Raw genomic sequence first — 68,477 nt, forward strand, 5'->3', positions numbered from 1 at the left:
AACCATTAGGCTACCCCATCGCCCCTTGTTTGTTTGTTCTTAAAAAATTGCATCATGGTTGTCAATTAAGTTGGGACAAGACATGTTTCATGGACCTATTCTGTCAACCTTTAATTAACATATTTTAAGCTGGACAGCCAATGCTTCTTCTAGACCAAGTCAACAAATGACAATAATTTTAAGTGGAGGCCTTTTAAACAAAGCAATCCCAGCAGAAACACGACCATAACACCCAGTATTAAGATATACTTACAACAGTTATAGCAAGAAGATCGCTTTGTGAAATATTTGAGAAAAAGAAATTTAACCTTGATTGGGTAACAAAACACAATTGTTAACAGGTCTTTTGAATTATTGTACACAAATTTATTATTAGTTATCTGTTTGTGGTCAGTCATAGCCTACCTTAATTAGACACAGATAAATTATTGTCAGACTGAAATAGGGGATTACCCATCTAAAAGTACCAGGAAGCCCTGCTACTAGAATGTAACACTTTCACCCAAACACAATGTTGTAACATTCTAAAACTAACACATGTCGACACAATGAGTTGTGTCGGTTTCTAAGCACATTTTCATTTGTTCTCAGATGAAACCATCCCATGTGTCCACTTCACAGCCCTGTGCCTGAAACTGAGGCAGGCAATATTTGTCCACCCCAACTGGGCCTCTCACAGTCCACGGGCAACAACACATTACACAGGAAGCTGTTATCACACTGCCGACGCTTTGCTTCGCCTGAAACAGGGAAAGATTTATTAGGAATACCTTAGATGTATCATGTCGTGTTTGGGATTACAATATCTCAGTGAAGTAACCCACTCAGATTTACATTACTGTGTAAGCAGCAGTGGCTGAGTGGTTTAGAGTGAGTGAGTGAGTGAGCTTAGTTTTCGGTAATCCAGTAATCAACTGCATTAGCATCGAACTGCGTAATTGGGAACCATCGACATGTGTCAACCAAGTCAGCGAGCAGAGGACCAGATAAGCTGCGTATCCGGGTAAAATACGCATAGAAAATTTCCAATTACACATTAAAAAATAATTGTTGCGTACCAATTACGCATTTAAAATGTCAGATACGCAAAATGATTAAAACAAATGCGTACGGAATATATTTATAAAAATTGCTTGCGAAATGAAAAAGACATCGATTGCTATCAAGTTGTACTGTCAGTATAGCATGAGTGATTTTTTATGAAATCATTTCCATTATATTTAAGTCGGTTTTGCTTCAGTATGACTTAAGGCAGAACATACCTGCTTAGTAAACTTACAGAATGACATAATACTTAAGTGAGTAAAATGACTGAAATACGTGAAATATGTGAAATACGCACATATTTGAAAGCAGTGGGTAACGGAAAATGAAATACCCACTCAAAATTCATAATACCCACTCCAAAACAATACAGTGGGTACAGTACCCACATGAGCTAAATCTTATCTGGAGCTCTGAGCGAGCCTGACCACCCGATCCCGTTAGTCTCCTCGTTCAACAAGCATGGGTTACTGAAGATCAATATTCTAACCCAGACCTTCACGAGTGGAGTGGGTTAGAAGCTACGAGGTTATGAGTCCAAAACAAGCATCTTTTGAAAAGAACAAAGTCTACTTTTTATCCCTTGGAACACATCGGACAACTGAAATTTTAAAGTTTCGCATATTTTGTAACAATGTCCAAAAGAAGGGCCTTCAATGCACATTGCCCTGGAATACCAGACTCTCAATTTCAAGGCCTCTTCGATCCTGTGAGATATTTGTATAAGTAGAAGGACCACACCAAACGGTTCATGACTTACTTTCCATGTCCTTCAAGGGCAATATTGCACCGTGTTTCTGTGTCCGTCCAATCCCCATCAAAGTCCTGTGGTTGTGGACACGAACTCCTCCTCTTCCTTGTCCCCGGGGCGCTGTGACGCAAGGTCTCAACATCATTAAACACAACAGCCGTACCTCCTCCGGCAGTTGGCATCACCGTACCCTGAAAACAGACAGTATGTTAGCATTCCATAAAGAAATTGGGAAAGACTCTATTCAGAGGTTTCACATCACAATAGAGACCTCTAATTGTAACAACCGATGTGATGACCTCTGATTGTAACAACCGATGTGATGACCTCTGATTGTAACAACCGATGTGATGACCTCTGATTGTAACAACCGATGTGAGGACCTCTGATTGTAACAACCGATGTGAGGACCTCTGGAATGTTGCTTGTCTTTTTATTGCATAATAGAGAATCTCACCCACGTGTCTTTTGATATGAAATATATCACGAGTTGATAAAGCTGCAAATGTCCGAGGCTTGCCAAGGATATTGTTACTTTTATCAACGAGTGTTGATATATTTGATATCAAAAGACACAAGAGATTATATTCATCATAAAAAATTACTCTTCTTTAGTTTTCAGTGAAAATTGTAAACCAAAAGTCACCGTGTTCTTTAATGTGATTGGTTGAAAAACATGATCAAATGGTATTCTATTCCCGGAGATTGCAAGACTATTCACTGCATATTGATACGTACAAATATTGCACACAATTGTATTGTTGCGTTGTCAGCAGTGGTGACGTCATTCAAATCATATTATGACGTAAAGTCGGAATGATGTCACAAATGGGCAGTTCCAGATGCTACCATGGGAACCAACTGTAACGGTCAGCTGATGACACTTCCCTGCTGTACCCGTACTCAGTGTCAATGAGAGCAGAGAGCAAAACCCATTTGGGCCTGTTGGTTTACTTTTGTGTTTACAATGTCGATAAACATCATGTGCTGGCCAATTTCCGGGTGTTATTGAGCATTTGAAGCACAGGAATTCATTTGGAACTGACGGCGTTAGCCAACACATGATGTAAATCTCCTAAATGTACATCTCTGAACATGGTACTGCCATTAGACTTGCAGGGCAGCGATGTCATAGCATTGTGATGTCATCAAGTTCATGACGTCATAGCATTGTCAGGGCATTGTACAAAATCTGTTGTCAACACGATATCTCCTAGGAGATATTGTTTGATCTCACACAAGCAATATCTCCCGTGGAACACAGTTTTGGATGATAAACACCACACACAGCAATATTCCAGCTATATGACATCAGTCTGTAAAAAGTCAAGTCTGGACAAGACAATCCAGTGATCAACAGTATGAGCATCGATCCCAGCAACTGGGATGCGATGACATGTGTCAACCAAGCCAGCGAGCCTGACCACCCGATCCTGTTAGTCGTCTCTAACAACATGCATGGGTTGCTGAAGACCAATTCTAACCCAGATCTTCATGGGTCAACCATGAATGTAGCTGGAAAACAACAGTAAATACACACTTCTCTGAGAATAAAGTTAAAATTTCATGGAAGCTAACCAATAATCATCCTAAATGTAGCAAGGATATTTTTCCATTTATCCTGTCAAAAGTTGATAAACTCAAGAAAATGTCCTCTTGCCATTTGTGTGTTACAATATCACCAAGTTCTGTTTTTTTATGTCTATGTAGACTGAATGTTTGAGATGCCCCACCTTGACCAGCTTCGTGGCCATCTCTCCCTCCGAGTCCATCTCGTGAGTGGTCAGCACATATTTGGAGGCCTCCTTTGTGTCCTTCAACTCCAGCTTGGACACCGACCTCTTCTTCCCCATCTTTGGTTGAAGCACCGAATCTGGAAGACAGAAGCAGTGATTGCAGGCATGGTTTATATTCCTGCCTTGACCAGTGTCCTAGGTGAGGTGAGGTGAGGTGAGGTGAGGTGAAATTGGGTTTAACGTCGTGCTTGAGAATATTTCGCTCATATGAAGACGTGCATGCATGTGTATGTGTGGCTGCTTGCACTAGCCCAGACTTAAGCTGGTTTTATAGTGCTAGCCCACTGAGATACCATGCCGCAGTGAACCATGAATACCCCACTCAGACACATTATACTGACTCTTAGCCGACAAGTCCTTGTTGTACCCATTAATGTCGAGAGCCAGGCAGGGACTAACAAGTACCATATTTTAACGTCTTTTGGTAGGACGCGGTCGGGGATCGAACCCGCGACCTTCCGCTCTCCGGGCGGACGCTCTTACCACTACACCACGGAGGTGGTTAGTGTCCCAGGTACAGATACCAGTAGGTGAAATGGGGTTTAATGATTATTGCACTCTTATAGTAGTGTACATGCATGTGGCTGCTTCTACTAATCCAACTGGATTTTACTGGACATTTTACTGACTTTGTACTGAATATTCTTTGTTTAGCTCCTAATACTAAGCTCACAGTAGGATAACCATATTTTAATGTCTTTCAATAAGACATGTCTAGGGCTGCAACTACCAATCTTTCGCTCTCGTAGCAGACATTCTTCCCAGATGGGATTGGAAAGTTACATCACGACTTGCTGTCTGTGTAATGAATCTCTAGCTGATACAGGTAACACCCACCCTCATGAATATGGTGGTTTCAGACCAAGAATCCAACCCAGAAGTCAAAGGCTAAGGGACATTGGTCCACAATTTCGCAGGCGGACTTACCCATCTCAACATCTCCATTAGGTCTGTGATCCAACCACACTTCTGCATTAGAAGACGACTTAGATCTACGATGATTCCGTGTGTTGTATGCCGGTGGCCGCTGTAGAAACAAAGAGACAATTGTGTTTACTTCTGGGGAAACATCAAAATACATAGAACACCAAAAACAAACTCGTATGCCTAAGGGAAGCAACTCTGCAAAGCAAATTATGGCATAAAATGACTGGACTACCTTTGCCTGAGAGTTTAGTTTTACGCCGCACTCCGCAATATCCCAGCTATATGGCGGTGGTCTGTAAATAATCGAGTCTGGACCAGACAATCCAGTGATCAACAGCATGAGCATCGATCTGTGCAATTGGGAACCGATGACATGTGTCAACCAAGTCAGTGAAACTGACCACCCGATCCCGTTAGTCGCCTCTTACGACAAGGATAGTCGCCTTTTATGACAAGCACATGGGTTGCTGAAGACCTATTCTATCCCGGATCTTCACGGGTCACCTTTGCCTGAGAATATGGTGGCACACGCTTATGGATACTGCACATTGGGTGAAAAATCAGGTGAAGTTAAGCAACAGTAGTGACAAGCATTGGGGACAACATTAAGTGCCTTGATTCAATTACATTCTTGACTAACACTGAGTGAGTGAGTGAGTTTAGTTTTACCCCGCACTCAGCAATATTCCAGCTATATTGCAGAGGTCTGTAAATAATAGGGCTGAGACGATTCACTGATGCTGTATCGTCGACTGGTGTATGGATACAAAACAGTATTATCTTAAACATGTTACAGTACTAATTTAGAGAAAAATACGCAAGTATGATGGAGTTACTTATTTGTTTATTACAATAGTGTTTTTGTTATACACAAATACCTTGAAATATATCATTTTAAATCTTGATACCATGTCATTCTTTCAAGGTGTATGTATTGTGATACATATCGTATCGCAGGTAAAATATCGCGATATGTATACAATTTGTATCGTGACATAGTGCATCGTCCCAGCCCTAGTAGATAATCGTGTCTGGACCAGACAATCCAGTGATCAACAGCATGAGCATTGATCTGCGTAATTGGGATCCGATGACATGTGTCTGCAAGTCTGACCACCCAATCCCGTTAGTCGCCTCTTACGACAAGCATGGGTTACTAAAGATCAAGTTTCTAACCCGGATCTTCACGGGTAGACAAATACAGAAGCGCATGTACCACAACTGGTGTCTCTTTAGCCAAATGTCTTTGTTAAATATTTGCATCTATGCACCCAGCAGTGAATGGGTACCCAGTAAGAGATGCTTATGTGACTGTACCTCACAAGCTGCTGGGTTTGTATACTCCCCAAGGAGCTGAGAATGAAAATCAAGTGAACACTGATCCATTGCTATGGGTAATAATGAAGTGCTTTAGCATGCCTTGGATTTGGTGTATTATAAATATTAACAACATAATTTATGTATTTTGAATGGAAGCACTACTCACTGGTTTGGTTGTAGAAGACACATGGTTGAGATTATACATGGACTTGGCTGACCCAACGCCACCCGCTGTGGCTCTGGTCATCCGTCCAGTGCCTCCCACACCAACCCGTGATACGTCCGTGTCTGACCGGGCTGGTGTGATGTAACCGGGTGTGGTGTAAGTGCGGGGTTTGGGCGCCGGGCGACGAGGCGTTACCATGGGTTTACTGTTCTGGTTGACTATGTTCTCCAACATCTTCAGTTTGCGATCTCTCTCCTGGATCTCTGCTCCAGCCTGCACTGCAACCTTCCTTCTCTCTTTCTCCTGGAATGAGAGAGTGAGTTTGTGCATGAAATTTTTCAGACAGTAGCTTCATCAAAAAAGATAAAAAAGCTGTTATTTCGCTTATCACATACTAACCCATATGATGACATATCATCACATCTGCTAAAAAATGATGCCATTTTCAAGATGACCACTTTGACGACCATGGTCAAATTCGATCAGAATTCAATAATGTTTTAGAGATCCACTGTTGCCAAGATGTAGAATGTGTCTGACGATAAAAATGTAGTACATGAAATTGAACACTTTCCTGCATATGAAATTTCACGATGAATTCAGTAAAGGCAGGAGAATGTCCAACAGCAGACCCCACACAAAGCTGCAATATTTTAAAAAATGCCTGAAAGAACAAACAAAAACTACAGGGACTCCCAAGAGGAAGCACGCTCCAGTCCATTCCCACTCACCATGTTCTTCTCCCACTGCTGGCTGTGCATGTCGAGACGGGTGCGGAAGTCGTTCTTCATCTTCTCCTTCTCTGTCTTCTCCACCTGTATCTTCCAGTTCTTGTCTTGCAGCTGAAACAACATCACAGACACACATCAACCCACTGAGGGACGGATCTAGGTGAGGTGAAGTAGGGTTCGAGGCTATTACACTTAACAGCGACATGCATGCAGGTGTTTGGCTGCCTGTAGTAGTGTGGACTAATGCTGGTTTATGTACTAACAAACTGATATGCTTTGCCACAGTGTAAAAATAATAGCCAAACAATCCTGTTATACCTGACTGGGAACAGAAGTCATATTATCCTTTTACAGAGAGCCAGAGCTTGTTTTATACCTGACAGAGAGCCAGGGCTTGTTTTATACCCAGGGATGTGAATGAAGTTTTGAGAAAACTCTGAAAACTAGCCGAAACTCCTGATATTTAGGCATTTTAGACCTTTAAAACTGGTACAGAAATGATATCATGAACACAGCAACCATTAAAAAACGTTAAATCTGCTGAATTCCATTCATACAAATGTCAACGAATTTAGACTATTCACAAAAATGACCCGCCTTATGAAATTTCCGGAATTCTGCAGAAAATTCTCATCTCTGTATACCTGACAGAGAGCCAGAGCTTGTTTTATACCTGACAGAGAGCCAGAGCTTGTTTTATACCTGACAGAGAGCACAAGCTTGTTTTATACCTGACAGAGAGCACAAGCTTGTTTTATCCCTGACAGAGAGTGCAAGTTTGCTTACGCCTGAGAAAGCACAAGCTTTTCCTGACAGACATTCCAGTTTGTTTGGCCAGTGCAAGACAGGGTATCAAAAAGTAACATCTTCAACATCTTTGGGTATGACAAGCCTGGGCTCATACCGCCAAGCTTCAGTTTTTCAAGCAGATGCTCTGTCCACTAGTCCAGTAAATACTACTAATAGTTATGTAATCAGGTGAGTTCTGACCTTGAGTCCAAGAGTCTGGGACTCCCGTTCCAGGTCCTGGTTCCGACGGGTCAGGTCGGTGTTCTTCTTCTCCAGCTGTCGGTTCTTGGTCTCCAGCTTCTGAAGTTCGCGGTCCTTCTTCGTCATCATCGCCTCCAGCTCCTCAAGCTTGGTCTGCATCTCCGTGTGCTCACGCTCCATCTCCACCAAGTCCGCACGGAAGTCGTCCTCTACACACACACATCAGAGGACATTTAGTTTCCTATACACAGTATGTTACCTCCATTTGGGATACCAGTGTTGTTTGGATGTTTGTTGTTTATCACTAGCTGCATTATTCACCAATGACGCATGATTCCTGCGTATTTGACGAAACAATTTTCGAAACAACTCTCAAAATATTATCATACGAGTCAAGCTTGACGCAAGTTTTATGGGTGGCCCTCACAATTCAGTTCAATAAAATCGATTTGATAAGCAAAATATGATATTGTGCGATGATAGTTTGACTATAACAGAGCTGTCAGATTGTTCCATTGAATTGAACAATGCTGTTGTGTCATTTGGTGGTGTGACATACAGTTACATACTGAGAATGATTAACACGAAGAAATATTAAAAGTTTCATGATTCCCAAATATTGAAAATGACTCCCAATAATAAATATTGTGAGTCACCATGACTCCCCATTTTTATAAGTCTGTAAAACCCTGTAAACAGTTGATAAACGCCAGTCAAGAACACAACACTCAGCGTTATTCTATCTGCAGGACAGTAGTCAGTAATTAACTGATTCTGGGCCAAATAATCCAGTGATTGACATCAAAAGCAACAATCTACATGAACTAGCTAGGATGAATGTAAAATCAACAAAGCCAGTGAGCATCACAGGTGACAATATAGCGGTCGATAGCATGAGCATTGCACTTGACAAAGGACATGAAAACTGGATAGAGATCACAATTTACAGAAGCCAGAGAACATAGTCAACAAGTACATCAAATTTTGTTTTTTCGTACAAAAGAAAACCAAAGGGTGTGAAGAGAGAAATGAGGCATGAAACCACTTAAAAGTCTGGGAACAAACTGACTTCGTCCAAAGTGAGCTGAGTTAAGTTTTACGCCGCACTCAGCAATATTCCTGCTATATGGGGACAGTCTGTAAATAATCGAGTCTGGACTAGACAATCCAGTGATCAACAGCATGAGCATTGATCTGCGCAATTGGTGAGGTGAGGTGAAATTGGGTTTAACGTCGTGCTTGAGAATATTTCGCTCATATGACGACGTGCATGCATGTGCATGTGTATGTGTGGCTGCTTGTACTAGCCCAGACTTAAGCTGGTTTTATAGTGCTAGCCCACTGAGATACCATGCCGCTGTGAAGCATGAATACCTCACTCAGACACATTATACTGACTCCGAGCCGACCAGTTCTTGTTGTACCCATTAATGACGAGCGCCAGGCAGGGACCAACAAGTACCATATTTTAACGTCTTTTGGTATGACGCGGTCGGGGATCAAACCCGCGACCTTCCGCTCTCCAGGCTGACGCTCTAACCACTACACCTGCGCAACTGGGTACCGATGACATGTGTCAACCAAGTCAGCGAGCCTGACCACCCAATCCCGTTAGTCGCCTCTTACGACAAGCATGGGTTACTGAAGGTTCATTTTAACTCTGACCTTCACGATGTGACTTCGTCGTAAACGTGAGTCTGTGACTTACCCCTGCGCGTGAGGTCCAGGATGAGAGTGTGTCGACGTTTGTACCGCTCCTCCAGGAAACAGTCCATGGTGAACAGGGTCTTGTCATCTCCCGCATGTAGCAGCTGAAATACACAGGTGTCATAGTAAAGAAACAAATACTGACTGTCGGGTGATGGCGAATGCAATCTGTTTCAGCAACTTTAAAATAATGAAAAACTCTGAAAAGTAGGTTATTAGCCAAGCAGGTTTTTCATTAAATACCATAAATTAAATACCATGTTAGCAAAAACGCTTAATCAAATGTTATCTAAGATAAGTGAAGTGTTAGACATCGCTATTTGCCACAGTGACTATATGAACCACGTATGTGTATGAAGCCTGAGTGAATCCCTCCTTGGATCATGATCTAGCGCCAAAGATTTGTTATCTTGTGTTTACATATGCAATCACACGGCAGGTAATTGTCCAATGATTTAGGGATAGTTATGCAATAGGTTTTGAGAAAGTAAACCACACCTATATGCACAGAGCTTATTAAAATTAGTTGATGAATAGCTGAACAAAAGGCATGTAACCATGGTAGCATCAGTGACACCTACCTCTGAAGGTGGGAACGAGGGTCCAAGACAGTAATCGAGGGTAGGCATGGGGGCAGCCTCTACCTCTGTAAGGAAAAAATTACACGTTCTGTGTAGAATAGGTTGGATGAAGATCCATCATTATAATCTTTTCTTCTGGAGGGGAAACTGCAACAAACACAGCTTTACCACTTTCAAAAAACAAACAAGCGCGAATTGAAAAGTCTGAGTGAGTGAGTGACTGAGTATGGTTTTACGCCGCTTTCAGCAATATTCCAGCAATATTCCAGCAGGGGACACCAGAAATGGACTTCACATATTGTACCCATGTGGTACCCATGACGCCATTTTAAACATTATCTCAGTTTCAGTGTACAATGGCATCCATTAATGAAAGAACACCCAAACTGATGCAGGTCATAGCTATGTTGAAACAACCAAACAAATTCCAGCACTGAAAAAAGCATGGATGAGAACCTGGACAAACATGGGGAGGAATGTACAGACTAAAAGGATACGTGACTTTCACTCCAGTTGATATTTGGCTTTTTTCTTACTTTTACTTTTAGTTGCTTCTGCTTCTGCCATGGCTTCCTTGAGCTGCTGGTTCCGGACGCTGAACTGAACCTGCTGTTGCCTAGTAACCATCACTTCCTGAGTCATCTCCGCAAACTTCATAACATGCTGTTAGAACAAACCAAAGTTAAATGTGCTAACATTGATCACAGGACGTTTCAAGCAGACATACTATAGTCCGTTTGGCTCAAAAGCGGACAGATGAATTGCAATCTAACTCGAAAACTAATAAACATAAAATACTCAATGAAACGCTGATCATAATCAAAACATCATACCCACTCTGTGAGGTTTTTGCAGAATTTTTGTCCTAAAAATAAAAAAAGTTGTTTAACAATCTATCATTAAAATATTGACACAGTTCACTATTTGTTACGAGGGAGGAGTGCAGAGAAAGGGACAGCCAGGTGTTCGAGAACGGATGGAGACGGCACAGCACAGGTTAATGAATAAATAACTTTGTCAGTGAACGTGCTTCTCTAACACTATCGCTATAGTTGTTTCACCCTCAGTCGTCACCCCTATTGAATACACACAAGGTTGGTCAAATGTGGGACCGACCATCAAAGGGAAATAACTCATAATGAATTAACACCCACTGTCATTGCAAGGTAATATTATAATGAATAAGTTTCCTGTTAAATCATAACTTCACAGGTTTGGCTAAATATAGGGAATTTTAGGACTAGGGCCTTATCAAGGGTAAAACGAATTTAGGTGTGTTTTAGGGTAAAATGTCCAAATTTCATGGCTTTTCAAGCCTGTGTGAACCCTGAATAAAGTAAGTTAGAGATTTTAACTATTATCAGCAACATTGCCTCAATAATATTCTCAATCACAGGTGACACATGCAGGGAATCGACCCTGGTTCTTTAGAGCAACAAGTTGAAAGTTTTATGTAAGATTACTACAGGCTTACTATTGTTTCGTCGTATTCCTCAGCCTTGGGGTTGACACAGACCACCATCCGCACCTTGCCTTCCCCATCAAAGTAGTTCTTGAACAGGTGGGTCACTTTCGAGTCCCTGTAGGGCACCATCTAAAATACACAACATGCTGTACAGCGCTTGTTTTTCTGTTGTTTAATGCTGCACATAATAGTTTATTTCTTTAATAGGCCAACGGCCAACATGACAAATACATCATACATACTTTCAAAAGCGCATTGCCAACATTTGCCTCCCCCCACCCAACCCAACCCACCTTTCGTGACAGTCGATAGCACTAAACAGGAAATAAACTTTCATGGATAATTCAGATTATAGTTTTGCTTTACCTGAAATATATGATAAACAAATTTGGCTAAGTTGAATGCACCAGAGGACTCTAAAATAAGCCTGGCAATTTATAATCACTATGAACAGAAAAGGGTCAAACATTTGAACTGCTAGACGATTGATCACTCGCAATTCTTCTTGCTGGCACAATTGCACCTGGGTACTTTCAAAATCAGGAAAACAAATATATTTTTATCTGAATACATACCTTACTCGTCCCGTTTGTCTGATTCTCCCTGAGGGCTTCAATACAGTTCCTGAGAACCATTAAACTTTGGTTGATGTTCCCTGGAAACAAGGAAAGTAGACACTGGAAACATATTACACTAGCATAGGAAGCCATACAAACCTTAGCTACACATGTGTGCAAATGAAAAGAAACCATTCATTGAAGATGTATTTAATACTTGTACACAATTTTGGGCAGATACTGACACAAAACAATGGTGAGTCGATGAATTTTGTATTACACTGCTCCATTACTCCCCACATCAATACCCTCCCAGCCTGAATAAGTGGTTGATCAGGAACACTGAAGGAATTTCAAAGGCATGTCTTTTCTCAAAGCCTTTTCAAGATATAAGGCCGTATTGAAAGTGTTTTCAGAACATGTGGCTATTTTAAAAGAATGTTTGTATTTGAGGTGCTATCAAGTCAGACCTCAAACCAAGATGTTCTTCAAGATGTACCTGCTTCCTTGAGTCTCTCCCCGGAGTTCTTCGTCCTGTTTGTTCTCTCACTCCCCGCCAGGTCGACCAGCGACAGCTGACTCACTACAATGTATTCTGGGTCCTGCAAAGGTGATGGGGAGACAGGGACTTACATGGTTGTTTGTTTGTGTGTTTGTTAATGCCGCACTCAACAATTTTCCAGCCACATGGCAGTGGTCTTTAAATAATTGGGTCTGGACCAGACAATTCAGTGATTGGCTTCATGAGCATCGATCAACATTAGCTGCCTCTTACAACAAGCATGGGTTGCTGAAGACCAATTCTAACCCAGATCTTCACAGGTGGTGACTTATCACATGTAACCTAGCCTGTCCCACACAACTAGGTATACATCAACAGAATGCATGCTTACATAAACATACTGAGAGTAACAAGGGTGCACCAAAAGCAAATACATCTTGGATTAAAGCTAGTTTCCAACATCTATGTTTACAAAAATGTTTTTCACAGGGAAAGAAACCTTTCAAAATTTCCCACCAGACCACAGGACCATTGAGTGAACAATAATTAGTGTTCACTCATCCAAAATAACATTCATAGATTTACTTAACTATCAATACAAAATTCACTATGATATACACACTGCCATTTCAGAAAGTGGTCAAATGTAACATATGTTATATTTGGGATTATACTTTCTCGGTAAAATACAGATTCTAGTACTTTTTTTGGCTTGAGTCCCATCCGGGATTTGAACCCTCACCCTCAGAGTCAGGCACCTAATCACCAGCACACAAAGTCAGACGCCTGGCCCGCTCAGCCACCGCAGCTTCCACAAAAATGGAAGTCGGACAACTGGTAGTCTAGACTGTGGACTTTGTGTACCCCTCTGATAAGCTTTAACTGGCATGGCTCCCACGGCCGAAAGCTATGAATTACACAAAATTCACTGGCCACCAGGACCACTGCAAACTTATCATTTAGCAGTCCTGAGGACTTTTTACTAGTCAGGAACCACAGGAACAGCGTAAATGTTGCACAGTTTTCACTTCCTACCAGTCACTACCAGCCCTATGCTGAAATGGGACAACACTGGTCACGTCTGCTACTGATTTTCTTTCCTAAAACGACTGGTTAATCTACAGTGAAGCACAAGGCTGTATGGGGACAACACCAAGATGGTCATAGAGACTATGGTGCACATTGAGGAAAAGTACACAATAATTGGGGCAGCAGCTACTGACTAGGGCAATCAATGAAATGAAAAGCACACTTGTTTTGCGGGTTTGGACTTTACCTGAAGAATATCCCCTCCTCTTGGGTCGACCTGGCGCCTGCACAAGTCGGATGTTGAACACACTGTGGCTACGACTAGACTCGGCATTCAGGGCAGTGTGTGCCACCTTCCTTCGCTTCTGACCTGAAACATCACATACAGATCCACACTGATCTTCTTGTTCCATACTTTGTGTATCACAGTCAACATACAATAGTTAATTGTCCCTTGTCTCCCTGTTTGGTGCATGACATCAGAGTAAACATGAACTGAATACACCCCCCATCCCGCCACCTCCAAAACTGTAAAACCCCTAATGAGCGTAATTATAATTACTCAAACATTCTAAAAACACTGAGTCCTGCAAACGGCATCACAAAAAACTTTGGTTTCTTTGCTGTTGGTACAGATGTATCCCAGGATGTCTCATTATAAAACTTGTGACCCAAACAATATTTTACTGAGACTCCCACAGACGCCCAAATTTGTGAAAATGAACTATTTGTTTCATCCTTGATTGTCATGTCTCAGAGGTGGAAATAACCCATTGCCCGACATCCGAGTCCAGTGTTTTTTTCTGTCGGGCAAGCAAATTTGTAAATCACACTGTACCGGTGTCCAGTTGACTTTCCCATGTTAATTATGTTGTTTGCTTAAAAAATCAACAAGAAAACGGACGGCAAAGTGGAAAAATTATCAGGGCAAGTGATTTTACATGTGACACTGTACCGGAGTACACTAGCAATTTTAAAGTTAATTCCACCCCTGTGTCTCATGTATATATATATTTCTTACGGGTGATGGACACATACAACCCCTATAGCATATTAAGGATATTACATGGCTATGGGTGGTTTGTGATCCCCATGCAAAACCAAAAAAAAATGAAATCTTCAGTGACGTCAGCCATAGTACATCTTGCACCCACAAGTTTAACATTAAACTCGCACAACTCGCATATTATACAAGATAGTGTTTTACCAGAACCTACCTTTGTACAGGATTTCAAACGCATCTTCTGGGCTCTTCACCTCGACCTCCACACAGTTGTGGACGTACATATTCTCGGTCACGTCTGTACGCAGAATCTTTGACTGTGGTGGTCTGAAAACCATTTTGAGTTCAATATACTAGCAACATGAGAGGTGGAATCTGACTGACATTGGGAGGGACATGGAAGGGAGAGTTTTTTATCTAGTTTTAGTTTTACGCCCCACTCAGCAATATTCCAGCTATATGGCGGTGGAAGGGAGAGAACCCTTAAAGGCACAATGTCACACATTTTCGACAATACTCTGGCGGATATTATATATATTGGGGCATATGCACTCACTCTAGCTTCCTACTGATGCAATAAAGGACTTATTATTCCTTACAACTTGCCTGATATTGGTAATTGAAACTCTGAGGCGAACAGCATCCAAACAGAGAACACTTGCTATATATGGAATGTAAACAACTGCTCCATACATCAAAAACTGTTGTATGCGGTGCTGTCGGTGCTTGTCGAACAGGTTGCAATCACAAGTTGTGCGTAGGATATTCGTAAAGAGAGCTCCAAGGGACATAACTCTATGGGGTTCAATTGAAATAATGTTCGGCCGGTAGAGGGTTGGAGAGTCAGTCTAATGCAACATTGCACTAATTAATTCAAACTTTTTAATTTTATATTGTAATCTATATATACGTAATTGTTTTGGAATAAATTATATGGTAGCTTCCCTGAGGCAGGGCTCCAGATAACTTTTGGGGGTGTGAGTGTACTTGCACATCATATTGCAAGTGGAGGTGTACTGAGAATTTTGAAGGAGTACCGAAATGTTTTTGTGTGAGCGAGTTGATGTGGTTTGTCTGGACGATTCATCGTCCACTTTTTCCAACCATGTATTTGTATTTGAAGACGCGTGAGAAATAACTGAGCGACCGTGTGATGCGCAAAATGTCAGGTCCGACTGGATATAAATAGGAACAGTGTAGTTTTTAGCCAATCAAAAAATAGTGACGCATATCGTTGCATGGCAACGCAAGGGATTCCTACTGTCGGGGTTTCCTTATGTGTCAAATCGTGTTTCGCAAAAGAAACTGAACACGAAATAGCTTTCCATTTGCACGATACGCACAGAAATTAAATGTTAGACGTACGAAGGTATTTATGTGCGTACACGATACGCTTGAAATCTTATATTATGTCGTATTTAATTGATTTTGAGGCGTACATTACGCCTGTACGCCCCCTATCTGTAGCCCTACTGAGGGCTGATAGTATTATTAAGAGAGATAAATTATATGTTTTGAGAGAAGTGTGGTGTGATATAGTGCCTTTAACAGCCCCTACAATTGAGCCAAGAAACAATAGCCAAGTTCAGCACAACTGGAAACTGAGCTCTTACAGCCAGTTATCTCCCTTGCATTGGGGAGAGGAGGATAAAATGAGTATATCACCACCATCAGTGTTCATAAAACACAATCAGACCATCCAGCTTGAATTTTTGTAAATACTCAATAAATGTCATCTTACATGCGTACACACAAAAATGTCAAATCTTAGCTTGCGTACCAGTGGATAGATAAAATAACTGAAGTATACTGAAATGTTCTATTTCGGGACATGAACTTGACAACTTGCAGTCTTTCTTATCATTTCTCATATTACAGATTAAACATAAATAACAAACATTAACATTTAAACTTTACTATATTTTCAAATGTAATTGAAAATGGCAAAATACCCAATTGAGTTTGAATGAGGTGAGTACAATTTATTTGGTTACTCAAAGAAAAATTAGGATACCCGATTGAGATGAACACAAGTGAGTACATAACTCAATGACCCAAACAGTTATCTGTAGCTCTGCATCTTGCACTGTCCAATCAAAATAGTGTGTATATTTCTTGATGCTTTCATTTTTGATGAGTTTACACAACTAATTGACAGACAGAATGGTTTACTTTCACTGAGTGAGTGAGTGTATTTTTTACACCACTTTTAGCAATATTCCAGCAATATCACGGCGGGGGACACCAGAAATGGGCTTCACACATTGTACCCATGTGGGGAATCGAACCCGGGTCTTCGGTGCGGACGACTGCCCCTATTTTGAAAACATCCTAACGCTTTGACCACTAGGCTACCCCACCGCCCCTACTTTCACTGAGAAAACATCCTAAAACGTGGAACACTATTTCAATTTGTGTAGTGACCCTTAGGTTACATAGGTTGTGCGGTTGCTGTCATCGAAGCTCTGACTAGATTTGCAATATGAATGTTTGTTTACAAACAAAAGAAAAGTTTGGCAGTGATTTTATGCTAAGTCATCACTGCATTGCACTGTATCACATTCCCTTTTACACTGTCAACAAGGTGTCCAAGGAATCTGAATCCACTGTAGGTTCACTTAGAGATGCAATAAAAACATTCAGATGGAAATTCATCTGCATTCAGTCCAGTATTTACACCGATTTAAAACATGTATTCATATCATTTAACAAACTTAAAACTTGCACACTTACTTATAGCCTGTGATTGGGTCGTATGGCAGTTCCTCAAGTAGGTCGTAGACAAAGTTGTTGTAGATCTCGATGTAGGAGACAAACACACCGTAGTTATTGTCTTGTTCTATGTTGCCAACTTTGGACGGGTCTCGGTTCCGACCACTGTCGCCGCCAAATGCAACCTTCTCACTGGAAAGAAAACCGTTGCTTCACACACCACTGAGTAACAACATCTGAACCTCGTTAAGATGAGAAAGCCACAATAACCGGTGCGCCTAGTGCCAGCAAGCGTTGTATACTCCTCAGGGAGTTGAGATTGATAATACGATGTGCCGTTGAGATTGACAATCAACGATCGAGGAAAAAGAAATAGAAATAAAAATACCAGCACCTTGAGCATGCACTAGTTGCGTGGATATGTGCGCTATATATAAATGTCCTATAATAATAATAACATCTGTGTGTTGACTTCTTTGAGAGGCATTTAGAAGTTGAGGCGATAAGGAAGGATAACAATATATGGATGAACAACTTCTTTGTAGCTGTGAGAGCGACGTTACGGTGTAGGTTCCAACACCACCGTCATCGCTTGCTTGATAAGCGTGTTAGAACCTACACCGAAACGTCGCTCTCACAGCTATAACGAAGTTGTTCATCCATATATTGTTATCCTTCCTATCTGTGTGTTGGTTTGTTTGTTGTTTAACGGTGCACTCAGCAATATTCCAGCTATATACCAATAAATAATCAAGTCTGGACCAGATAATCATCATGATATGCATCGATCTACACTATTGGGATACAATGACATACATGTGTTAACCAGTCAGCTTGTCTGTCCGCCCGATCCCATTAGTTGCCACTTACAACAAGCTAAAATTCCAATTATATGACAATGGCCTGTATTGAATCTGGGCCAGTCAATACAGTGATCAGTATTACAAAGAGTGAGTGAGTGAGTTTTGATTTTACGTTTTCGGCGATGGACACCAGAAATGTGCTTCACACACTGAACCCATGTGGGGAATTGAACCCATGGCTCCGGAGTGACAAGCGAACACTTGAACCACTAGGCTACCCCATTTTATCCATTTCAGTCCTCTATGTCTAGAATATGTCATTAGGGGTCTCTTTGAACCTTAAGTACCCACGCATCACACCCATATATAGGCACAGATTCATTAGCATCTTACGTGTGTCTGGGGGTAGATGGCGTCTTGGGTGTAGTCAGACCAGGCAGAATCTCTCTCCTCTGGCGTTCCATCATGGCATCGGCCTCTGTGCACACCTCGAATCCGTTCATCTTGTCTGGCCGGAACATCTGCCACAAAAAAACTATATGTATAGTAGTGCTGGGAATTGGTCAAAATCTCATAATTGATGATTGGTTCATTACAACCGATCAATCATCGAAAATAATTGGTTAGCGTCATTTATGAAATTTTCCTGATTATTGTTGTTAATGGACAAAAAAATAAAGAAAAAACCCTGTAGTTCTTTGGTGTTTTTGCAAATTGCACAAAAGGCATTGGCAAATTTCACATTTTTTATAGGATGACTAGTAGGTTAGGAACATTAATTTCTTTGCGTCTTGAAGATAAATTCAACCATGACTTGGAACGGGCTTGTAGTGGTCATGAAATGTAACAGACAAAACCATCTTAATGGAAACAAGTGTTCCAGAATTGTTTGTGTTCGATTATGAGAAAAATGATCGATTGCTTGGTCGTTTAGTCACTGCGACCAATCTTCGATTATTTCAATTAATCCAGACCACCACTAATGTATAGACTTTTCTGACTCCTGTAGCTATTCTTTACATGTGGAAACAAAAATATGTGATCGCTAGAATAAAATGACATTTTGAATCATTTGTTCAAACTTCATGTGAGAATAGCACATTTGGGAAACTGATGAGTGGAATTTCTGGAATATATATTCATTTCAAGAAGGAACTTTGAAGATAGCCTAAAATATGCAAAACATAGACAAATACTGTATTTAATATACTAGTCCACCAGCTTCTGACAACTGGTCAGGTCAGTATGTTGTAAGTGAATATCAGTTACACACTATTCCAACCCTGAAAACTGACAGATAAATGTGTGACCTTTGTCTGCAGGCAGTCTTTGAATTTGTTAAAGTCTGGGATGCATAGCCAATAAGCCACATGGTCAGAATAAAACTTAATGACAATTATGCGGGATGAGCATGTATACTACTCAAAACAAGTTAAGGAAATCCCAGTTCTTTTATACGACTGCAGTTCATCTGTCACTATAACTTTATAGTAATATATGTTTAACGCTGCACTCAGCAATATTCCAGCTATATTTCACAGTGGTCTGGACCAGACAATCCAATGATCAAGATCATGAGCATCGATCTACGCAATTGTGGTACGATGACTTGTGTCAACCAAGTCAGTGAGCATGACCATCTGGCCCCGATTTCTCGAAACAAACTTATGTCTGAGTTTTGACTTAAGTTACAGTTTTTACTCAAACTTGAAAAAAACACAAGAAAAGGCATTTCCCAGAATAGATTGAAATCGATGTTAAACTCAAACTTAGTAGACAATCTGAGTTTGGTAGATAGGTTACATGAGTTGTTTTGTCTTTTTAGTTTTAGAAATGAAACTGAGTTTGAAACTCAACTGTTTCAAATTGTCCAAATTTGAGTAAAAACTTAAGTTTGTTTCAATAAATCGGGGCCTGATCCCCTTAGTCACCTCTTATATCAAGCTCAGGTTGCTGAAGATCAATTCTAACTGAGATCTTCACAGGTCTATGATAATCTGACTGAAACAGCAGCTCTCAAACTCCTTTTGAGTGTCATATGTTGAAAGTGTTCTAGGCAAGTGTTGTGTTTTTTGTAGACAACATACATATTTCTTGGCCTGGTAGCCTTCAATGCTGTTGAAGAGAACGTCCAGACATCTTGGCAGAATACCCTGGTCCTGGGGGCTGCCTGTCATGGTGTATGTTTTCCCTGACGATGTGATGCCGTATGTGAACAGAAGGCCTGGAAAAAATAGTTGTGGAGTTGACACAAAAAATAACTTGAGTGAGTGAGTGAATGAGTTTTATGTAAATGTAATTTTATTATTAAATTGCACTCAGCAATATTCCAGTTATATGGCATCTGGGTCTGTAAAATGTCATTTTTTTTATTAAAATTGATATTTTATACTTATCCTGACTCATGCTTAATTGCTTCTTACCTCATGAGTCAGGATAAGGAAAAATTAATCGTATCTGGACCAGACAATCCAGTGATCAACAGCATGAACATCAATCTACACATGTTTTGACCATGCTGACATTGTTAATATACCACAATAATGACCAGTGACCATAATGACCTGATTCAATATATAAGAGTGTTGACTCATACATGACATATTTTTTATGTTTTATTTTCCTGTAAAATCACAACTTGACAAGTTTTTATTAAACTTAGAGCCTTTTCAGTGCAAATCACGCTTTTTTCAAAACTAACAAATTTAGGGGATGTTTAGGGTAAAACGTGACATTTATGGCATTTTCAAGCCTGTTCAAACCCTGTTTTTATTCCCCAATGGGAATTTTATTAACACTTGTTGCGGAGTTAGGGCCACTATCAGCCATCGAGCTGGTAAGGGTAAAAAATATGACCAGTAAAATGAGAGGGCTCCAACTAAACAATACCTAAGCTCTGGGAGGGGAGACTAGCCAATCAGAATATACCCACCATTCTTGCCGTGTATCAGGTCCTCTACGAGAGGTAGGGCCGCGTAGTCATAGATGGCTTTCTGGGAGGTGTACTCGTCAAATATGTGCTGGAACGTGTACTGTATCTGGGACAGAAAGTAGGTCAAGTTGTACTCCACATGTTGTTTGTTTGTTCTTTAACACTGCACTCAGCAATATTCCAGCTATATGTCGACTGTCTGTGAATAATCGAGTCTGGACCAGACAATCCAGTGATCAACAGCATGAGCATCAATCTAGTGAGAGTGATTTTAGGTTTACGCCGCACTCAGAAACATTCCAGCTATATGACGTCAATCTGTGAATAATCGAGTCTGCACCAGACAATACAGTGATCAACATCATGTGCATTGATCTAAGCAACTGGCATACAAGATACTGTGCCATGTGTCAACCAAATCAGCTAGTCTGATCGCTCAACCCTGTCCGTCGCCTCTTACGACAAGCGACCGCCTCTGTGGTGTAGTGGTTAAAGCGTCCACTCGGAGAGCGGAAGGTCACGGGTTCGTTCCCCGACCGCGTCATACCAAAAGACGTTAAAATATGGTACTTCTTGGTCACTGCCTGGCGCTCGGCATTAATGGGTACAACAAGGACTGGTCGGCTAGGAGTCAGTATAATGTGTCTGAGTGGGGTATTCATGCTTCACTGCGGCATGGTATCTCAGTGGGCTAGCACTATAAAACCAGCTTCAATCTGGGCTAGTACAAGTAGCCGCACATACACATATACACGCCATCATATGAGCGAAATATTCTCAAGCACGACGTAAAACCCAATTTCACCTCACCACACCTCACCTCTTACGACAAGCATAGATTGCTGAAGGCCAATTCTAACCTGGAACTTTCACTTCTATTTCCCAAGACACTGCAGTACTGAATGTCAAGACAAAAACCCAAACTCTCCACACAATGAATGGCAGCACCATGCTGTTTTAAACAGTATTCCAGCTATCACAGCATGTCAGATTAATGTGGGAAGAGAGCCCAGAATGATGCAGGTCTTAAATCGGTACCATTTTTGTAAAACCCACGAGCATGGATAGAGTGCTGACAAACCTAGAAATATTCCACGACAAACAGGAATTCACACCTACAATCATGAATTTCTGGCATGTCAAGGGCACACAACTCTGTACAGCGAATAGCGGTGAGGTAGAGAACTAAGCCACCAGTGCCCCCAGACAATGGAGACGGCTTACCCCGTTACATTACAACTGTATGTGTTACTTTCAGTTTCAGAAAGGGCTGGGCTTTTACTATAAACAAAAATACTCTTCAGCAAAAGCTGATTTTAGCAGAATGATCCAACATTCCTCATCAGAACACAAGATGGAACACTGAAATGCATTAGCACAAAATTAGTAGAAAAAAAGTTTTAAAAAATACTTACAACTGCCACTACACGCACAAACACACAAATCTCTAAATCTAAGAAAACCACCAAACTAGCGTAGATCTAAAGCACAGTATGAAGAACGTCACCAACATGCACATGTATGTCAAGCTCCACCATGTAATGATTCAACCTCAACATGCAGTCAAAATACAGAAGATACGAGCAAAAATCAATAATGCAAAATATGTAAAGGTCTAAACAATAAGTTAAATAATGTCATATTTTCAAATCCATATAAGTCTTAACAGAATTATTTCAGAACACAGTTAAAACCCTTAACACATTTATATTCTTCAAAAGTTGAAAAAGACCCCTTTTTTGGCAACAGGTCCAATTTCTCTGCTGTATTTAAAAAACTTATCATTAGCTGACAACTCTGTTCCACTTGAGTGAAAAGATATGACAACTGGTCTGCCAAAACTAACTATCATTTCTTGTTAACTAAACCAAAAGTCAAAAGAAGCTATGATACAAATTCTGTCAACCCTGATTAAAATTGCCGTTGAGGATTATTATTATTATCAAATCCAAATTTAACATTTACAGAGAATCAGATAGGTTCATTGTCTACAAGACAGACTGATCGTCATCCAAAATATCCTCCAGAATTCTTATCAAATTGATGACATAGAATATCATATTGAAGTTTGATATCACCAACATATCCTAAGGCCATCTGTATCAAACAGCACCACTGCATTTTGGGCAAATATTTCAAATTTCACTCAGCAGATTGTATCACTGTCTACATCACACTGGGACTTTCCCGGCAACAACACTTCACAACAAGCTCCTACCTCCTTGGCTTGTCCGTTCCTATTAACAGCGGTCTACAACGGCAGAAAACATAAGTTAGAAACACATGCACAAAGCAACTAACATCACCTGGTCTAGGAAGCAGGGAAAACAAGGTGAAGCAATGCACAGGTTTGGACAGTTGGCAATCAAGACAAAGACTATTCCAAGCATCTGCCCAGCGACATCTCCATTCTAGTTATATGATAAATACATGCTGGGTCCATTCATTACCATAGCTTCATACTGATTTAAATAAACGATGAACGAAATAGCTGTCTAATCACTCTTCTGTCATGATTGAAATAACTATCATCATACTTCACAGTTCATCACACTTACAGTGGTGGACATGTTGTAGCATAATGGTATTTAGTACTATTTACATACCTGTAAACACACTTGTTTAAACATTTTGATGTCCATGCATTTTTCATGTATTCTAAAAAGATGTAAACACCAAGGGACTGCTGCCTTCAACCAAACTAATAACGATGTTGAGCACTTCAGCATGAAGACCCATCTCCTTGTGAAGAACTATTTACCTGTGATACAACTGTAAGCCTGTAACGATGCATCGAACTATCGATGCATTGAAATTGTTCACTCTCTGATAGCAATTAACGGATGGTACATTGGTAGAAACGAAAAACTATTGATGCTTCAATAGTATGTGTGACTATCGGCAGTTTAGTAATTGACTTCTGATGATAAATGTGCAGCACAAATTACAGGAAGTACCAGATTCGTTCACTTTGATTTAGAGTGTAGACTTGCAGCTTCACTGAGTTTATGTGTTAACTGTTTACTTGATCTGGGTTTCAAGTTTCTTGTCAACTATTACATTGACAAACTACTTTAAAGGTCACATGCAACCAAAAGATCAAACATAATTCAAACACAATTATCACTTACTCAGGACATATAATATACATTGCTGATTATGAAAAAACATATAAACAAAATTGTAAGCGTACAATCGCAAATCAAAAGTGCAATATTTTTTACTTGGGTTTACTTCCCAAGAAACGAAGCACCCGGGATACCGAACCCAGTCAGAGCGGGTGTTTTTCTTTCATATAAACTATACGTACATTTGGGAAATGACTTCAAATGAGACAATTCAAGGAGAAAAAACTATTGCAATAGTATTGCAATAGTTGGTCACAATAGACTATCTCTATCTCAATAGTTGTTTCCCCCTCAATAGTTACCCCTATACAACTGGTTGTATAACTTACTATTAGCATAATGAAATTGTGTTAAACGTGTATCAGAACATCCTTCAAAACATCTATTCCAGATAAAATTTCAAGACAAACAGTCCTCTTTTATATAAAACTATCCAGCCTGAATGAGGTAGTGGTTTTAGGAACATATTTGCTTAAGGTTTAATTAGGTTTAATTTCAAATTAATAAAAAGATGAAATTCTGTACAAAGTTGATGATAAAAGACTTGGAGACAGTGACATCACCTACAATAGGAAGCTACGTCAGCAGATGTGTTCACAGTATTTCTCACATAGAAATGGAGATATCAAGTAAGCTTGATAACAGTCTGTCTTGTAGTGGATGCCAGAACTTTGGCAAAATTTGAAAATACACAGCCAGTTATTTCCAGGACTCCCACTAATAAACTTAAATACTTCAACAAGACCATTCTGTTATTTGATCAAACCTGTACATTGCCTCACTCACACACCAACACAAAGATTGGGAAGAGATCTTTGGTAATAAGAGAAATTGAATCCTTCTCTGAAGAGATATATCTCCATCACTTGTTAATGGTGGAGGCTTGGATCTCAGACAATGGATAAGAATGGTCCAGACTAACGTTAAATATTTCATCATGCTGTACAAAACATTTCTACAACAGGAAGGTTACACATTGCCACAGGTCTGTTAGTCCCAAGACAAATAAAATATATAACACTTGTTAAATCAAATCGATAGCCTGAACATGCTGAAATAAGCTGTGGCCTATTAAATCTTTAGTCAGTCTAGGAAGAAAGATCTCTTTCCAATTAAATCTGAAACAAAATCCATGAACTTTCTGTAGATTCTCATGTGTTCAGTATTATCATGGGAGACTTATTATTTTCACAACATTTTCAGTTGTATTCAACCACAGACAGATAAAAGCTGTACAAGTCTTTAAATATTCAGAGACAAAAATCAGTTGCTGCAACGTTGATTTCCACTTTTTAATTCAAAGTGCAGGGATTGGGAAAGGCAGGCTCTATGGGCCATTTTGCACAGTAGAATAAAAAATGGCCCATTAAAATTTTTAAGTTTACTATTGATAAAAGGGCAGTGGCCCATTCTAAATTCAGAAAATGGCTAATAATCCTGAAAATGGCCCATTGTCAAAGTTCTCTATCCAAATCCCTTAAAGTGTTTAGCAGATATGCAAGGATTCAACATGTCAAAACTTATCCAAAAAGACGTCATTCCCAATAGTCTCACCACACAGTTAACAACATGGAATTTACAGAAGACTCTAGGATGAGCATGAACATACTGAATAAACCCAACTACAAGCCACACAAAGCATAACTACCGGTAAGCAGACTAAATCTACTCCAAGCCAGGAATTTGGCCACAGACTTACTGCTTCCACATCCCATTGGCGTCTCCCCATGTACAGCTGAAAGTTAACTCACATATAATATCCTCAGAAAATACCTAAACACTGACCTGCGTTGATTTTTTGGTCCAAAATAAAAAAATTAACATTTCATGCTTTAGAAATTATTTAACATTTTGATTTCCATCAGCCTATACTTGTTCTTTTTCATACAGAATCTGAGTAACTTTACTTTGGTTGGGAAGGTTGTTAAATCTGTTTTTTTAAAGTTACACTGAGCAGTATTTCAGCAACAGTGATCTGGAAATATTTGAAACAAATCAATGAGTAACAATATACCAGGGTGACACTATCAACAAACACAGAGCCTGACCACTTCAAATTGCTAACAAATACCACTGAGTTTGCATGTGACCCTTATAGAGGGATATCAGATTCACACACATGGGTATCACATCAGAATAATTATAGTCTATTTGCAGTGAAAAAGTACCGATGAATTTCACTTTAAACAAAAAAGTAAATCGAAAAGGGTGAAATTGAGATTGCACATCCTCATAATTTGACCTTGCCAATCGAACATTTAAAACTCAGAATTTTATTCAACTTAGGATAAAAGTTGTTTAACAAATGATCATAGTTTCAAATCGCTATTATTGGTTTGTATTACAAGGGGGTATGTCAGTGTCGGAAAGATAGCCCGTCCCAACGTCCGAGACGGGTGAATTTTGTGGAGGACGGGTTAAAAAAAATGTCTAGTCCGTCCTCATGTCGGGTCAATTTTAGCAAACCAATGACATATATATAATGATTATAACCTTTTTGAATATTTACTGCCGAAGGTGTTTTATTTATATTTGGAGGACAGGCTAGGTTTTGGCAGGACTGGTAAAAAATTTGACCTGCCAGTCCTGTGGACAGGCTAGATTTTCTACATCTTTCCTACACTGGGTATGTACATTAAATGAAACACCGAGAACAAGTAGGGTTGGTCTAAATTAAAGCTCATAACGTACCGCACGTGCATTTGTTTTAAAGCTCCAACTACTGCGCTTACCCCCCTGTAATACAAACCAATAATAGCGATTTGAATCTATGATGTGATCTTGGAAAGACAAAATATGAGTCACTGGGTGCAAGTTTGTATAAATATGGCATTGCATTTTGCAGTTTTATGTTGCACCAGAGCAGCTCCTAAATACAGAAATCGAGCCCTTTTAAATGATCTTAACAAAATCAGATTGTCTGTGGTCTTGAGAAACACTTCAACTACCAGTGCACAGACAGTAGATCCTGACTGAAGGCATTCACTGACAGACAGTATTCTTAGGTTGGAGAAACACTTCAGACAGCCAAGTAGAAAAGACATGCACTAGCTGTGAAACTAGACTATCAGTGCAGAACTTACCTCTGATGGGGTCAGCTCTACAACACGGTTATTCAAGACTTTGACACACAGCGGTTCCTCTGGGTTTTCCAGGGGGCGAATACGACAATATACCTGTAATTTTCAAAAGTGTAACCATGGTAACAGTCAAACAGGTTGTATTTTTAGTTATTACTATCGAGTAATATTGACAAATCACATCGACAAGTTTACAAAACAAGTTTAACAATAGTAGCATAGCCTAGTAGAAATTTATCAAAAATATCTAAAAATCCAAACGAAGTCCCCTTTGCATACAAATATGGACAAAATCATGATTTTTTTCAAAGTTGGATTAAAATCAATATTCTTATTTTCAAGAATTCAAAGAAATTGGGATTTATTTATTTAAACTGGGAATTATTTTATCATTTGCTGCAGACATGTAATCAAATATTTGCCTCGGAGCAGTTATAGATAACTCCCAAGCAAGATAGTTTTCTTTGTGTATGCACAACTTATTATCTTGACTATCAACACATGCACTGCGCTGAGACAAAGTTAAGATTACAGTCATTGTGCTTCATCCAACAGTGATAACTGTCCGGTAATAAAGATACTGCTCTTAATATGGTACAAGCATTTATTCCATGTTACAATTAACAATTGTCAATATTCAACCCACCTCAACCGGATCAAACTGTTGGGTCCCATTTCTCTTCCGAGGGGTCTTTCCTCTCCTGCAAGAACAAATAGAAATTTAGGGTTGATTACAAAACAAGAAACATTAACGCCTATCCACGGATCCAGAAATGTACTCCTGTGTTTGAATCCTGAAACTTCAACCTTTGGCATAAGAGCATTAATGAGAGACGGCAATCAAAATGATGCATTTTGTCTTTGAAATTTAAACAGGGGTCGATGACGTTTACTGCATTTACCCCAAAAGCACATTGCTTGATAAACACATAATAAAGTCCAGACCAGTCTGTAAGTCATCTTTATAAGGTCACATTAGGAAGACCAAAATATCACAGTCCTATTTCTCTTCAGTCTTGTATGCTGCAGATTATTTTCAAGAGATTGTAGTGTAAAGAAAGAATATACATACTAATTACTATTTGCCTGGCAACTAGTTCCAAAACTAATAAATTTCACTGAGCATTAGTTGTGTAACGATCAAGCAGTACAGAATGTTGTATTGCAATGTGAGGCTGACAATCCACTGATTTACAACTCTTGTATCCGATACATACGATCCATTACAATACAATTGATGGAAAAACATTTAACATTGTTTAAACAGTACCCCAAAAACCAACAATATTCAAGAATTAGTCTAAGCAGAATCCTCAGTATTTCCTGGTATTGTGCACAGTGCCTCACACTTACGTTTCTCACCCATTATCCCCTCTTTGCTGCAGGAAATTTGAAAACAAAGGATTCTAATGTGTGGTTATGAAGTATTGTATCAGGATATGAATCATATCTCAATTATCTTAACGCTACAGATACAACTGACTACAACATTAAACTGTATGGTTCTTGATAGGCTGTCATCATGGTCATACAGACCCTGAAACAAATATATCAAAGAAAGCCCATGCAAGTCTACAATATGTGGCAAGTCTACAATATGTGGCAAGTCTACAATATGTGGCAAGTCTACAATATGTGGCAAGTCTGAGATGAAGAAAGTCTCTGGGATCCTTTTCATCATTTTTAATGAAAAGTTTTTTCTGTAAAATATGTTCATTTCAAAGACAAGATGTTAGTCTAGGTTCTTAAAAGCCTTCATCTTCAGTTGTCTGAGGTGTAATGAAATTAATCCAGCCTTAACTGTGTTCCTACTGAAGTTGAATCTATGGTTGGGCTGTTGTTTAATGCTGCACTTAGCAATATTCCAGCTACATGGCAGCGGTCTGTCAATAATTGAGTCTGGGCCAGACAATCCAGTCATCAACAGCATCTGCATCGATCTACGCAACCAGGATAAAATGACGTGTCAACCAAGTCAGCAAGCATGACCACCTGATCATGTTAGCCGCCTCAAGCATGGGTTACTGAAGACTAATTCTAATCCGGATCTTCACAAGTTGAATCTATGGACTTCAACATTAAACATAAGGTAAATACATCGATGCAAAGACATGACAGGCAGTGCTCGAAATTAGAGGGAGGGAGGGGGGGGGTCCTGAGATGTTAGAGGTCTAATATAATATCTGAATCACTTATCAGACATTGACGATCAGGGTAATGACAAGAATATATTGTTCACAGGATATAAATATGCATAAGTAATGCATTTATCATTTCAAAAGTAGTAACATGACTGCAACCCCTGGTCTTTTATCTTTATGATATATATTTGCCATTGCCTAAATACTTTTCACCTGCAACTGAAATAAAGTCCAGGGTAGAACTGATCAATTCCACAAGTCTTCCCACAAATATTCTTTCTTGAAAGAGGTAAAAGAAAAACATATCTTAATATTATGGTTGAATGTGTATGTGGAGAGAGCGTCACATCATTTGGATTTTCTATTTTTCTTCATTGAAGGTTTTTATAGGTATAATAATCTGGTGATTCATTTAGCTTGGAGTATAATGACATAAAGTTTAATGACATAAATCATACAATATATTTCAATTTCAGAAGGTGCATGTTAATTTAATCCATTTCCATTGGCCTAATGCTTGTCATAGTTAGGTACAGCATTGAAAACATGGCAGATGGGTCCTTCTCAAATTTTCTGGTTCAATTCATGGGTATTGCAGTAGGATACCATGGTCAATCGTAACCACTTCACACAGTGACATTAAATAATGTCATTAATGACTCGGTAAAGTTTCGTAAATTTTAGTGAGTGTATTTATTTCCTCTGGTTATTTTAAGGCGGAGCGGTTTTTCGATTTGTCACAGACTGTCAGCCATCTGACAATCACAACTGCCAGTTGCATAGAAGTGAATATGAGGTTCTAAAACAACAAACCTTTGAAATATCACCAATGTTTATTTACTGATGACAGAGGCAAACAGAGTAGTATATCTGTCATCAAAATCAACAATCATTGGTCTAGACCTTGTCAGACTTGCGAAATCTAATATCACGGAGATTTGTGTGACAAACTTATCCCGTTCTTGCCCCATCCACGTCGAATGCATCGCCAATTATTTGAACTTTTCGATTACAAAAGTAACAATCGCGTACTTTGAGAGACTCCATCTTGAAACTATTGCATCATGCATCACACTGTAAACTTTAAATACTCACTGTGGCTTCATTTTCATGGAAATATCGCGATTTCTTTCTTCAAAACAGTACAATTACCTGAAGGCCATTACCCAAACAATACACGAGCGGCTAGATTTCCGGGGTTTGAATTTGATGCGCAGAGGACAAAACAGCCAATGAAATCGCGCCAACTAGCGCCACGGTATTTTAGAATTACCTCCTCTTGAGTCGCTCCCGTACCATACGAGTGCATATGTCCTGTTTTGACGGGGTTCGGGGGTCTTCGAAATAAACTCGCTTCATATTTGTCGAGATTGACACGGGCAACGTTTTCGTAATAAACATGGCGGATAGAAAGTAATTTCACGCGCATGATTTCGTCGATGCACGTGAAATATTTCGACATGCATGAACACATTCTAAAAATGTCTCCTTTCACTAACTTTTTGATTTAATTGTTACGAATATAAAGTAAAAATATTTGTTGGCAATTACAAGGAGTTTAATGTTCAAAATTTAAAATATAAATATTAAATTACAACTGGACCATCGGACGGGAACGCATTATAGTTTTCAACTAACGTTTCATGGTTTATTTTAGGCAAGATAATATATGAGTAAGCGGAAATAATTTGATCAGAACAAAATGAATCCTTAACTACTGAAATAAGTTGTTTTGGTACAGTTACTTCTATATAGTCCTCTTCCCTAAACACTCAGCAGGCAAATATGTGTTCGCTTTTCTCAATTTTGTGTTTGTGTTGGTGTGTGTGTGTGTGTGTGTGTGTGTGTGTGTGTGTGTGTGTGCGTGCGTGCGTGCGTGCGTGTGTGTGTGTGAAGTGAGACAGATCTCCTTATCAATTTTAATTTACTGTTGGTTATTAATATATAAAGTTTTCATGTCAATCATCCCCAGTGTAATATATATGCATGACTTGTTCAAATTTCGCAAACATTGCTGCACTCTACAAAGATGATGATGATGATGATGTAGAGATTGATTATGCGTATTTCTCACACAAACAAATATCTCGTACTAATTCCATTAATAAAGTCCTGCATGAAATCTTCTTTATCTAAGTTTCTCACTCGGTTTAATCTTGCGAAATATTTAGGCGTGTCATTAAGGAGATCCGGAAATCCTTAACCTTTATTTTCTCTCTAATTTCCATGTTGATTTGCGTGACCGATCATGGATGCTGGTCTTTACTAAAGATCAAAGGGGTGTCTGGGTTGAAACGGGAAATTGATTACGTCATACCGTCAGAGGCAGATGAGCCGGCAAACTCCGGTTCAGAGCGCGCAACGTGTCTCTCTGGTGTGTAATGTTGTGTTTGGGATTAAGACACCACTGTAAGGAGTTTCACAAACATCATTTCTTTTGCCATGGGCGACAGCTGTCAATCAGGCCATAGTCCACCTTGAGGCGGAAAAAACATAATTGGTCTCAAAATATTATTGTGTTAAAGTCACTAGTGTTTTTGAATGAGAAAATGTAGGTTATAATTGATCTGCAAACATTGTCGTGATCTAATTTGTGAACATATTCTGAATTTGATCTACGTTACACGTTTAGAAGAAGAATATGGTGAAGGAGATCTAATTTTAAAAATACGTGCCTATGTGATGTACGGGACGTAAAAATACAACTCACCCACTAACTCTCCCCTGATAATCAAAAGTTTGGGAAGATTTTAAAAATAGTCTGGTAATCGTCAGCATTACTAGAAGAAGCGTCCCGCAAATCATCTTCAAATCCAACCAAACACGGCTTTGTGTGACCCGTTTCAAGATGACAGTTTCGTTTAAAACGACGTCCTGTAAATTTGAGAGAAACTACCGAATCCGTATTGCACAGAATGGATGTTTTATAATTAAGTTGTTTACTCTGAAGTTTTAAGTCCTATGTACGAGTCCATAATTCTCAGTTATTTGTATGAAATATAGTAACTGTCAATATCTAGAGACATGTTAAAAATGATACGACAAAGAATTGATGAAACTGTCAAATAGAAATATGAAATGTTGTTTCAAAACATTGTTTCATCAGAAAAAAAAGGTTATAATTCAGGTCTAAACAGGACACCGTTCCCATATATTTGTAAGTGTCGTGCAAAAGAAAATATTCACTAATAAATCCACATTTCAATCTGCTCGTTACTGTGTACATTTAGATTGAGAACCCATGCCGCTTGAGTGAGTTTTTTGTTTTATGCCGCTTTTAGCAATGTTCCAGCAATATCACGTTGGGGACACCAGAAACGGGCTTCACACATTGTACCCATGTGGGGAATCGAACCCGGGTCTTATTTACTCATTAATATAGTGTATATAATATCGCCTAAAGTACCCGAATAAAAATACTTAAACAATCCCATTATATAAGACCGTAGTTCTCGCTACATAATACGAATGAAAACCTCACTATCGAATAACCAAGTCTTGCTTGTCTTAGCTTTTATTTGTTTGCTGTTTTACGCCGCACTCAGCAATATCCCATCTATGCTTCGGCGGTCTGTAAATAATCGAGTCTGGACCAGACAATCCAGCGATCAACAGCATGAACATCGATCTACGCAATTGGGATACGATGGAATGTCACCCGATCCCGTTGGTCGCCTCTTACGACAAGCGTGGGTTGCTGAAGACTAATTTCAACCCGTATCTTCACCGGTAATTATCATACGATTATAAATATAACTATAGGTTATTATTTTCACATGAATCCGATATCGTGTTACTAGACTGACGTAAGACATGAATGTTTGCAACCACATGACCTGTACAATGTTTGAAATGTTGAAATTGTTATGGCGAAAGAAGCAAATTAGTCAATCTCAAGGATACGATGTCTAAGACACCTTCCAGCAGATGTGTATTTCGGATCATTTTTAAAAAATTACTTTTGAAAAAAAATATAATCATGAAGAATCATTGAGTGATTTTTCAGATATAATATTGCTTAAACATAAAAGACAAAATGAACCGAGAAGTGTAGGGGACTACCCTTAAAATCACGCTGGACATGCTGGCCAAACTTTCTGCATGCACTTCACACTCAATTGACTGACCCCACTACGATTGTGGTCATTACACCAAAGGCAGCAAGATGCCAATCGAGGCTAATTAACAAGCACTCCAAGCATTAGACTGATGAATATACATTGGCAGCAAATTCCTCAAGTGCCCTCACGTGACCTCCGTTGATTGGTGAAACTTGGGAAATGATTAAAACAGATTTGTATTATGTTCATGAATCTGTTACTCGAGCTTATACAACGACGCCGATTTGGAGGGCCGGGGAAGAGACAAACGTTTATTTGTTTTTTTCGTTTGTTTGTTGTTTAACGCCACAATCAGCAATATTCCAGCTATATGGCAGCGGTCTGTAAATGATAGTACTATAGTTCCAACGAGCATTCGACCCGTGAATATCCGGATCAGAAGTGGTCTTCAGCAACCCATGCTTGTTTCAAGAGTCGACTAACGGGATCGGGTGGTCATGCGATTTTTATCTCTTTCTTTTTCTATTTTGATTGGTCTGAAAAGTGTATAAGACCCCGCTGTCGCAGAGGTCATATCGAAGATGAACCATATTAGGTTGTTTTGACATCAGCTAAAATAAAATTTGTTACGATTTAAAGTAGCTTTATTACACAATGCCCAAAGATACCGTAAATATGACGTTAGATTGTATTTCAGTCGAACAATTGATGATTATTCTAATGACGCTGTATCAATATGTTATAGCACACAACCTAACCTATTGTATCCATTGAGAGAATTGAAACCGGATCTTCGGCGTGACGAGCGAACACTTTAACCACTAGGCTACCCAGTCTTGTGGTAAATGTATTTTGACGAGAAAATCGGCTTAATCGCCGCTGTCCTAACTATTGAAGCCATACCACTGCTTAAGAAACCGAGAATGCGTTTCCCAGCGAGAATCGAACCCTGATCTTTGCCTAACGAGACAAAGCGTTACCCACAAGGCTAACACACCAAGGCCCCACTGTTCCAGATCCTTTCAAATGCTGCCTTCGTCGTTTTAGACTATTTGTAGAAAAACTGTCACATCAGATTTGAAGCGTTGTATATTTCACACAGGTGTTTGCCAGCATCGCCCTGAGATGTCATGGTTACGCGTTTAACCAATCAGAACACACTTCCGCTGCACGAGTTTTTGATGCGCGTGACTCAAAGGAAGCAGACGTCTCGTCTACTGAAAACATGCACCGGATGTTTACAATTAGTTACAGCAAGCAGGTAAGATTTTCATTAATAACCGCTATTAACATCAGCTTGGATGCATATTATTAATGTTTCTACTATTTACACGATAAAATATACCTTTCGTTTACGAAAATTGTGATAAGTCATTATTTTTTCAGCGTTAGACATGCCTCATGAAATGGGTTTCACACATTGTACCCATGTGGGGAATCGAACCCGGGTCTTTGGCGTGACGAGCGAACGCTTGAACCAATACGCTACTCCATCGCCCCTGCGGCCATGTGGTGTACACTTAAAATTTAACACCACTTTCACTATTCGCAAAGTGGCTGAAATTAATGCCGATGCGACGTCCACTTTTCACCCGCTCACTTCAACAGTACCATACTGCTGTGTGTTTATCATGTAACGAGTCACCTCCATACTTTGTCTCACGCTCGATGTAATAATAAACTCCTGGGCAGTAGAAAGTATATTTTTTCATACAGATCCTGAAAAAAAAATATCCAAGAAAGTCCATGCACGTCTAGAATAGTCCAGATTATCACAGTTTCAGGCTGGAAATGAAGACAGTCTCTGGGCTCCTTTTCATTTTATATTTTATGATTATAATTTAAGAAAGTTCTTTTCGGTGAGATATGTTCATTTCAATCCTTACTTAATCAGGAATACTAGAAACTGAGCGTCCCATACTCAACTAAGATACACGTGTTCAATACAGCTCCATGACATTTTCCTCGAATAACCATTTTGGTTTGTTTCATTTTCAACAACAACCAAACATTTATGCTTACTGTCTTTTGTCCGATAGGTTAGATACAAAACAGTACATGCACACACTTGATGGGCATAGGGTGTGTACACGAGTGTAAAAGCCATTGTAAGGTTAAATGACATCATTATGGAATTTGGGTTCACATACACCCATATCACATCATCTTGTTAGGTTAAATGACGCCACGTTGGGCGTTGAAATATAGGGTTCATATTGATATTTATTACCTACGAGGGCGAACATATCGGGGTTCATATTTTTCATACGATGCCCTAGGGCAAAATATCACTTTGTCATGGTGACGTCATGAACAATGCTAGTATGACGTCACGTTTCTTCTGTGACGTTGCGTTCTACATGCGGCGACGGCGGGTAGACAGCCTATGTTTGAATTTGAAGGTAGATTTGGGTTATTTTCCTCAATTTGACGACTTTGGTAATAAACAGAATATTATATTCGTGCCCATACCATACTATGTTTACGACACTCGTGCCTAAATATCGGTACATGTATATCCCTCGCTCTCGCTCGGGAAATACGAACATTTAGGCACTCGTGTCGTAAACATAGCATGACATGGGCACTCATAATATCCTCTATATATCACATAGCATTGTTAGGGTGAAGGACTTCACTATGAAATACGGTTCATATGGGCCTACATCACATCGCCTTGTTAGGTGAAATGACATCACTGTGGAATAGGGTTCATGAAGACCCAAATCACATCGACTTGTTAGGTTAAATCAGGGACTAGCTTATCCATGTGTAGTTTATTGTACATATCATATTGATTGAGACGTCACCTTACGCGAGTTTCGCAACAAACACATATGCATGTTGCAGGCAGGGCCTGCTTATTCTTTTCGCGAACATCTGGTGTCATCACTGATGTGTAGTGATACATTCATATGGATTTCACCGGTAGTTTGCGCCTTGGTATTTTTTAATCGGAACACCATCAATTTTATAAAACATTGTTAATTATGTACAATTTTATCAGAAAGTGGGTTGGAAATCATATATTTTTCTATGTGCCTGTAATTCATGCATGTTTGTAACAAGTATCCAAATTCAAAATATAGTATAATTATGATACATGAATTTGATTCGTCTTATATTTGCGTCCTGCATATTTTGCTAATTTGCGCGGTTTTTTTCTTATTATGATCCTGCCTGGTGAATTCAATCAAATCGTCACCCTGTGAATAATAACTAAACAGTTCCGAATAATTTGTCAATTTTGCAAATTCGTTACAACTGTATACCTATTTTACTTAAGCTGGTTGAGGTAGAATGCAACAACGTTTTACTTAAAGTGTGGAAGTCTGTTTAAGATTCAAGCGTACGTCTTTCATATTAAGTGCATGTTGTCAGGCTGACTTTGTTGAAAGTAAATATATCTTTAACACCCAAGTGTGTTGAATTTGCAATTGTGGCTTTCTTTGGATTATTTTCGCAGCAAGTGAAAGACTGGATTCCAAACATCCAGGTAAACTTCACACCTGTGATCAGGTCGGTGGCCATAATGACCGAGGTGATACACTGTGCTGTCTGTTCTTCAGAGCGTCTACTTTTCTGCGACTAAGCCTGCCACCAATAAGAACGAGGGTGCCTACATTGTATTGTTTTATCCCTGATAGAGTCTTCTTTCCTGTGACTTAGGCTGTCACCTTTCAGAACAAACGAGGTGTTATATATTGTGCTGTTTTGTTTATCCCTGAGAGAGTCTTCTTTCCTGTGACTTAGGCTGTCACCATTGAGCAGAAGGGTGATACACAATGTGCTGTCTGTCCTTTCAGAGCGTATAATTTCCTGTGAACAAGACTGGCACCAATAAGATCGGGAGTTATATTAACTGTGGTGTTTGACCCTGAGAGCATATTCTTCCCTGTGAACAATGCTGTCACCAGTAAAAACGAAGTGATACACACAGTGCTGTCTGTCCTTCAGAGCGTCTTCTTTCCTGTGACCAAGGCTGTCACCTTTCAGAACAAACGAGGATGGCATGCACTATGCTGTATCTCTGTCTGAGAGCGTCTTCATTCCTGTGACCAAGGCAACAGACAGAGCCAGGTGATATACACTGTCCTGTCCTTCAGAGGGCACTATTCCTACTACAAGTTACCAAGCGAAATTTGTAATCTCATCTAGAACTGATAGGTGATGAATTTGCTGTAGTAGTAACTTCTGTTCTGACAAATGAGACCTCTAAATTCATGCAGAAGTTTTCCGACAGTTTGGTAGTACTCTCCCTGGTCGGAAGGTTCACAATGCGAAAAGGCATTTTTAAAATTTCCTAACATATAACCATTATGTATTTTTAAATCCTTAATAATTATATGTGGTGGTGTGTGGTCCTGTGCGTAGAGCTCAGGTCATGAATCCGTTGAAGTCAAGCGACCTTTGGCGCTGAGAGACCTTGGATGGGTGACAGTGTTTGGCAGCTTGACTCCTGAGGACTTCAGTCCTGCCCAACAACGAAGCACATATGGTACATGTGGTCTCACCTTCATTCAAGTTGCCTCCGTTCACCCAGCAGAAAATGGGTACCCGGTGGGATACGCCACGTGATTATTAATCTTCTAGCGCCTGGGTTATCCAGGGTAATAATGTAACATGTGTGCTGGCGATTAGGTGCCTGACTCTGATGGTGCGAGTTCGAATCCCGGATGGGGCTCAACTAAAAAAGTACTAGAATTTGTAGTGTAATCCCAAAGAAAGTAACATATGTTACATTTGACCAATTTCTAAATGGCATTGTGTAATCACAGGGTAATAAAGATCAGATTGTGTGTTAGCGCTTTGATGCCTTGTACATGGAAAAGACGCATTATAAATTCATAATTAATCATTATTATTTTCCGGAAATCATGATCTCGCCACAACTGTTACAGTGATGAGAAATTACAAGACATTATTTTAAAGTTGAATCTGACATAAGTACGTAAAACATGAACAAATCAACCATAAATTCGGTATATATTCAACAGCCACGGTGACTTCGACTGAATGGGCCGCCATATAGCTGGAATATTGCTGAGTGCGGCGTAAAACAACTCACTCACTCACTCACTCACTCGACTGAATGGGGGCGGTGGGGTAGCTTAGTGGTTAAAGCGTTTGCTCGTTACGCCGAAGACCCGGGTTCGAATCCCCACATGGGTAAAATGTGTAAAACCCATTTCTGGTGTCCCCCGCCGTGAATATTGCTGGAATATTGCTAAAAGCGGCGTCAAACCAAACTCAGTCAGTCGATTTAATGGAAACATATCATTTACACTGTAGTAGCAGACTTAAAGATATACCAAGACGACCAAGGTACATTACAACTGTCCGTGGTCACGTGGGCTCCATTCCCAGAAAGCCATGTTATGCTGGACTTTCCCTGTGAAGAATGTGGTCAGTAGATATAGGGGGTGTATTTTGCTGGTCCAAATGTTCCGAGTAGCGGGGAAAGTATAACCCTCCGCATGCATGGTGAAGTGTACGAATGAGTTGCGGGTGCTGTCCACGCCCAATGATACACCAGTTACCGTAGAAAGGCAGTTGTAGTGTCAGCTGAGGTCGTCTGGAAGCCCGATCACATGGGTTCATATTATCCGTATCGCCTCTTAGCTTCACTTTGCCCTGGTTGAAAGAGATGTCTTCGGAGGTATGAGAGATGTTAACATTATTTTACGTCAATGTCAATTTATTTCTATTGAAATATATGAGAAGCCATAAACTTGATATTTCAATTTACATAAATGCTGATTGGCCCACAAAACTGAATACAGTAAGTGTCGATACCAAAACACTGGTACTATATTCATTATCATCACCTCGCCAGACATGCATAGGTGTCATCTGCTGGTATATCTCCATCTTGACAGACATGCACAGGTGTCATCTGCTGGTATATCTCCATCTTGACATACATGCACAGGTGTCATTTGCTGGTATATCTCCATCTTGACATAAATGCACAGGTGCCATTTGCTTGTATATCTCCATCTTGACATACATGCACAGGTGTCATCTCCTGGTATATCTCCATCTTGACATACATGCACAGGTGTAATTTGCTGGTACATCTCCATCTTGACAGACATGCACAGGTGTCATTTGCTGGTATATCTCCATCTTGACAGACATGCACAGGTGTCATTTCCTGGTATATCTCCATCTTGACAGACATGCACAAGTGTCATCTGCTGGTATATCTCCATCTTGACAGACATGCACAGGTGTCATTTCCTGGTATATCTCCATCTAGACAGACATGCACAGGTGTCATCTGCTGGTATATCTCAATCTTGACAGACATGCACAGGTGTCATTTCCTGATATATATCCATCTTGACAGACATGCACAGGTGACATTTGCTGGTATATCTCCATCTTGACAGACTTTCACAGGTGTCATCTGCTAGTATATCTCAATCTTGTCAGACATGCACAGGTGTCATTTCCTGGTATATCTCTATCTTGTCAGACATGCACAGGTTTAATCTGCTGGTATATCTTAATCTTGTCAGACATGCACAGGTGTCATTTCCTGGTATATCTCTATCTTGTCAGACATGCACAGGTTTAATCTGCTGGTATATCTCCATCTTGTCAGACATGCACATGTGTCATCTGCTAGTACATCTCAATCTTGTCAGACATGCACAGGTGTCATTTCCTGGTATATCTCTATCTTGTCAGACATGCACAGGTTTACTCTGCTGGTATATCGCCATCTTGTCAGACATGCACAGGTGTCATTTCCTCGTATATCTCCACCTTCTCAGACATGCACAGGTGTCATTTCCTGGTATATCTCTATCTTGTCAGACATGCACATGTGTCATCTGCTAGTATATCTCAATCTTGTCAGACATGCACAGGTGTCATTTCCTGGTATATCTCTATCTTGTCAGACATACACAGGTTTAATCTGCTGGTATATCTCTATCTTGTCAGACATGCACAGGTGTCATTTCCTCGTATATCTCCACCTTCTCAGACATGCACAGGTGTCATTTCCTGGTATATCTCTATCTTGTCAGACATGCACAGGTGTCATTTCCTGGTATATCTCCATCTTGACAGACATGCACAAGTTTAATCTGCTGGTATATCTCCATCTTGTCAGACATGCACAGGTGTCATTTCCTTGTATATCTCTGTCTTGTCAGCCATGCACAGGTTTAATCTGCTGGTATATCTCTATCTTGTCAGACATGCACAGGTGTCATTTCCTGGTATATTTCCATCTTGTCAGACATGCACAGGTGTCATTTCCTGGTATATCTCTATCTTGTCAGACATGCACAGGTTTAATCTGCTGGTATATCTCCATCTTGTCAGACATGCACAGGTGTCATCTGCTAGTATATCTCAATCTTGACATACATGCACAGGTGTCATTTCCTGGTATATCTCCATCTTGTCAGACATGCACAGGTTTAATCTGCTGGTATATGTCCATCTTGTCAGACATGCACAGGTGTCATTTCCTGGTATATCTCCATCTTGTCAGACATGCACAGGTGTCATTTCCTGATATATCTCCATCTTGTCAGACATGCACAGGTGTCATTTCCTGGTATATCTCCATCTTGACAGACATGCACAGGTGTCATTTCCTGGTATATCTCCATCTTGTCAGACATGCACAGGTGTCATTTCCTGGTATATCTCTATCTTGACAGACATGCACAGGTTTAATCTGCTGGTAAATCTCCATCTTGTGAGACATGCACAGGTGTCATTTCCTGGTATATCTCTATCTTGTCAGACATGCACGGGTGTCATTTCCTGGTATATCTCTATCTTGTCAGACATGCACAGGTGTCATTTCCTGGTATATCTCCATCTTGACAGACATGCACAAGTTTAATCTGCTGGTATATCTCTATCTTGTCAGACATGCACAGGTGTCATTTCCTGGTATATCTCTATCTTGTCAGACATGCACAGGTTTAATCTGCTGGTATATCTCCATATCTCAATCTTGTCAGACATGCACAGGTGTCATTTCCTGGTATATCTCTATCTTGTCAGACATGCACAGGTGTCATTTCCTGGTATATCTCCATCTTGACAGACATGCACAAGTTTAATCTGCTGGTATATCTCCATCTTGTCAGACATGCACAGGTGTCATTTCCTGGTATATCTCTATCTTGTCAGACATGCACAGGTTTAATCTGCTGGTATATGTCCATATCTCAATCTTGTCAGACATGCACAGGTGTCATGTCCTGGTATATCTCTATCTTGTCAGACATGCACAGGTTTAATCTGCTGGTATATCTCCATCTTGACAGACATGCACAGGTGTCATTTCCTGGTATATATCTATCTTGCCAGACATGCACAGGTTTAATCTGCTAGTATATCTCCACCTTGTCAGACATGCACAGGTGTCATCTGCTGGTATATCTCCATCTTGTCAGACATGCACAGGTGTCATTTGCTGGTTTATCTCCATATCTCCATCTTGGCAGACATGTTCTGTACTCATTTTCAATGTTTAAAACATGGAAGGGTAATGTGGGTTCAAATACAAGTTTTCGTTGAACCAATGTATATTTATACACAATTGCCCATCCAGAAATTACAATTTACAAACTGTTGAAGGAATGGGACTTTTTTATTTAGACAGGATCACAATTCACAACAGTCTTTTCAATTTGCAGTTTCTTGAAATAACTCAATATGCTTTCTTTGCCCCTCAGTTCAGTTCATATAACTGGCGGTCAAAGCGACCTGGCAAAAAGTAAACTACTGTAATATGGCCTGAGTGTATTTCTTGTACTTCCATTTGTAGAGCACATATTGAGGTTGTCACTGATTAACATCTTCGTAATAAAAGTGAAACTTTCTCTCAATCAGTTTCTTTTGTTAGAGCAAACGATTGAGGGAATACTTAATTATTTCGGCGAATAAAATATAACATTTAGCATATTCATAACAAACGCTTCCAAGAAAATATATACTGCATATCTCAACAGCATGCTTACTTCGCTTCTTCAAATTGAACACGGGAAAACCAGCATGGTAAGAATGGAATGTAATAATTGCAGCTGTTAAACTGTATATCTACCAAGAGGGTAATAACACCCGCAGTTCTCATTGTGTATAAAAAGTTGTTGATACTTGTATGTCAGTGTGTCCCCAAGTGTACACTGGTTCCGCTAATGTGTTTCATTCGGTGTTTTATCAACAGTATGCTGGTATTTTGTGACGGTGAGACCTATCGGTGATCCAACTCGGTGTCTTATTTAATGCATGTCATGGCGTGGTTTGTTGTTCATGATATCACTCACTTTTATCTGGTTCAAACTCGTTTCTTTACAGACTGTGTGTATATGTGCAAGATATGACCATATTGCTGGAGTATTGCTAAAAGCGGCGTAAAACCATACTCACTCACTTTACATTGTTGTGCGTGCGACATAAAAAATATTCTTGATTTGGGTGGATAGCACGTGCATGATATGCACAAAAAGTAAATAAAAAAAAATCACACATGTCTGCAGCACGAGACAACATCCACTCTCTCATCTCACAATATGAACCCCCGCGAGTATAAAGAAACCAGACAGAGCATATGAGAAATCGAAAACGTGTTTGAGCTAAACGAGCGAACATGTTCCCCATGTGAAATTGTAATACGATTGGCTTGAATTTAATAACACAGCGAGCCAGGCGTGTTGACTTCACTGATCGTGCCCAAACGATGTTAAATGCGAGACCACTTCAGTGGTGGAATAATAAGCTCGACAGCATAATCCGAGCTGAATACTTTGCACAAGAAACCCACGAAAGAAATCACGTTGTCTGTCTTAATTATCTCAGCCGGTGATATTTGGGCGATTTTCTTGTTAATACGGTTTTGTATTTTTATGCATTTTGAGATTGCACCCGTAGTTGAGTGGATGACCGTGTTTAGCCATTTGACCTCTGAGAGTCCCCGTCCTGTCCCACCCCGTGTCAGCTACAAAATGGTCGCAATTCCGATGATATCATGAACATGTGGTCTCACCTTAGGCAAGTGAGTTTGTTCAAAATTGCCTCAGCAGAAAATGGGTACCCGGTGGGATAAGTCATGTGACTAGTAACCTTCTATCGCCTCACAGGCAGCTTGGGTTATCCTGGGTAATAATAAACGCATTATAAATTCACAATTATTATTATTAACATGTGTTTATGATTCACTATGCAATAGTGATAACACCACGCGCTCACGTAAAACATAAGTGTATCCGTGACGACATGCAGTGTCTCCTCCCAGGTTAGAATTGATCTTCAGCAACCCATACTTGTCGTAAGAGGCGACTCACAGGATTGGATGGTCAGGCTCGCTGACTTGGTTGACACATCATCATTCACCAATCGATGCTTATACCGTTGATCACTGGATTATCTGGTCCAGACTGGATTATGGCTGAGTGCGGCGTTAAGCAACAAACAAAGAAACCCAAATTTTAGATATGACACTTTTTTCGAAACATGGCTCTGTTCACCTTGCAATGAATGGGTATCCGGTGGGATAATTGCGTCTAACATTCATTATGGAAGTAAAATACGGTCTGATTCGTCAGAAGTGGATGCACACTCAATTGGTAAACTGCCTATCCATAAGAAAGTCTCACAGTCCCTGAACCACATTACTTTCCTTACTGCCTAAGCCTCCCTGCAATGCTAAAGCTTTAAATGAAGCAAGTCTAGATCTCCTCAGGTTACGAATTCCCAAATCACTGGGAGTCCTTTTCAATTTAAATGGGTATATTTGTTACTATCAAAATTATATGTATTCAGAGACTAAGCGTTAGTCTAATTGTCCAGCAAAATCACTGGGATATTCCGAAATATCCTCGTCTTCCTGACAAATCCTGTTAAAATAACGTATAGATATAGTCTTCGGATACAGGGAGAATAATTCGTTTATCACATATTTATCCGGGTGATATCACAGAGAATTGCTCCATCTGGATCAACGGGGTTTTCACTGTTTTTGAGAAAGTTATTTTGTCTTTATTTTCTTCCTGTATTTGGTTTTATTCTCATACAAATAAATTGATCAATTAAATGTTTTAAATTATGTTGATAACATATGCATCGTTTGTAATCGTTTTCAAGATGCAACCCATTCTGCCCAAATCTAGTCGACATGCCCACTGTCCTTCCTTTGTTGATGAAACAAAAATTGAGTAAAAAAAGCTTTTAAGAAAATTGTAGCATTCCTGAAAGTGCGCGAGATGAGACTGTCAGTTTTAATTTTGACAAGTGTTTAAGCTGAAATTCGTTCTCTCTCAGAAACATCATTCATTTTAATCTGGTTTGAAATTAAAGACGACAAAAATGAGTTAATACCGCTAAATCAGTCTAAACAGTCGGTAAATTATGACTCTGATAATGAATCTGTCCCCAAATATAAATGAGCAATTGTGCCAGAATCTCATGGGACAATTTTCACGGTTCTTGGGACAAAGGACGCGCGTGCGCTGCGCATGCGCAGAAGAAGATGAGTCAAGTCGCGTGCCATTTTTTTGAGTGAATGAGCATCTCAGAATGAATAAAGAGTCTCGTTTGAACTGTTCGGTTAATTATTGTTAATATAGGCAGAAAAATGCCAACTGACTTGCCACGCCCATCGGTAAGCCCAAAGGGACATCAAACGGATCGCCATTACGGAACGCCCGTTTGAACTTCTTCAAAAACCTTTGCCTTTTTTCCAGCCACGCGTGACTGCGTGAGACTAAACATTATTGACGTGGTCATTTCTTTCCGTAAAAACAACCATAAAAAAATAAAAACGGAACGAATTTGTGTCGTATTACCGAATTCAAGTGCAATGTATGACAATTTATTCATAGACATCTGTGTAATTGGTTGGCATCAATCAATGTTCGTAACAAAGCATAAGAAATTCTCTTTGTGTCTTCTTTTACAGTAGGTCACAATTCCAAAGGGAATATTGAATGTCATTGAAAACATAACTGTTTATGCTAATTAGGGTGTAATGATTGGGCGATAGTACACTACGTTGGTCCGGGTTCGTTCTCGGATGTGGACAATGTCTGAAGTCCATTTTTGGTGTCATCGCGGGTAAATTGCTAGAAAATTGTATAAGCTGCGTAAAAACATATTCACTTATTCCCATTTGTATGCTAATCTCGTTTATGATGAATTAAACGACCAGTGAAGATTCAGGTTAGAATTGGTCTTCAGCAACCCATGCTTTTGTAAGAGGTGACTTACGGGATCGGGTAGTCAGGCTCACTAACTTGGTTGACACATGTCATCATATCCCAGTGGTGTAGACAGATGCTCATGATGTCGATCACTGGATTATCTGGTCCCAACACAATTATTTAAAGACCGTATAGCTGGATTATGTCTGAGTGAGGCGTTAAAAAACCCCAAACCAAACCAAACGTTAGACAAGACACTTATTCGAAATACGGCTCTGCCATGAAAGGGTATCCGGCGGGATGGTGCCGGTGGTTGTTAGGCAACAAATACAGAAAGGATAAATAACACCTTCATATTTCTCATTATTGTGAGTGTGCATGTGTTTATATTTATATGGCATTCGTGGTTTTGCATTTTAGTTCAAAACCATTTAAAAATCCGGTATTTATCTCAGATATTGTTTTTATCCATCAAACGATATTTTGTCTTCCATATCTGTGCGGATGCAAGATGTGAAAATTCACTAAGTGATCATATTTTACTCACGAGTAGGTGAATGAGTTTAACTCAGCTTATAGAATACTGTACTTCACTTATATAACGGCATGTGGGCCGTGGGAGTTAGTGGTGCAGGGTGAACATGGCCAATAAATGAGACTAATACCAAACATCACATGGTATAAACGAAACATCACGACCTGCTAGATTCACATTGGTTGGCAACTGGTTTCTTATTGGCTTACATTATAATCTCCATCATGTTATTACCTGTTATCAGAACCTACCTACTTTTCATTGGTTGACATTACAACCGGTCGGCTTCTGACTGGTTGATATCATGACCATTTCACACTGGTTGCCATCACAACCTGCCCACTTCTCATTGACTGACATCACAACCTGCCCACTTCTCATTGGTTTCCATCACAACAGGCTCCTCATTGGTTGCCATCACAACCTGCCTATTTCTCATTGGTTTCCATCACAACCGGCTTCTCATTGGTTGTCATCACAACCGACTTCTCATTGGTTGCCATCACAACCGGCTTCTCATTGGTTGCGATCACAACCGACTTCTCATTGGTTGCCATCACAACCGGTTTCTCATTGGTTGCCATCACAACCTGCCTACATCTCATCGGTAGCCACCACAACCTGTCGACTTCTCATTGGTTGCCATCACAACCGGCTTCTCATTGGTTGCCACCACAACCGTCGGCTTTTTATTGACTGACATCTCAACCTGCCGTCTACTCATTGTTTGCCATCACAGCCTGCGACTTTTCACTTGCTTATATAACAGTCTGCGGCTTCTGATTGGTTGCCATGCATACCTGACGGCTTCTTATTAGTTGACATCACAACCTGCCGGCTTCTCATGGGTTGATATCAAAACCTTTCAATATCGATTTGAGACTGTCTCCTTACCCACAAAACTTTAGCCAACTGACTTGACATTTACAGTGAAGAGAGAAATCCTACATACAAGTTATGAACAAGGAGAAAACGGACACACTTTTACAGATATTGTAAGACATTATATGTTATGGGAAATTTGAAATATCGCATACTAATGACCACGTTCTATTACTTCAACCTGCCAAGGGGGACATTGATTATGAGCATCGGACAAAATCCGGGACCAATATCTCTTAAGCTAAAAGAGCCAAGGTTCAATGCGTTTATCTGTATTGTAAGTTTATTTATTACTCGCCCGTTGAAGATATCACTGTTTAATAATTTTACAAGGTGATTACACATTGTGTAATAACATCACGTGGTGCCGTACGTATGACGTAAAACTGGTTTACAGTTATGACGTCACAATGCTAATACCTCTGTCACAATAGTATTAGACCTTGCTTGACTCGCGGAAAGCTGAGAGTCATCACACTCGTTGAATTCTTAGGAAAGAAGTACTTTGCTCGATATTATTTTGCTAATGTTGGGTGAGTGAGTGAGTTTAGTTTTACGCCACACTCAGCAATATTCCAGCTATATGGCGGCGGTCTGTAAATAATCGAGTCTGGACCAAACAATCCAGGGATCAACAGCATGAGCATCGATCTGCGCAATTGGGAACCGATGACATGTGTCAACCCAGCCAGCGAGCCTGACCACCCGATCCCGTTAGTCGCCTGTTACGACAAGCATGGGTTACTGAAGGTTCATTCTAACCCGGACCTTCACGGGTATGTTGGGTCAGTAATAAATAAAATACTAAACTATGTCCCGTGTAATACCATATTTATGAAACTCGTGAATGCTTTCGCTCGTTAGATAACAAACAATTCACTCGTTTCATAAATATGGTATTACACTGGACATCGTTTAGTATTCTCTATATCCCACGTTGGTCAAATCACGCACGTGCCACTTTTGCATTCGTGACGTACTCGCAACTGACCATGCATTAGACACATTTATCACCGATGCTTCGGTCAATCTAATTGATACAATCACAACATCACAATAACCACTTTATAGTGAGTTTAATCAGTAAATGTGATTATCTGAGATAGCTGGAATAGATATATATATAACACGGACAACAGTCACAATCCATTCTGTGGCTGTCTGATAAGCGCACGTTTATTCACTAGGTATATAACTTTACTATCTTGTACTTAGATAAATCTTTACCATTGCTTTTCTATGTAAACTTTAATCTGTTGTATATATCTTTACTCTATGTGACCCTTTGGCAGGTTTAAGATAACAGAACGTGCAGGGTCACTAGTCTGCGATATTCCAATTTCCAACAACATAGAATGTCTTCAAATATCTGTAAAACTTTGTCCGTTTCCTCCTTGTTAATAATACCATTCATTGAAATGTCACCTGCCAGAACGGGATCGGGTGGTCAGGTAAAACGGCGTAAAACTAAATTCACTCACCTACCAGAGTTGTCTTGCCTTTGACGGGGCGGTGGGATAGCCTAATGGTTAAAGCGTTGGCTCGTCACGCCGAAGACCCGGGTTCGAATCCCCACATGGATACAATGTGTGAAGCCCATTTCTGGTGTCCCCCGCCGTGATGTTGCTGGAATATTGCTAAAAGCGGCGTAAAACCAAACTCAGTCAGTCAGTCAGTCTTGCTTTTGACCCCGGAATGTATTTTTACCATTGAGCATTCCTTAATACCCACGTAAATACTTGACAATGGGTGTATCCATTCAGGATGTTTTGTTAACGGACAGACATTAAACAATTGTTAGAAAACTTTGGCAGATGTACAATATGCAGATGTGTATGTGCCCCTACTTTCCACATCTGGATTTTAGAATACCGGCACGATAATGTCATGCGATCTGACATGATCTTTATGGAGAACTTCCCCAGCGCGTGAGGGCGTTGGGGCTTTTGCATAAATCTTGAATGGTATTTTGAATGGCAAATGTGTTGTTTGAAACTTAATCGAAAGCTTTCTGTTTTAAATACACGTATATTGTTTGTCAATACATCTGTCACCTTCTGCACATGAGGGGGATCAAATATCAGGGCGGACACCAGAAATGAACATGTGGGGAATCGAACCCGGGCCTTCGGCGTGACGAGCAAACTTTAGCACTCTGAGGCTATCCCACCGCCCCGAGGGGGATCAAAGAAATATATTTCAAGGCCGCGTCAAAACCTAACTCACGCCGTTCAGTCTCTGTTGAATATAAACCTCTATGTCAACGGTATTTACGTACAAATGCAGTGATGTTTTGTCACGTAAGACGTGTTTGAATGGATCGGGATGAACGTTTGCTTGTTTGTTGCTTAATGCTGCACTCAGCAATATTCAAGCTAGATGGAGGAGGTAAGTCTGGACCAGACAACAGCATGAGCATCAATTTACGCAGTTGGAATACGGTTCTGTGTCAACCAAGTCAGCGAGCCTGACCACCAGATCCCGTTAGTCGCTTCTTACGACACGCATGGGTTGCTGCCGACCAATTCTAGCCCTGGGTCTAGATTTTCGAAGCATTCTTAGCGCTAAGATAGTCGTAAGTTAATGTTAATGTATGTCACTTACGACTATCTTAGCGCTAAGAGAGCTTCGAAAATCTAGGCCCTGATCTTTACGGGTTGGTATGTATTCCATTTAAATCGATTTTATCAAAAACTGCTTGCCTCATGTCAGCAGAAATATATTTGTTCCGTGGAAAAAATGTAATCTGTCATCTTGCCAGAGAAATAAATATATTTTGTAGAAATGGCAGAACATTCTGTATCTGACAAAGCCCCTTGCACCTTCAGTACATGAAACGAAAACCGTTGATGCATTACAGAATATATAGCATACCAGTGAAATGTCACATTTTACGTATTTACTGACTATAGAAAAGATATTTGTGGCAAGCAAACAGAATTAGGTGTTAGATGATTAGAGCCCTGCGAAATTTTCAAAAAGAGTATAACTGATCCTAAAAATAACGTCTGTGAGGAAATATGGCCAATGTCGTCCTTTTATAGGTACACTCAAGTGTTGCTTCCTGCATATTTCGAGAGCGGGGTGTTTTGTTTTTTTTATTTACAGTGAAAAAAAGTATTCTCGCTTTGATAGTCTTTTGTCTTCTGGTTGTAAATACTTAATCCAGGTGTGTTCATGTTATTAAAGACCTGCCACACACAATCTATTTCTAATGTATAACTATTCATTCTGCAGGTGTCGTGTCACCCGTGACAAATAGGCACGTCTATCACGTGGAGCACGTGCAGCTCGTTAACCCGGCGCTATTTCGCTCGTGCTGAATGTCAAGCCACACAGAGAGGCGTTTCAGTATCTGTGGCATATATCATGACATAACGCCCTGTTCCACTGAAAAAGAGGAAACTCAGAAAAAATAGTTTTGTTATTGTTCTTTATCGTTCATCTCATGCCGACATTTTTATGTATCATTAGACCCTTTCATTATCCTTCATTATCCTAGATTGGGGGGATGGGGTAGCCTAGTCGTAGAAGGTGTTCGCTCGTCACGTCGAAGAACCGGGTTCGATTCCCCACATGGGTACACTGTGCGAAACCGAAACTCATTTCGGGTGTCACCCGCTGTGATATTGCTGGTAATGCGAAGGCGGCGTAAAACTAAACTCACTCACTGTTCCTTTAATTACGGTCCCTGCTGAGGTGGGGGAAGGCCTTGCAAGTTTTCTATGCTGGGCTCTGTGGCACAAAGGGTTATCATTTCAGAAAATTTGTCTGCTTTAAAGTCTTTTTTCTAAGGTACGGTTGGGTAGATTAGCGGCTGAAGCGTTCGTTCGTCACACAGTTCAAGCCCATTTATGGTGTTTTTGCTTGAGTATTGCTAAAAAACGGCGATAGTCCATACTCACTCACAAGCTGTTAGTTGACAGATCCTCCAAACATAAAAAATAAGGACGTCAAAAGAAATAATTTAAAAAAAAGTTAAATAATGTTTTTTTTCACGTAATCTCGAAATCTCAAATATTTTCCGAGTTTCCAACGACAAGTATTCTTTTCTACTATTACTTTATTCATAAATGTACCAGTATCTGGTTGTCTACTTCCGCCATATTCCAGCCGGATGACAGAGGTTTGTAAACGTTCGGGCGTTTATAAGAAAATCTACACAATGACATCACGAGCATCGATCTACGCAAGACACATGAAGGTCCTGGTTAGAATTAACCTTCAGCAACCCATGCTTGTCGTAAGAGGCGACTAACGGGATCGGGTGGTCAGATACGCTGACTTGGTTGACACATGTCATCGGTTCCCAATTGCGCAGATCGATGCTCATGCTGTTGATCACTGGATTGTCTGGTTCAGACTCGATTATTTACAGACCGCCGCCATATAGCTGGAATATTGCTGAGCGCGACATAAAACTCACTCACTCACTCACTCACTCACGATCTACGCAAGTCTCTTACGATAACATGCATCACCCAAGTCAGTCATGGACCACTGGAATCGTTTAGTCTGACGGGTTGAGGAACCCGGAACTTCACCAGGTGCTTCAAGCAGTGCATGTTTGGCGCTCGATGAAACCTAGTCTGTCTCACAGTCCCCGAACCACATTGATTTCCCTACTGCCAAGCCCTCTCTGCAGTGCTAAAGCCCTAAATAAAGCAAGTCTAGATTTCCTCAGGTTCAGGTTCTGAATCTCTGGTCTCCCTAGGGCTCCTTTTCAATATAAATGGGTTGTTTGTTACTATCAAAATTATATATATTCAGAGACTAAGCCTTAGTCTAGATGAAACCCTGTACATTTATCAACGTCTTGTCATGTGATCTGTTTGAATGGCATTTAGAAGTTGGTGACTAATACTGTCATGTGTCACAAAATTTCCCCAACAGAAAATAGAGAATTCGATTTCTTTTTAATCCTTTAGACATTGTTTTCTTACGATATAAAAGGGATAATAGAAAGTCTATATATTTCAGCCTCAAAGTTTTAGATTTAAACATATCGCTAATAGTGTTTAAAGTGGTTCCTAAAGACATGGTCATGACATTGTAGGAATCATAACATGGACGTTTCTTATGAAATATGAATAAAGAGAAAGGTTCTCCCACTCTTATTTCCATTGCTGGAAGATTGCTAAAAGCGGCGTAAAACTACGTTTACTCAATCACTCACTCACTCACTCACTCACCCATATTAATTTAAGGAGCGGTGGGGTAGCCTAGTGGTTAAAGCGTTCGCTCGTCACGCCGAAGACCCTGGTTCGATTCCCCAGATTGGGTACAATGTGTGAAGCCCACTTCTGGTGTCCCCCGCCGTGATATTGCTGGAATATTGCTAAAAGCGGCGTAAAACCCAACTCACTCACTCATTCTTATCAATTTAAAGGAGGGCTATGGGTTAAACATAAGTTTTAAGCTGTTTATATTTAACAGGACAGGTTTACGTTTTGATTAAGTTGATTTTGCAACAATTTCGTGAAAGAGTGAAAGAATACTTTTCGCGTTGAAGAAAGTTCATCCATTTGCACTTTGGGGAACTCACGTCCGTTCCCTCCGAGAAAATGAACTGTGTGAATGACACAGCCTTGAACTCAGAAAATCTTCAATTTCAACGTCGAATAATTTATCATGTCGTCCGACAAGTCTTTTAATTAACAAAGCTATGCTGTCTTGCGGGTGACAGGGAAGCAATTGTGAACGAAACTAACGTAGCTAACTCCGCCTCGTTCTGACAATCTGGGGGACGCCATGATGGAAGACAGTTCTACCACAAATGGGTCTGGATAATGAGTCAGAATGCGGCAGCTGTTTACGACATCAGCCATTCAGGCTGACGTGTGATTGGTTATTGAGATAGGGGGAATATTTCGTCGTTGACAGATATTTGTCAGCTCTGCGACAGATTCTAACGACATTGGGACAGCAACGGGACAACGCCAACCATGGTTCATTTCGGTCACGTGAATGTAAAGGAATTTAGTTGTCATGACGTCACCCCTCAATGACCTGTACAGAAATTATGCACGGAGGAATTTGAAGTTAATTCCATGCAACAAGACAAACCCTTCTCCGGGGTGAGTCATTTTGGGAAATGATAACAAACTGGAAAAAGAAATAAGACCAAAAGGGACAGGAACGCTTAACTTTATGCAGATATTGTTTCATATTGAATTTGTAAATATTTCCTGTTTAGACCAGCGTTGTTCGAATGCAAACAAAAATGTCAAAATTCAAAACAAACGAAATAAGATACTAACTGAAGGCAACCCTTAAGTGTGGTATGTTCTATTTGTATGTGTGTAGGGAGGTGTGTGGTGGGTGGAGGAACTTTTTTCTTGTTGTTTGTTGTTGTTTGTTTGGTTGGTTTCAAATTGTCGTGCTAGCTTGATAATAATACAGATTTTTAAAGCATGACTTTGTCGGTTAGCGTTCTTAGTTATCTGGGGCAGCGGGGTAGTAAAACCAAACTCACTCACTCTTAGTTATCTATTTTGTTTTTGTCTTATTATCGATGTAAACATGTCCCAGCCAACTCTGTCTCTGTTCTTATGAAGCATATCTAATAAACAAAAAAGAAAGGGGTTTTAAGTGATGAAAGTATGAAACAAAATTACTTTCAAAACAGAAACAAGAAGTTGAAGAAGTAACGGTCAAATTTCATTTGTAGAAACGTGAATCATTGACCAAACCTCTTGTGCTCTAAAAGCCATAACCCTGCAGTTATTGGCGAGGTTAGGTCATGTAAAAACACTTTGCTTTTTTATCACGACTTGAATCTAATTTTAAAGTCCTCTTTGGGGTGCACTAAAATGTGCATTTCGTTCCGCTCCCCATTCCGTATTTCAGTGTTGACTCATCATTGATGCACAAGGTGGTGGTGCGCCAGTAATGGTGTTTTTTTTCAAACGTGGGAACAGATTCGAGCCCAGAGGGAATACGAACAGAAATAGCTAAAACTTTAAACTGCTATTAACTTGGATCTTACGTTCAACTTCAAACATAAGGCCTCCCGTTATTTTAATAAGCAGTGAGAAACACTATCTTTTTTCATATTCTAAGGAGTGACGAGAGTGTATTTCAACGTATGCAAGGCTTACAGTAACATTATATATAATTATATAATTACATAAAATCTGTTAGCAAAATGTTAATCTAATCTTCATTAAAGAAATTTTTTCACTGGATATAGGCGACATGAACAATATTTTGTTTGACATGTCTGCTTCTTTCTATGGAGAAAAAATGTGTGCTTTGAAGATCTGAATTAAACATATTTTCTCTCAAACATAAATCCAACCCTATGTCAAATAACGAGTCGAGCCAGATGTCTGCGGTCGGCACCAACGAATCCTGACGATCCTGACACACTTAATCTGGATAATCACCATTAAAACCCTCGTGAAAACGGGTGAAAATGAACCCCCCTCTCAAAAGTGTGCGCAAGCCCCCCAGCCCCACCCCCCACCACGCTTGAAAGACGTTTCGCTTGATGTCGGTAGTCTGTACAGTGAGTGAGTGAGTTTAGTTTTACGCCACACTCAGCAATATTCCAGCTATATGGCGGCGGTCTGTAAATAATCGAGTCTGGACTAGACAATCCAGTGATCAACAGCATGAGCATCGATCTGCGCAATTGGGAACCGATGACATGTGTCAACCAAGTCAGCGAGCCTGACCACCCGATCCCGTTAGTCCCCTCTTACGACAAGCATGGATTACTGAAGATCAATTTTCTAACCCGGACCTTCACGGGTTAGTCTGCACAGATAATGTTGGTATTATTATCTAGCCGACCCAGAGATCTTTGTTGGTCTTTGTTAACCATGTTGTTCAATAATCTAAAAACTTTTTTATTTGATCCTTACACATTTGGTCTGCAAAAACCTTCGTGACTTGGTTGACACGTGTCTTTGTTTCCCGACTGCGTAGATTAATGCTCGTGCTGTTAATCACTGGCTTGTCTGGTTCAGACCCGATTATTTACAGACCCGTATATATGGATTATTGCTGAGTGCACCGTTAACAACAAACAATCGAAACAGATGCATGTGGATCTACCGCAATGTTCAAAATAACGTATTTCACTGTTCCACAATATTTTCTCTGTGAGGCTCAGAACCTGTCAATCAGCCATCCTTGCCTGAGTTGTAATGTTTTATCAAATGAAGTCTCTTTACAGCGTTTGGTAACATGAAGCCCCTGGCGACCATTTAAGGAAGTACTATAGCTATATATACAGTACAACCAGAAATTATTGAGAATTTAAGATTGAATTTTTATATATTTTTTCACTCATTACTCACGTATTAAATGTGATTATTAGAAGAACATAACTCCAGATTCAAAGACAGGTGAACAGTTAGTATTTTGTCAAGTCACCATGGGCAGCAATGGTTGGTTGACACGTGTCTTCGTTTCCCAACTGTGTAGATTGATGCTCGTGCTGTTGATCACTGGATTGTCTGGTCCAGACTCGATTATTTACAGACCGCCGCCATATAGCTGGAATATTACTGCGTGCGGCGTAAAACTAAATTCACTCACTCACATTAGATGTATTGTCAGCTTATCTAGACTTGCCTCTTCGAGGGATAGAATTACTATACATGCTGTCGCTGCTGCTACGACTACTACTGCTGCTACTGGGACTGCTTCTACTGCTGCTGTTACTACTGCTGTCGCTGCTACTACTACTACTACTACTACTACTGCTGCTACTGTTGCTGCTGCTATACGACTTCTACTACTGCTACTGTTGCTGCTTCTACTGCTGCTGTTACTACTGCTGTCGCTGCTACTACTACTACTGTTGCTGCTTCTACTGCTGCTGTTACTACTGCTGTCGCTGCTACTACTACTGCTACTGTTGCTGGTACTACTGCTGCTGCTACTACTACTACTGCTGCTACTGTTGCTGCTTCTACTGCTGCTGTTACTACTGCTGTCGCTACTACTACTACTACTACTGCTGTTACGACTACTACTGCTGCTACTGTTGCTGTTACTGCTGCTGTCGCTGCTACTACGACTACTACTGCTGCTACTGTTGCTGGTACTACTGCTGTCGCTGCTACTACTACTACTACTACTGCTGCTGCTACTATTGCTGCCTCTACTGTTGCTGTTACTACTGCTGTCGCTGCTACTACTACTACTGCTTCTACTGCTGTTACGACTACTACTGCTGCTACTGTTGCTGTTACTACTGCTGTCGCTGCTACTACTACTACTACTACTACTGCTACTGTTGCTGCCTCTACTGCTGCTGTTACTACTGCTGTCGCTGCTACTACTACTACTACTGCTACTACGACTACTACTGCTGCTACTGTTGCTGTTACTACTGCTGTCGCTGCTACTACTACTACTACTACTACTGCTACTGTTGCTGCCTCTACTGCTGCTGTTACTACTGCTGTCGCTACTACTACTACTACTACTACTACTACTACTACTGCTGCTGCTTCTACTGCTGTAGACCGCCTCCGTGGTGTAGTGGTTAGAGCGTCCGCCCGTTAAAATATGGTTCTTGTTGGTCCCTGCCTGGCGCTCGGCATTAATGGGTACAACAAGGACTGGTCGGCTCGGAGTCAGTATAATGTGTCTGAGTGGGGTATTCATGCTTAACTTAGGCATTGTATCGCAGTGGGCTAGCACTACAAAACCAGCTTAAGTCTCTGGCCTAGTACAAGCAGCCGCACATACACATACACACGCATGCACGTCGTCATATGAGCGAAATATTCTCAAGCACGACGTAAAACCCAATTTCACCTCACCTCATGGGACTGGCATGGTAAGAGCCATTCCTACTACTACTGCGGCTACTAACATAACTACGACTACTGCTGCTGCTACCGTTGTTGTTACTACTGGTGTCGCTGCTGCTACGGCTACTACTGCTTCTACTGTTGCTGCTGCTGCTCCTTCTACTGCTGCTGTTACTACTGCTGTGGCTACTACTACTACTGTTGCTGTTGCTACAGCTTCTACGACTACTACTGCTGCTGCTACTGTTGCTCCTTCTACTACTGCTGCTGCTGCTACTACTACTGCTACTAACATTGCTACTACTACGACTACTACTACTGCTGCAGTTACTGTTAAAGCTACTACTGCTTCTACTACTACTCCTGCTACTAACATTAATACGACTACTACTGCCGCTGTTACTCCAGCTACTTATACTACTAACATTACTACTACTACTACTTCTATTGCTGCTGCTGCGACTCCAACTACTTATACTACTAACATTACTACTACTACTACTACTACTACTACTACTACCGCTGAATCAGAACTAGTTTTTGCAAGCAACTTACGTTTGCCGCAAGAGGAAACTAACGTCACACGGTGGTCAGGCTCGGTGATTTGATTGATGCATATCATCGTATCCCAGTTGCGTGGATCAATGTTCATGATGTCAGTCTCATCCATTATTGACAGCCACCCGCTGCTCAGTTGGAATATTATTGAATGAGCGTGTAACAGCTTACACACGCAAAGCGAGGCGACCTCTTAGAAGCGTCTATAAATATACAACTGTTGCTGGACACCGGGCAAAATGTTCAAGTTCACCAAGAATGTTAATGTAAATAAAAGCTCAACATAGTTTCTGACTACTTTAAAAGTGAACAGTATCTTTTGAAAAGAAATGATAAGAAATAATCTACAAAACAATCTGTTGTTTGTTGGTTAGACGTTCACTAATTAATGACGATTTAACGCAGCGCTTTATGTACGGGCACGCTACCGATGCACATTATGCACCATGGAGGTGTACTTTGTCAAGGAAGATCACATTTAGTGATGGTTTCTTGGTATTAATGGTGCAAGAATTCTGAAATGTGCGTGATTCTTAATCCCACGAAGTACTTATTTTATAAGGTTTCAGGTTCATTTTGAGACATTTTTTTATTGCTTTTGGAAACTCATTGTGAGAAGGAAGGTTAAGTGAGTGAGTATGTCTTTACGCCGATTTTAGCAATATTCCAGCAATATCACGGCGGGGGACACCAGAAATGGCATTTCCCACATTGTACCCATGTGGGGAATCGAACCCGGGTCTTCGGCGTGATGAGCGAACGCTTTAACCTCTAGCCTACCCCACCGCCCCAGGAAGGTTAAGGAAGCTTGACATAATTTGAAAAACGAACTTGAGTACAGTACTGACATTTAGATAACCGCTTCCCTGTTTTGTGTCGGCACAGACTCTTGTCCCGTTGCCTAGCAACAATCTGTACCGAAATGTTGCTATCCTTAGATATGTCAGCATTGAGTTCCCAAATTCTAAAATTCCACTCATAAGAAGTGACTTGGCTGGGAGTTGCCGTCCTTAGTCTTGCCGGGAACCTTTATTGTTTTGGGTAAGAATTCCAGATGTTCAGTGATTGTGTTTCTAGTCTTGTCAGCATTATACCCGTGTTCACTGCCTTTACTAGACTTGCACACGTCTCTAAGGTACAAATTCATAGTTTCAATTTCTAAACTATAATAAACAACAGACTGGGGTCCTTAGATGTACGACTCGTAAAGGTCCGGGTTAGAATATTGATCTTCAGTAACCCATGCTTGTCGTAAGAGGCGACTAACGGGATCGGGTTGTCAGGCTCCCTGGCTTGGTTGACACATGTCATCGGTTCCCTAAAGCCCATTTCTGGTGTCCCCCACTGTGATATTGCTGCAATATTGCTAAAAGCGGTGTAAAATCAAACTCACTCACTCATCGGTTCCCAATTGCGCAGATCGATGCTTATGCTGTTGATCACTGGATTGTCTGGTCCAGACTCGATTATTTACAGACCGCCGCCATATAGCTGGAATATTACTGAGTGCGGCGTAAAACTAAATTCACTCACCCACCTTAGATGGACTGTCAGCTTATCTAGACTTGCCTCTTCGAGGGATAGAATTACTATTCATCCATGGGCTCAGCATTCAGTACAGCCTTGGAGCAAGGCTATGCATTTACTAACGTGGTAAATGTCTAAGAGTATTTGAGTGTTTAAAGTCTTCTAAGCGATCGAATGTTGTTCGAACTAGGTCTCTGCATTTAACTTCTTGGAGTGGCACTTTTCAGGTTCGGAAATACAATAATGACAAACCGTTATGAGTGAGTGAGTGTGTTCAGTTTTGTACGCTTTAATTTAGCTATATATGCCAGCAATATCACAGCGGGGGACACCAGAAATGGGCTTCACACATTGTTAAATCTTTATGAATAACCTCTGTTGGAAAGTTTGCTGCAAGACAACGTTTAGACTAACATCTATGCTCTGAAATGAACATATTTTTCAGAATTTAATTTTTCTAAATTATTTTGATCAAATACAATAAAAAGACCCCATAGACGGTCTTCATTTTCAGAAACTGTGGTAATCTAAGCTGGCCACACATTCTAGACTTGCATGGCCTGCTGTATTTGCATGTTTGTGTCAGGGCCTGTTTGACAGACTTGACAATGGCACAAGAATCGGTAGCGAAAAGTAACACTTACGAAATGTAAAAAGTAGTTATTCATAAAAAATTTGTCAACATTTATGCCGAAATAAACCAATCGTTATTGTGTTAATATCACTCATCGCCTTCAACTGGAGTGTATCAATATCTTATTTTAAACTGAGTGAGTGAGTATGGTTTTATGCCGCTTTTAGCAATATTCTAGCAATATCACGGCAGGGGACACCAGAAATGGGCTTCTCACATTATAGGCTACCCATGTGGCGAATCGAAGCCCGGTCTTCGGCGTGACGCGTGAACGTTTTAACCACTAGGCTACCCCACCGCCCCGTTTTTAAAGAAGTAATATTTCTCTTTCATTTAAGTTTTAAGCTCAGGGTCCTACTTTTCAGAAATATTCTTAAAATAGATAGACAGCACCCACTTAATTATTCGCCGGTTTCTGAAGAGCGTTGTCTTATTTTCAGTCATACAAGGCGTGGATTTCATGAACTGTCATCTCTGGTTGACAGTGACGTGATATGAACATGTTTTGAGTCAGCATCGGCAGCTAACGAAGTCTGTAATCGGGGATTACCGAAAACAGACGAGAGCATTACAGTAAGCCAACATGATCCCTCCACAATGGGTTCGTCTCGGCGCTGTGTTTGCATGGCAGATTTCGGCGCGAGTTTTCGTGATGACGGTCACGAGGCAACTATTAACGCAGTCGGATTCTAGACAAAAGGATGAACACGACCAGTTCGTTATATGATGGAGTGATTTCGCGCAGTTGCAGCCTTTTTTCGTTGACATTGACCTATTTTGTCAACATGCACTTTATTTGGAGTGAGTGAGTGAGTTTAGTTTTACGCCGCTTTTAGCAATATCAAGGCGGGGGACACTACAAATGGGCTTCACATATTGTACCCACGTGGGGAATCGAACCCGAGGCTTCGGCTTGACGTGCGAAAGCTTTAACCACTAGGCTACCCTACCGCCCCCTACGCAGTTAGCATACGATGACATGCATGTCACCTTTTACGACAAGCATGGGTTGTTGAAGACCAATTCTAACCCGGATCTTGACGAGTATCTCATCCTAACACGTCCAAGAGTCCTCGAACCAATATTGCTGTCCCTACCAACCGGTCCTTCCTGTAATGGTAGAACCCTTAACTGAGTCAGTGAGTGAGTGAAGATGGTTTTACGCCGCTTTTAGCAATATTCCAGCAATATCACGGCGGGGGACACTACAAATGGGCTTCACATATTGTACCCACGTGGGGAATCGAACCCGAGGCTTCGGCGTGACGTGCGAAAGCTTTAACCACTAGGCTACCCTACCGCCCCCTACGCAGTTAGCATACGGTGACATGCATGTCGCCTTTTACGACAAGCATGGGTTGTTGAAGACCAATTCTAACCCGGATCTTGACGAGTCCTCGAACTATATTGCTTTCCCTACCAACCGGTCCTTCCTGTAATGGAAGAACCCTTAACTGAGTCAACGAGTGAGTGAAGATGGTTTTACGCCGCTTTTAGCAATATTCCAGCAATATCACGGCGGGGGTTACCAGAAATGGGCTTAACACATTGTGCCCATGTGGGGATTCGAACCCGGGTCTACGGCGTGACGAGCGAACGCTTTAACCATTAGTCAACCTCACTTAAATGAAGAAAAACATACGATTTTCTTCATGATTGTTGCTGCTCCTTTTCAATTTAGACGAGGTTGTCTGTTTTTATCAAAATTATATATTGTCGGAAACTAAGCGTTTGCCAAGAGGTAGTCTGTCATACAGACCCTGAAACAAATATATCCAAGAAAGCCCATGCAAGTCTAGATTATGTAGATAGTCTAGATTATCACAGTTTCGGGAAATGAAGAAAGTCTCTGGGGTATTTTTCATTATATTTTATGGTTATAATTTAATTTAATTTTTTTTTATTTAAAGAGGTTACTGTATTTGAATCGCCTGATCCATATGGTCTCCTCTTTCGACCATCAGCCTTTTCTCATCCGAATTTACCCACGGGGACTATATTGGGCATAAGGTGTTACATAGACTAACGCTTAGTCCCTAACTGTATATAATTTTGATAGCAACAAATAACCCCATTTAAATTGAAAAGGAGCCCAATGTGAGTTGGGAGAACCTGGGGAAATCTAGGCTTGCTTTATTTAGGGCTTTAGCATTGCAGAGAGGGTGTTACAATAGGTGTAACAGTGAGTGAGTGAGTTTAGTTTTACGCTTCACTCAGCAATATTCCAGCTATATGGCGGCGGTCTATAAATCATCGAGTCTGGATCAGACAATCCAGTGATCAACAGCATGATCATCGATCATCTACGCAAATGGAAACCGATGACATGTGTCAACCAAGTCAGCGAGCCTGACCACCCGATCCCGTTAGTCGCTTGTTACGACAAGCATGGGTTACTAAGGATCAATATTCTAACCCGGACCATCACGGGTTCTAGGTGTTACAGTGTGTGTTACAGTGGGTTGTGTGATCGTACTCCAGTGGCTTTGATACCTGCTTACGCTATCAATCACTGGTTTGTCTGATCGATGTTCCATCAATTACACATTTCTCTTGTATTATTGGGGCGGTGGGGAAGCCTAGTGCTCTTAGCGTTCGCCCGTCACGCCGAAGACCCGAGTTCGATTCCCCACATGGGTACAATGTGTGAAGCCCATTTCTGGTGTTCCCCGCCGTGATATTGCTGGAATATTGCTAAAAGCGGCGTAAAACCAAAATTCAATCAGTCAGTCCATCAATTACATTTTTCTCTTGTATTATTGGGGCGGTGGGGTAGCCTAGTGCTCTTAGCGTTCGCCCGTCACGCCGAAGACCCGAGTTCGATTCCCAACATGGGTACAATGCGTGAAGCCCATTTCTGGTGTTCCCCGCCGTGATATTGCTGGAATATTGCTAAAAGTGGCGAAAACCATACTCTCTCCCTCACTCTCGTATTATTTGTACGTACTCAGTTTGTGTCGTATTTCACTCCGAACGTAATTCTGTCGCGTTTTCTTTTACGTATGTAGTTCTGTTATGTTTCTTGTACGTACGTACGTACTGTCGTGTATTATGTATGTGCGTATTTCTGTTGCATTTCGTGTGCATAGTTCTGTCGTATTTCAACCACGTGCGTATTGCTAGTGTCGTTCCTGCGCATACTTAGATCTGCCATGATTCATGCAAACGGTACGTATTTCTGTCGTGTTTCATCTACGCATTTAACTCTATCGTATTTCGGGCGATGGGGTAGCCTAGTGGATAAAGCGTTCGCTCGTCACGCCGAAGACCCGGGTTCCATTCCCCACATGGGTACAATGTGTGAAGCCCATTCCTGGTGACCCCCGCCGTGATACTGCTTGAATATTGCTAAGAGCGGCGTAAAACTAAATTCACTCACTATCGTATTTCATGTACATACATAACTTAAAATACATCCATATCACCTATCATTTTTGGTGTCCCCCGCCGTGATGTTGCTTGGATATTGCTAAAAGCGGCGCAAAACCAAACTCAGTCTGTCAGCCATATCACCTATACATCCATATCACCTCCAATCTAACATCAATAGCTTGTCTGCAAGGTCTTTCTCGATGCATTATTAATCATAAACCAAGCAATACTGTAACTCTACAGAACCTTTCAACAGTAAAGAGTGAGTGAGTTTAGTTTTACGCCGCACTCAGCAATATTCCAGCAATATGGCGGCGGTCTGTAAATAATCGTTACCAAGTCAGTGAGCGTGACAACCCGATTCCGTTAGTCGCCTCTTACGACAAGCATGGGTTACTGAAGATCAATATTCTAACCCGGATCACGGGTTGAACATTAAAGACAATGGCATTACACAAACCAATTACTTTGTCATTAATTGTACTGATGTTGCAAGACTCGTGACATTAAAATAAATGTTATAGTTAAGAAAATCGTTTCATGTCCCGTGTTCTTGTCATATTCTGCTTTTAGCATTCATTGTGCTTGTATTTTATTCATAACGATATCAATTTTCTTTCATATTTTGCATTAATTTGCAATTCACTTACACATTGATCCGATAGGTCAATTTCAAAACAGAGGCTGTTTTCAATATTACCTACTTTTGTGAGTAATGAAAACTAAGCACTGAAAATAAAAAATGATTCCTGAAAAAACACAGCGATCAATTCAGTCCGTCAACTTCTGTGTTCTGAAGATATTCTATCCTTCCCTCTTTCCCAAGAAAACGCCCCTTCCTCGTGCTCAGTCCGAATGTGTGTGTTTGTGTTACTCCCGACAGGTGCACGAGATGTCCCGGAGCTCTACTGAAATCGATCACTTTCTGCAGACAGACCCGACATCGATTTCAGCTATAATTATGTGAGGGGAATCCCAGACATCGTGGCGCCACGCTATAAAGGGGGCGGGCGGGAATGACAGGTGCTCGTTCGTTATACGGTTGCGGGTTTTACGCTGAATTATTGATATTTCTGATTGATTTGATCTATTTGATACAATAATAGGATGTCCTTCGCCATATTTGTTTCATTACTGGACAGATGAATCACTGGGAAAGTATTCGTCGACGACATTGCTTTCAGCCATGGCAGTTCTGAACTATTCCAATGTCTGACCGGCAGGAGCAACCTGCTATTTAAAGATACACCATTCAGTTTCTGATTTCATATTTCCTGGTTTGTTCCTGTTTTTGTTTTTAAGTTTAATTTAATGTTGCTTCATAGAATAAGGGAAGCATGTGGGTGAGTTTAGTTTTTGCGCCGCTTTTAGCAATATTCCAGCAATATCACGGCGGGGGACGAATCGAATCGAACTCGATTCTTCAGCGTGACGAGCGAACGCTTTAACCACAAGGCTACCCCACCGCCCGGGGGAAGCATGTGAGTATGTACATGTATATCCTTATATGTGATTAATATGCACACGAGACTAGCCAATCCAGGTATTTCGTAACTCGCTGGATTAAACCTGTTGCGGCCGGATTAGCATTTTTCTTCTGAAATCCAATGATATGATAAGGTCTGTTGAAGCGATTAGTTTGTTGATAGTTGTATTAATCCATTTCAGGTCGTTTATTGTAAGGGGTTTTATTTTATTTTAATTTGTAAACTCGGAGGTGAACACATGCTATCATTTAAAATGTTTCTTTGTTTAGCAATAAATCAGCGGTCTGAACCAGACAATCCAGTGATTGACATCATGAGCATCGATCTATGCAATTTGAATCGAACAGGTCAGCGATTCTGATCATGACCACCCGGTCCTGCTGGCACCTCTTACAACCAGCACGGGTTGCTGAAGACCGATTCTAACCCGGATCTTCACGGGTCCGGATCTTTACGGGTCCGGTTCTTCAGGGGTACAATCTCAATGATTGATATATCAATAGTTACAGTAAAGCTAACCCTGTTAAAAACAATTTATACCAACATACAGATATTTATTGATCGAATTTGTGGTTACTGCGAGGTGACGGGTTTGATCAGAACTACCCAATATTTAGAATCATTTGCAATAAACCACTTTGTAATTCCGGCTTACACGTGGATCCTAGCAACCAATGCAGATCGTAAGGGGCGACCAATAAATCGGGTGTTCTGGCTCGAAGACTTGGTTCCGTCTTATCCTACCCAGAGAGCGTGGGACGTTGCGTGACTCGATAAATTACAAGTCGCGGTCAAAGAGCTGGAATATTACTGAGTGGGCCTTAAACAAGAAACAAACGAAACGAACAAAATTACAACAAGATTGAGTAGTTGGTAATCAGATCTGAAAATTAGTTATTTAAGCTTGTCAGCGCTGTTCACAGCGGATTAAGCAGAGGCTGTAAATCAATATTCCAAGGTGTATGGCTGGTAGCCATTATGCGCATCTTTACGGTAGTGCCAGTCAAACAGTTTGAATATTTGTCCCAAACGAAACTTCACATGTGCGGAAATATCAATATCAAATTCTGTTTTGTCGAACTTTGATGTGTGGAACTTACATTTGAGTCGAATTAATTGTTGGGTGCTTGCTTCCTTACTCATACTCGAAGTACTTACCTTGCTGCAATTGACTTCGACACAACGGGTTGGGAGAGTATTTGGATGAGTGAGTGAGTTGGCTCATTCCGACTTACCCAACTTACTGGATGGATTAAAAGACATTAACCGTTACGGGTCAGTGATTGTGCAGGGTGAGTTTGTTACCCCTGCTTTGGTTGTGACATAAGTTCACCCAGCACTCCAATCAGGTCAAGCAGAGCAATCTCATGACCACCGGTGAACATATTTCCCAAGATAAACTTGTGAACTATATTCATATCATTTGCTACAAATTGAATTTTAATTGGGTGAACTATGCCAACGACATGAACTATAAAGTGTGGAGATTTCCGTTGCACTATGGCAAACGTTCAAGTAAACACTCGTTTCATTCCCAATGGAAGCGGCCGTCAGAGGTTGGTCTACAGGGGCTGTAAGTTCAAGGTCACATGCAACCAAAAAATCAAACATAATTAAAACACAATTATCACTTCTTCATGACATATAATATGCATTGCTGATTATGAAAAAACAAATAAACAAAATTATAAGCGTATAATCGCAAATCAAAAGTGCAATATTTTGTACTTGGGTTTACCTCCCTCGAAACGAAGCAGCCGGATACCGAACCCAGTCAGAGCGGGTGGGTGTGCACTCAAGTGTAACGGCTGGTTCATTAGCAGATGCCGCCTTCACGGCTCATTGTGTGTGTATATATAGAGATGTTGGGTTTTGTAAATACATGCTCATTTTTTTGTGTATAACATTTTGCAATCAACAGACATCATAACATGTCATGTGTTCAAGTATCACACCTGCCTGTCTGTGTAATTACATAATGTGACAGAGACCGAACTCGGGCCATAAATTAATGCGTTTTGTTTATGGTGTATAGCCTGATAGGTGTTAAGTTCAAATTGCATGTGGTCAGTGATCGCAGTTGTGTATTGAATATTGTCATTAGCAGACAGGCAGGCAGACACACAGGTGTCAATAAAACAAGACATTGAGTTTTGTCTGTGACAGCGACATATCTATATCACAGTTAGAAATTGTGTCAACGCTAAATAATGACATTGCTTTTAAGTATCGAACTGAGAAAATGACTCGGTAAGAAGAACGTGTGGTGAAATAGACAAATGAAATTATATAAACAGTTTATTTACTGTCATAACATATAAAAGCTCGCGCCTGTGAGATATCAACAAAACATTATGAAAATAGCTCACACCAAAGCCTTCACCGAGTATTCACCAGACAGCCCGCTTCCAAGTTGCGCGAACCTATTTCACTGCGCACGTGCTATGAGCGCAGCCCAGCTGTTGAAACCCGTATTCCCCAGAAAAGTCTGGGGAAAATTAGTGAAACGTTTGAACTCCGATTTCGCGCGTTCTTTTTCATCGCGTTATTTTTCAACTTTATAAGTTGAATTTGCATTTTTGACGCTTTGTTTCGGTAAGTCCATACCGAAAGGTATCAGAATCTGCAAAGTTGTGTTTTACGTTGCATGTGACCTTTCAGTATCAAGACCAGACGAAATACTTACATTCATTGGAAGTGTTGTGAGAAAGACTGTCGATCAACAATCAACACTAAAGGAAGGTCCAAGGACAAACAGAAACAATAGGAGTTTTGTAAGTAGGAAGACTCCAGTGAGTTTAGTTTTACGCCGCTTTTAGCAATATTCCAGCAATATCACGGCGGTGAAAAACTGCGGGTCTTCACTCATTGTACCCATATAGGGACAGAAATACGTCGGGTATGACGAGCGGACGGCTTTACCGTTATGCTCCCCCTCCGCCCTATTCCAAACCAATTTTACATGAGCGAATATATCACTGTCGGCCTTTGATGTGTCGAAGTTGTAACTGTCGAAGTTGCTGTGTCCCTGCGCGTTCCTTCTTCAGTCATCATGTTTGCGTTCTTGACGAACCTCGGATAACTCGAAGCTCCATTCTACCATGACTTAAGTAAATACTGGATTGTGATTGTGATATAACCACGTTATATACCTCTGATTTTCCAACACAGTATTTATCTTTTTAAAATCTTAATAACGCGGTTATGGTAGAATGGAGATAAACAAACTGTGTTTAAATTTCATTCAAAACCGAACGCATAGCGTGAGGTTTTGAGTAAAAGAATTAGAGCTATTATAATTTCGTTATATACCTTTGATTTTCCAACTTAGTATGTTTATCTCCAAATTCAACTCCGTTTGTTTGTTTGTTGTTCGCCGCAATATTCCAGCTATGTGGCGGCGGTCTGTAAATAACCGAATCTGTACCAGACAATCCAGTGATCAACAGCCTCAGCATCGACAATCCAAACCCGTTTCTTGCCAATACAAACCCGGATCTTGAAGGTAACATCAGTGATCCTTATCTAGTTTATAGACCAAAAACTATTTACATCACTTTGTTCAATCTTGTGCTAGTTGATCCAAAGCATGAGTAACCCCATGTATGGAGAAATTGAGGCACGCAGCGTTATCAATTTTTGGCATTTGACGGGTTGCACTGCCCGACAGATTCACGAGGAGATGAAATCTGTTTGTGGTGAAGATTATGAGATGGAAAAGGCATTTTCAAACCGGTCATATGTCCCTCACAGTTGAGCCAAGACGTGGACTCCGTTTTAACGATACCAATGAGATCATTGAAGAGGCGGAAGATTGGTTTTCCATGAAATCAGGGGGATCTATTAAAGCGGTCTGCACAAGGTCAAGAAACGTTGGGAGAAATGTGTCAGTCTGGATGGTGACTATGTAGAGAAGTCTTAAGGTCAAGAAATGTGTCACTCTGGATGGTCACTATGTAGAGAAGTCTTAAGGTCAAGAAATGTGTCACTCTGGATGGTCACTATGTAGAGAAGCCTTAAGGTCAAGAAATGTGTCACTCTGGATGGTGACTATGTAGAGAAGTCTTAAGGTCAAGAAGTGTGTCACTCTGGATGGTGACTATGTAG

General features: G+C 40.5%; 1 protein-coding gene and 1 long non-coding RNA gene across 2 annotated transcripts; one reads left to right on the plus strand and one right to left on the minus strand.

Moving 5' to 3' along the window:
* Positions 1–210: 210 nt before the first annotated feature.
* On the minus strand, positions 211–30,758 carry LOC124271744 (kinesin-like protein KIF23). The gene is given in 25 exon segments (XM_046706912.1): positions 211–740; positions 1,805–1,986; positions 3,529–3,668; positions 4,519–4,618; positions 6,005–6,307; positions 6,736–6,846; positions 7,726–7,934; positions 9,434–9,536; positions 10,014–10,078; positions 10,550–10,676; positions 11,488–11,607; positions 12,054–12,133; positions 12,535–12,637; positions 13,814–13,843; positions 13,845–13,936; positions 14,784–14,896; positions 17,303–17,473; positions 18,478–18,605; positions 20,172–20,308; positions 21,017–21,122; positions 23,235–23,267; positions 25,844–25,879; positions 27,228–27,320; positions 27,871–27,925; positions 30,639–30,758. Coding segments are annotated over 25 exon segments (2,748 nt in total). The 5' UTR covers positions 30,725–30,758; the 3' UTR covers positions 211–715.
* Positions 15,085–34,539, plus strand: LOC124271746. The gene is made up of 3 exons (XR_006897118.1): positions 15,085–15,275; positions 19,451–19,457; positions 34,529–34,539. It is a non-coding gene; the product is annotated as an uncharacterized LOC124271746 (long non-coding RNA).
* Positions 34,540–68,477: the final 33,938 nt, after the last annotated feature.

Source organism: Haliotis rubra, unplaced genomic scaffold (genome assembly GCF_003918875.1).
Source record: "Haliotis rubra isolate DU_JTF1 unplaced genomic scaffold, ASM391887v1 Scf163, whole genome shotgun sequence".
NCBI classification, from domain to species: domain Eukaryota; kingdom Metazoa; phylum Mollusca; class Gastropoda; order Lepetellida; family Haliotidae; genus Haliotis; species Haliotis rubra.